General features: G+C 39.3%; 1 protein-coding gene and 1 pseudogene across 1 annotated transcript; both read left to right on the forward strand.

Moving 5' to 3' along the window:
• The window catches only part of LOC131543900 (fucolectin-1-like), a 1465-nt pseudogene extending 408 nt beyond the window's left edge, over positions 1 to 1057 (forward strand).
• A 7074-nt stretch (positions 1058 to 8131) lies between these two features.
• LOC131544686 (fucolectin-like) lies at positions 8132 to 33035 on the forward strand. Its single transcript, XM_058783071.1, has 5 exons — positions 8132 to 8298; positions 8577 to 8612; positions 8788 to 9046; positions 22887 to 23029; positions 32851 to 33035. The coding sequence occupies exons 1-5, from the start codon at positions 8262 to 8264 to the stop codon at positions 32880 to 32882; spliced, it is 507 nt and encodes a 168-aa protein (XP_058639054.1). The 5' UTR covers positions 8132 to 8261; the 3' UTR covers positions 32883 to 33035.
• Positions 33036 to 65051: the final 32016 nt, after the last annotated feature.

The following is a 65051-nucleotide window of genomic DNA, read 5'->3' on the forward strand; positions in this document are numbered from 1 at the left end:
AATTCAAAACTGTGTTTGCTGGCTGGCTCTGAACCAGAGAAAAATGCGTTTTTAAAGTGCTGCGCATTATAACCAATCATACACAATTTTGTTGAGCCTAATAATCCAATGGGCAATCAGAGGCATCCAGATGAACTATAGCTTTTGTTCAGTGCATGTGCTCACTGACTGAATTCTGCTCCCTGGCGAATTCTCTCATCAGAAACAACAAAGTGCAGATGTGCGTATGATTTAAGTAAGAAATTAATTTCACAATGTAAACAGCTTCAGTGATTATAATGCGAGTTTTTTAGAGTGCGTGAACTCTGTTTAGACTGAATAAAGCAAATGTCCCTTGACTCGTGCCCTCTCAAAAATAAGAAGTGTATGATGCCCATGGTGGAACCTGCTCAGAGGAGCTACAAATACAGCTGCCAACTGATAAGATATTCCTTAAAGATTACTTTGTCAAGACTCACCCAGTTCAGATCTGAAATAAATGCATTCCTTAGAAAACCTTCTCAAAAACATTCATTCTTGATACTATGACATCTTGCAGGTAATTTGGCAACAGGAAGATCCGTCACACAGTCATCAACCTCTGGTTACTGGTCTGCTGAACAGGCCATTGACTTCAATCCTGGTTTAACAAAGTCATGGTCAGCATGTTCTTCAACCGATGCTCAGTCTAACCCGTGGTGGAGGGTGGATCTCGGTTCTGTGTACAGAGTTAATAGTCGTCATCACAAACGGAGCAGAGATTCACATCAGAAACTCTTTGGAGAACAGAGGCAACGACAATCCCATGTAAGACCCTCTTTCAGTGGTTTAATATCCAAACAAATCCCTGAAAACACATTAAGAAAGATTAAAAGTCTAAATGAGGTTTTCTCTGTCTATCTTTAGATGTGCTGTGATTTCTAGCATTCCAGCTGGTGTTTCCTCCACCTACACATGTAACGATATGGAGGGTCAATACGTGAATCTGATCATTCCTGGAGATTCAAGGAGGCTTACTCTGTGTGAGGTGGAGGTCTATGGAGAAGGTGCGATCAAACAAGCAGATTTAGTGTTTTAGGAAACTAATAACTGCTTCACAATAGTTTAAATTGTGCCGTTTATGGTTTTTGAAAATGTGAAACTTCAACAGTTCCATGCATAATTTACTGCATAAAATGCATTTGTGTTTAACACTAAACCATGTCCATCCTTACAGGGCCGTTTCTAGCCAATTTGACGCCCTAGGCGAAATCCCTATTTATTTATTTTTATTTATTTATTTTTATATATATATATATATATATATAATATATAATATATACTCTTTTCAGACACCAGTTTCTTGTTACATTCAAATTGGTTGTTATAGTAACGACACTGATTTGTGGAGATTGGGTTCCACAAATCTGAATGCATTATTTTTAAATTGACTTAAGATAAACATTTTGTACAATTTATTATCTGTAATATCATTGTGTTGCCACTAGATGCCTGTATAGCCCTATGTAACAATCCCTAGTAGCTAAGACATTGCACATAATTTACACATAAATCACACATTAATTAATTTTATTACATTTGGATTTGGATACATGTTTAGAAACTATCAATGGCTACTTTTTGTTTTTTGTTCAATTGTTTTGTTGTTGTTGCTTGAAACATTGATTTAAAGTGTCAGTTATTGCATAATTTTTTCAGTCAAACCTATAAAACCCTTTGTTGCCCCAAACTACATATAAAAGCCTGATTAGTGGCATAAAAGTAATCAATGCAGCTACTTAATAATCCTTTGCTACTCTGTCTCTAGTCCGAGTGTCCAGGTGCTGGGTGTCCGTGCTGTGCTCAAACGCTGGCTGGCCGGTCACACACTGCTCTCTGGAAGTCAAACAGAGTGGGGTAGCATTCAGTCGCTGCTGTGTTCACATTGCACGATGGATCGGCGACAGGGGCTTTCACATTGCACGATTTCACAATAGGAAGAATCGCCGACAACTCTGTCTGACCCGCAAACTACGTTTCACAACAAAACACACGCGAGAAGTGATAAGGAAATAACGCGAGAACCTGCGTGCGTCAGCCCGTTGTTCTGGAGCGAGACTGTAAGTATTAAAAAAATATAGCCATAAATTGTCTGTGCGCTGATTTCCAGCTACAAAAACAAAAACAGATTATGCAGGAGGGAGATGCAGGGATTGTGTTCTGCAAAGAGTGGTAAATAATAATTTGCAGTAACTGTTATGCTGATGTTGTGGCTGGTCAAGTGTTTGTGCTCGTTTCTGTATGATATAATTGTACATATTAAAATACTGATATGGTCTATAACTCCTCACTGAACTTCCCTCTGCCCTGTATCTTTGTCTCTCATTGGCTGAAGGTCATCGTGATATAGTTTTCAGTCAGAAATCATTGCACACAGCGTGATTGTGAATCGCCGACAGCTCCAGATATTTAGCATGCCAAATATTTCGCGGGCGTCGGCGACGTGTCGGCGATTCTCTCAGATCGCGTCTGTGATAATTCACACTGCGCGATTCTCACTCGCGTGAATGAGCTCCGATTTGCCTCCGATGTCGGGCATTTGTCGGTGATTTATCAAAACCTGTCGGCGAGTGAAAAATCGGGCTAAAATCGTGCAGTGTGAACTCGGCATAAGGGTTAGCGGAAAGTCTTCTGGAGACATGTCTCACCAGTGTGTGTGACTCGGCGGCTTTTGTGGCTGTCTTCTGATGAGTTTCAGCTGTGACCGACCAAGGATTATTTTCGGCCAAGGAGATAATACCTGAGCTCCAGGACTGCCCAATTGGCGGCCAACACTTGCCTCTCGACAGCCGTGTAACGTTGCTCCGCTGGGGTCAGCTTTCGGCTGATGTAGATCACCGGGTGTTCCTCACCATCCTGCACCTGGGAGAGGACGGCTCCCAACCCAGTGTTGGAGGCGTCCGTCTGCAACAGGAAGGGGCAGTTAAAGTCTGGGGCTCGCAGTACCGGCTCCGAGGTGAGTGCCGCCTTCACTCGTTGGAATGCCTCATCTTCTTTGGGACCCCAGGGAATCTCCTCTGACTGCCCCTTCCTGGTCAGGTCTGTCAGGGGAGCTGCTAAGGAGGAGAAGTTAGGGATAAAGCAGCGATAGTAACCCGCAAATCCCAAAAAGGCTCGTACCTGGGTTTTTGAGGTGGGCGGTGGCGCCGAGAGGATGGCCGCCAACTTCTTTTCCTGAGGTTTGATGAGGCCCCGGCCCACCTGGAAGCCCAAGTACTTAGCTTCGTAGAGAGCCAGGTGACATTTCCGGGGATTGGCGGTCAGTCCAGCCCGGCACAGCTCGACAAGCACCCTCCGCAATCTCTCCAAGTGATCCTCCCAGCTTTCCGAGTGTATGACGACGTCATCCAAGTAGGCCGCTGCATAGGACTGGTGGAGCCTCAGCAGGATGTCCATCATTCGCTGGAAAGTGGCTGGGGCCCCGTGCAGGCTGAAGGGGAGAACCCGGTACTGCCAGTGGCCGCTGGGCGTAGAGAAGGCGGTCTTTGGTTTAGCCTCTTCCGTCAGCGGCACTTGCCAGTAGCCCTTGGTGAGATCTAATGTGGAAATGAACCGGGCTCTCCCCAGACGATCTAGCAGCTCGTCGACTCGTGGCATCGGATAGCCATCGAACTCGGAGACTTCGTTGAGGAGGCGGAAGTCGTTGCAAAAGCAGAGGGTGCCATCTGGTTTTGGGACCATAACGATGGGGATGGACCACAGGCTGCGTGATGGCTCTATTATCCCTAACCTCAAAATCTCCTGCACTTCCTCCTCGATGGCGAATTGCCGAGCCTCCGGGACCCGGTAACTGGGGGGAGGGGTGCGAGGTGATGTCTGTTGGCACGTCGGACAGGCTTGACAAAACCGTTTCACCTCAGCATTCAGACCTGGCCAGTGAAAACAGTCTCGGATCCGTTGGATGATGCCGGCCATCGGATGCGAATGGGCCAGTTCCATCACGGTCTCCATCTTCGACCGTGGCACCACTAATAGCTTCTTTTCCTCCCCCCTCCGCGGTGCGACACAGTAAAGCAGGTCATTCTGGACAACAAAGTGAGGAACTGGGTGCGGCGGCGATGGATGAGAGGCCCACGTGGGACAGGATCTCTTTCCGAAGCTCTTCATAGGAATCATTCAGACCCGTCGGCATCGAGAAGTAGGCCAGTTGCGGTTTCCCCGTCAATAACGGTGCCAGCACGCGCGCCCATTCCTCCTGGGTCGCAATGGACTCGAACATTTGTAGGTAGCTCTCCGCGTCGTCGTGGGCAGTCATTTTCGGCAAGAGCATTGTGGCCCGAACGCGGGGGTCTGACAGCGGAACCCGCTGGGCAGCAGCGGTGCGGAGCACAGCGATCTCGCGCTCGGTCTCTCCTTGTCGGGCGGCCATGTGTTCTACAATCTGCTGCTGTCTAATGCACACCTCGGTGAGATGCTTCAACAATTCGCCGCCTGTAAATGGGGAGAAAGGGAAAGACAAAAAAAATTAATACAAAAAAAATTAATAGTCGTCCGTAGACACGGGGCCAACTTAACTGGAAAGGGGACGCTTGTCGGTGATTCTTCAGAAAAATGCCCACATTCTCCACCAGTGTAACGGGCTGAAGAATCACACGACAAGAGGAGGTCAATAAAGGCCCCGGAGGGTGCATTTATTGGTGAGTGAGAAAGTGCCAACGTGTCTTGGTGCAGTGAAACGGTGCTCCGTGATCCGCCTTTGTCTCTAGTCCGAGTGTCCAGGTGCTGGGTGTCCGTGCTGTGCTCAAACGCCGTGGCTGGCCGGTCACACACTGCTCTCTGGAAGTCAAACAGAGTAAGGGTTAGCGGAAAGTCTTCTGGAGACATGTCTCACCAGTGTGTGTGACTCGGCGGCTTTTGTGGCTGTCTTCTGATGAGTTTCAGCTGTGACCGACCAGCCCGTGCAGATTGCGTGCAGGTGTCCCTCCTCTGTTTCCAGGGCGACGTTGATGAGTGCTCGGGACACGCGTCACAATATTTAAAGTGTATTAAAATAGATAAACATTCTTTTAAATTGCAATAATATTTCACAATATTACAGTTTATTTCTGTATTTTTTATCAAATAAATGCAGCCTTGATGAGCATAAGACACTTTCATAATGCTGCATAATTATCAAAAATGGTAATATGATAAAGTCCTTTCATGTCACCTTTTCGCCAGCCTATAATTCACATAATAGGCCTATAGGTGGCACTTGGGCTTCATTAACTATGATAGTTTCATGAAATAGTAAACAGTGCATCATACATAAATGTAAGTGAATTTAATACTGATTACCATTATTGCGACTTTTGGCACCAGGCACGTGCACAGGTAGGGCTCAAACTTTTTGCCTTTTTTCCCTTACACTCCGAAGTTCCATTTTTTTTTGGTGGGGATGTTGTTTTTTTTTTTTCTTCTTCTTCTTCAATAAATTAATTCTATTGGTCACCCTTTACATTTGTCTGCCTGTTTTACAAATATTTAGCCAGTGAGAGAGAGGAAGTAAAAAGAGCTTGTGAGTAAATCTTGTTGGAATCGCTCAAACTGTCAGTAAAATCTCATAACTCCACCCCCTTTATCTGGACTGAATGAACTGAAGTTCCACAGCAGCTGAGCGAAGTCTTGCAAGGGTAAATAAATATATTGTTGTTTGAATAAGTACAGCGTTTTCTTTACGCAAGAAACACCATGTCTATAAAGGCTCATATTTTATGTATTTGAGGTCTGAGACGTGTTGGAACCGGAGAGAGAGGGCTTGCATTTGACATCTAGTCATAGCCAATACACCTACATAGCCTGTGCACACAGTAGCATTTCATCTCTTTTATAAAATGAGATTTTGGCCAAATGTATTTTACAGGAAAATCTGAGTGCCCATATAGCTACAACAAACTCTGTAACCTGTTGATGAAAATGTAATGTAATTTCAATCATCTCCATCAACAATCCTTTTTTTTTAGCTTCTTTCCTTAAAAAAGATATCAAGATTATTCATACAGGCAAAAGAGCTGTAGTCAAACGAGCTGCATAACCAAGTTCATCGGGGACAAAAGCAGTCATTTGTAAGCAAGTAAGATTTGTGTCATGACGCCAGAATGGACACAAGTCACAGTGTGCTTCCTCACATGTTCGTGCTCTTCTGAATCAACAATTTGGGAACATTTACATTTACATTTAAATGTACATTTAAATTTTTGGAACACGCTTTAAGCAAATGACTTGAGGAAACCTCACTGTGAATAAAAAATAAAGAAATAAAAACAAGTGACATTCCAAGAATTGAACAGCAGTAGGTGTAGATGCAAATCTACTTGCCCTAGCTAGCTTGTCTTATTACCCATTTAATTAATCTCTCAATTATGCATGGTATTTACCCTGATGCTTGGAAGTCAGCCATAGTGACGCCGATTTTTAAGGATGGTGATCAAACAAATGTAGGAAACTATAAACCGATTAGTATATTGCCTACAGTTGCCAAAGTGGCTGAGAAATGGGTAGCAAAACAGCTGATTACTTACTTGAATGAGGGACATACCACTTGCATTCAATGCAATTTGGATTTTGCTCTAATCGTTCAACTGAAACTGCTAATTGTCATCTTCTTGAGAACATGAAATCTAAACTTGATGGTGGTGGAGTAATAGGAGCAGAGTTTTTGAATCGAATGCAGGTGTTCGACACTGTGAACCATGAGGTACTTCTTTCAAAGCTCACACTTTTACATTTTTCTGTTGAATCTATTAAATGAATGACTTCTTATTTAGCAAATAGGAAGTAAATTGTGTGTCTTGGTAATAGCCAATCAGTGTACCAAAATTGTATTATTGGAGTTCCTCAAGGATCAATTCTGGGCCCTATCCCGTTTAGTTTAGTCAGTTTTATATGTGCATGCTAAAAACAAACAACAAGCAGTGAACATTCTAACTGAGGTATTGGTCCATGTTTCAGACTGGCTGAGTAACTCATATTTACATTTGAATATAAGCAAAACTGTTTGTATGTATTTCTCACAAAAACTGACAGTGATTCCTCATGCTGATGTATTTGTTAAAGGTGAAAAGCTCAATTGTTTCTAATTATAAATACGTAGGAGTAATTTTAGATTCCCAACTGACATTTCAAAGGCATGCCAAAAAGGTAGCCAAAATTATTACATTTAATTTAGCAAACTTCAGGCATATAAGACCATGCTTAATGGAATAGAAGCAGCAAAACTTTTCACGCACTCTATGATTTTTCTCATATTACATATTGTTTTACAAGTTGGCCACAAGCAAGCACAACAGTTTTAAAATCAACTGAATCTCTTTACAAACAGACGCTTAAAATATTTGATCAGATGACTAATAGTTATCATTATTGCAATATAGTTCAAAAACATCATTTATTGAGTTTTGATAATATTAAACATTTGGTTGATGCTTGCTTGATTTTTAAGATTTTAAATGGTTATGCATCTCCCCCACTATGGCAGTTTATAATGCAGTAGGATAATAATGGCAGAGTAACAAGAGCAACTACTAGAGGAGACTGTGCTGTACAGTTTAGGCGTAAAATATTTGGATGGTCAGTCTTTTCAATTTGAGCCATTAATTATTGGAATACTCTACCTACTCTACTTTCAGGTAGCATTGACAGGCACCCTTCATGCATAAGACAACAAAATGCAAATGTGTGTTGATCTTGAGAAGTCTGTAAGATGGAAAAGAAAAGAAGACAAATTTAAAAATGGCAGGTGCAGCACACAAGATGGAAACCACATGCAGTATGCCAGATATTGATTAGGAAAACTGTCACATAAGCCACTTCTGTGGTGCCATTATGGTTTTGGTGCTTGACAGCTTCAGTTCTCGTTCACTTCAAAATCTCATTCATTCACTGAAAGAAGGTCATACAGGCTAGAAAAACATGGAGTAAGGACAGGACACTTTTTAAGTACATTTTTTTATTGATATTTCAATAGCATTGACATTTTGATTTCATCAATCACTAAACTGAATTTGCAAATTATCATTTTTTCAATGAAAATTTGTTCACGTTCTGTTGATAAACGAGGTTTAAGAATACTTGTTTATGTATGTATTTATATAAAAAAATAAAAAATAAATAATAATCCAGCTCCAGTTAGAGAGAAAAGTGTGACGAGAACTAGGATCATGTGACTCTGATGTAAAGTTGAACTAATTTGTTTCTCCCAGGAGCAACATTCATTCGAACCTCCTCAAACAAAAGCAGAAAGTCACGAATCACCTGAAATTAACATGAAAGTTTTCTACAAGGGTCTGTTGTTTTTACTGGGTGAGTAAAACATACAATCTTTCTAATGTTATTTTATATATATATATTTTATATATAGCATGTGTTGTTATTGGTAAATGTTATCTAAACACCTTTAAAAGAAAGCTAAATTATTTAAGAGATTAATACATAATTTTCGAGATTATACTGAATTTTACCCTGGCAAATGGAAAATATTTTTAAAGAATAAATCCAACAAAATATAGACTTATACTCCTTAAGAAAATTCCATTTAAATTGCTAAATACGGAGCATCATTCTGTGTTTCTCATTTCAAGGGTTTTTCTCAGTTCAGACAAAGGCAGAAGGAGAAGGTGAGATTTTGTGAATTAAACACTATTACATCTTTTGTTAGTGAGTTTGTGCTGCTGTGAAATATTTTCAGACACATGATGAAAACCTATGGACTAAAATAGCCAAGCAGGGCTATAAATAATTGTAATAAATAATTGTAATTGTAAATAAGGTTTTCTCTTGAACTTCTTCCAGTGAATGTTGCAACATGGGGAACAGCCAATCAGTCGTCATTATATTCTAACTGGTCTGCCCAAAATGCTCTGGATGGGTTGAACTCCACCTGCACTCATACAGACACACAGAGTGACCCGTGGTGGACTCTGGACCTGATGAAGATGTACAGCGTGAACAGAGTGACCATCACTAACAGACGCGACTGCTGTGACAGCAGGATAGACGGGGCAGAGATTCGGATTGGAAACGATTCTTCAGATCTTCTCAGCAACCCAGTGTGAGTCTCTCAGATATATTCTTATATAGCTACAGATTCTGACCAGTTGGTCAGTAGCTTCATACACATTGCTTCATACATACATACACACACAGACACACATTTTTATGACAAATGAGGACATACATTTGTATAATGACATGGGTATGACATACTGTAGGTATTACAAGGAGGAGGTGACTTATGAGGACATTGCCCCATGTCCCCATTTTTCAAAACACTTATAATTCATAGAGAGTGATTTTTTTTTTTTTTTTTTTTTTGAGAAAGTAAAAATGCACAAAGTTTCCTGTAATGGGTAGGTTTATGTGTAGGGTTGGTGTAGGGCGATAGAAAATACGGTTTGTACAGTATAAAACCATTACGCCTATGGAATGTCCCCACAATTCATAAAAAGAAACGTGTGTGTGTTTCATATACTCACTATTTGCTGGTGTTTAGACTAAACATAGCAATACTCAGACATTTTGTAACAGGGCTGACGAGACGTGAGATGTGCAGATCCAAGTGCAAGCTTTTATTTACAGGCATGGCCATAAATACAGGCAGGGTTGAGCAATGGCAAACAGGTATGGCAGGGACAAGACAAAGAGTAATCCTAGGGCGAGAGAAGGTCGACGATAGGCGAACAGTATCCAAGGGGCAAGGCAGAGAGATAATCCAGGGAACACAGGCTATAATCCAGGCAAGGGAATAAACAGAGTCTGAACAGTGAGACAGGGGTAAATACAGGGAAACACAGACTAGAAAATAACCAACATTCCGTAAAGCAGCTGACACTAGGGGAGTGAAAAACGCAGGACAATACAGGAACAGAAACACGGAATGGCACGGAAAGGGTAAATCCAGGAAACATGGGCTAGAAAACGAACACAAGAAAACAGGCAATGCAAGACTAGGATACTAACAAGGGCTCTGTAGAGTTGCTACGGCTAGGGGAGCGGTAAACGCATACAGTATTTGGCAACGAGGGAGAGAAAGTCCATGGCTTAAATAGAGTGTGTGATTGGTTACAGCTGTGTGCGTGTGATCAGGTGAGCGTGTGATTGGTGAGATGGCTGATGGGAAATGCAGTCCATTGTGATGTGTGGTGTGAAAGTCAATATGATGGCAGGGCGACCTCTTGTGGCAGTCGTACAGAAGAGCAGGCCCAGGATTCATGACACATTTCACATAGCCCAAAAATGTCTTCAATGTTATTTAGACATTACTGAAAATTAAATTTGCAGTTCAGTGAGTGAGTCAGATGTCGATTCAGTTCAGTGACGGATTTGTCTAATTGATCCAAACCATTCACTCTCGTGTTTGTGAACAATTCGTTTAGATGACTCATAAGAGTTATTTGTTCCTGAATTGTACTACATTAAGGCTTGTGTGTTTTTAACTAAAAAGAAGCGGAGCATAAGAGTAATTTGTTAGTTGGTCGTGTGTAAACTACGTTTACATGGACATCAATACTCCGATTTTAATACGATTAATACAATACTCTGATTGTACCATGTAAACAGAGATTTTTGATTACCTTAATCCGGCTAAAGTCATAATCGAAGTAAACACAAATCGAATTAAGACATGTGGAGTATTCCTATTTTAGTCGCATTATCGAAGTACAGTACAGACATGTAAACACCTTAATCACATTATTACTGTTGCGTAGGACTTTTCGCTGCATTTTGCGACAGGACACACACACTGCAGTGATCAACCATTTGACGGCAAATAAAAGAGCTTCAACACTGCTGTCGTCTGTATACACGTACAAATAATTAACTGCACTTGAAGCTTTCATAAAATTAAAAATGAAACACCCAAAACTGTATATGGCATCATCATGAAGACGAACTATATGTTTATACGTGAAATTCTGGGTTGGACATCGAATGGCGTCACCTGGTGACTTAATGACGCATGCCATTAATCGATCTACTATAACATGTAAAACGGGAACATGAAAGGATTATTCTAAAAGCAACTCATGTAAACACCTTAATCATATTGTCTTATTCAGAGTAAAGTAAATAATTTGATTACTGATGTCCATGTAAACGTAATCAATGACAGACTTCAGCAGGTTTCACTTTAAATCAGCGCTGTCTCTTTAAAACCTGATGCACATGACGCAGATCTGACACATATCCGATTGTCTCCCAACTCTTTACGGTCATTTAAGATGTTATAAAGACTACGTTTACGAGGTAACTCGCCAAAACTTCGCATTTTGACATAATTGTGTGTGTTTTCATCCGTTGAAGCGCTTACTGGTGCGCTGTATGAAGCGGCTCTGCGTATACGTACAGACGAACGCGCAGCCATTAAAACTCTATACTGCACTGCACCGTTTCCTATGTGTCGGGTTATGAAGAATAAAGAAAACTAAATCTTACGAAATGAAGCAGCAGTATCTTCTCAGGTAAAAGTTATTAGAACCGTGTCTAGGGACAAGCTGGCCATCACACTGCTCTGACCTTATCAGCCCGTTTGTATTTGATTCGCTCTTGTTTCTTATGACAGAACATCTAATCACGATGATCTTCTCTTTGGAAAATATTATTTTATTCGCGTATGTCAGAAACAGCGAATCTCTTTAAAACTGGCTGTTGTTTTCACTACATTGCATTGTAATATTTTGTAAACTTTTTGCCCGCCAACTGGCGACTGACACTGTTACATCTACTCGCCAACGCAGATTTTTACTCGCATTCGGCGCTTGGCGAGTGTTAATTTTAGGCATTACAACATTACAAAATTCAATGATACCATTTCTCTGAAGCGTCTCACAGGCAGGGATAAAAACAGCAATACTTTTTCTATGTGTAATAATAACTCTGTCATGACAGATAATTGCACATTTTCTTAGCTGCTTAATAATAATACTACTAATAATAATAATGGTTATAGGAGCCATGTAAACATTCTTGTGTGATGTCATGTGAACATGAGAAAATTTGGGAGTGTCACTAATTATGTGAGAATTAAAGCACCTGTTGTGGGAAGTAAGTTGTTTTTTTTTTTTTTTTTGTTGACCGTAAATTTATCAAACTTCCTTGATTCAAAATGATCTTCAAAAGCTTCAAGAAATCTTTCATTGAAAGTTTTTGGTCGATCAAAATAAATCTCAAGATGCAAAGGTAACGGATGATTGACGTGTCACAAGTGTCACACTCAGCTCCTGCGGCTTTGGTTGGCTTTTAGGCCATTACAATTTAGTAAACAAAAAAATTATGTTCGTGGTTGGATGATTGAGTCGATTTTGGATTGTGCAAGGAGGCTCACATGCTCCGACGACTGGAATTAAGCAAGTTTGGAATTTTATGAAAGTTTGAGATAAGGAGCGTCTTTGTTCATGTACTTTGTTATGAAAAGTGTTTTGTTTTGGATTATGCTCACGTGTTTTGGGTAGTGCTTGCGTGATTTGAATAGACGCGTTGAGTTGACACGCATGTGGTAATTATGAGTGAACGAGAATCCAGAGAGGATGTTGAATCTGAACAGGATGAATGTCCTCTAGATTCAAGAGAACAGAATATGTCCAAAATTTCCATGCATAACCACGATGATATAAATCCAAGTGACAGCACTTCTAATGTTGGAAGTAAAGGATCAAGTAGACGAAGCTCAAGACGTTCAACAACACCATCAACCTCTTCAGCACGCATTAAGGCAGAGGCCGATATAGCAGCTCTGTTGGTACATCAAAATTTAATGAAGGAAAAACATTCTATTGAGGAAAAAGAACAAAACATAAGAAAACAGAAAGAGGAATTTGGGTTGCGAATGGAAATTGCTGCAACTATGGCAAAAGTGAAAGTACTTAAGGGCTCCGGTGTGCAAAGTGTTAAAAGTGATGTGACACATCATTCTGATGGAATGAATTCTTATGTTGATAAAGGACAACAGACCACCCAAACATTTAATGCTGATGCAAAATCATTTATTCCAACTCATCAAATGGTTTCTTCAGGTGCAAATGCAAACAAGAGGAACATTTCTCAAATCATTTACCCCCAGACAAATCCAAACTCAAGTCAGCGTGGTAATGTGAATGTAAGTGCCCAGTATGGAAGCAGTTACAGTGCTGGTTCAGGAAATACTGATAAAATTTTCCATATCATGGATAAACAATATTAAATTACATCTTTGCTGGTTCAACAACAGTGTCTGTCATCTTTGCCTAAAAGGCAAATTCAGGTGTTTGATGGCAACCCTTTGCAATATCACTCCTTTATGAAATCCTTTGAAAGTGGTGTGGAGAGTAAAACTGAAAGCCCTAGTGATTGCGTATACTTTCTTGAATAGTAAACCAGGGGTCATCCAAGAGAGATTGTAAAAAGTTGCCAGCATATGCCTGCAGATCATGGGTATTTAAGGGCCAAAGCTTTACTACAAGAGCGTTTTGGTGATCAGTACAAAATTGCGTCTGCCTATATGGAAAAGGCTCTCTCATGGGCAAACATCAAAAGTGAAGATCTCAGAGCTTTACGATATTATAGTTTGTTCTTGAGAAGCTGTTGTAACTCCATGGAAAACATTCAGTATTTGCGTGAGATGGATAAGCCCTCTAATATATTGACTGTAGTGAAAAAAAATGCCATACAAATTAAGGGAGAAATAGAGATCAGAGGTCTGTGAACTGCAGGAAGCCGTCAATCAAAGAGCTACCTTCAGCGACATTGTTAACTTTGTTGAAAGACAAGTGAGAATAATGACTGATCCAGTTTTTGGAAACATACAGGACGTCCCAACTTTAATAGGAAGTAAATCAGTGAACAAAGGCAAGTCTCAGTCTTATCTTAAAACTAAAAGAAGCAGTTTTGCTACTACTGTTACAGCAATGGAAAGCAAATCAGAAATTGTAACTAATAGAAAAGAAACAGTTTCACTCAGCAAGGAAAGTTGTTTGTTTTGCAATTGTGAACACACTTTGGAATTGTGCCCTCTATTGGAAAAGAGTAGTCATGGTGAAAAGATTTCATTTTTAAAAGAGAATGGCATTTGTTTTGGCTGTATGTGTACAAGGCACATCAGTAAAGATTGTAGAAAATGCCTTTCATGCAAAGTGTGTAATCTTAAACACCCTAGTATACTTCACATCTATCCAAGAGAAAATGTGACCGATTCAAAGCAAGCGAGGAAACAAATGGACACCGTAATGGGTAGTGCTCCCGAATCTGTCCAGTGGATATACTGGGGCTGGTGAATATGAATGTAAACTTTCTATTGTTCCTATGCAAGTGAAATCTAAAAAAAGGAAATAAGACTGTGATTACTTATGCTTTGTACATCTAGATTGACGAATAGACTTGCTCTTTCGGGTAAAAGGACTAATATTCTCTTGTGTACTATGGGTCAGGAGAAAGTTACAACTACCCATGTTGTTTCTGGGTCAGAGGTAGCTGTTTTGAATGAAGAAGACTTTTGGGAGTTACCTGATGCTTATACACAAGAGACTATGCCTGTGCATAGCGGAAAAATCCCAAAGCAAAAGGATTTTCAGGGATGGCCTGAAAATGTGAATTTGCCTGACATTGACTCTGATATCAAACAACTTAGAGGAATAAATGCCCCAAGGGTTATGGAGCCGATTCAAGTGATCCGCAGTGTTGATAACGGACCCTACTCAATTAAAGCTAGGTTGGGATGGGCAGTAAATGGTCCACTAAGAGGCAATCAGGAGGCAATCAATCTGCTTCTAAGTACCCTGATGTTACAATCAACATGATTTCTGTTTCAAACTTGGGAGAACTTTGGCAACAGCAATTTGAAGTTGATTTTCCTGAATGTAGCAAAAATGAACAAGTTGGGTTTTCAAGAGAAGATCACAAGTTCATTGAGAGGATAATAGACTCATTAAAGTTGGAAGGGGGTCACAATTCTATTGGCTTACCTTTGAGGAATAAGGATGGCAGATATCGAAGCCATGTTTCATCAAGTGCGGGTACCGTAAGATGATGCAGACTTGCTAAGTTTTCTTTGGTGGCATGACATGACCTTACTCGAGATATGGTAGAATATCGTATGGTTGTGAACTCTTTGTAGCCACTTCATCACCCAGTTGTGCAAAGTTTGACCTCAGAAGGTGTGCAGAAGATAACAAAGACTTCAGCAAGGAAGTAATTGATACAATCTTGCATTGCTTTTATGTAGACGGCTGTCTTGTCTCTGTACATTCAGAGAATGAAGCCGTTTCTCTGTATCACAACCTCGTTTCTATTTGTGCAAAGGGGGGTTTGCATTGATGAAATGGATAAGTAACAGTCGAGATGTGCTGGTAAGAATCCCAGAGGAACTCAGAGCAAAAAATGTGAAGGATTTGGATTTGGCTAAGACTTACTTTCCCGTAGAGAGAGTGCTAGGTGTACAATGGTGTATACAATCTGATGCCTTCAAGTTCAAAATCGTGTTGCAGCAGAGGCCTTCAACCAGAAAGGGGAATCCTTGCTACTGTGAGTTCTGTTTATGATCCCTTTGGAATTCTGTCTCCAGTGACCTTGTGTGCAAAAAAAAATCTTACAAGATTTGTGCAGGAAGAAACTTGGCTGGGATGATATGATTCCTGCTTCAAATTTTCAGGAGTGGATCAACTGGTTGGATGGATTGTGTGAGTTGGAAAGCTTTAAGATTGATAGGTGCTTTAAACCTGTGGGCTTCGGAGAGGTGAACATAGCACAGTTGCACCACTTTTCTGACGCAAATGAAGATGGTTACGGAGTAGTTACTTATTTGCTTTTGCCTGATATTAACTCACAAATGCATGTTGCTTTTGTAATGGGGAAAGCTGGAATTTACTGCTGCAACATTAGCAAGTCGAATGGATTCGTAGTGGAGAACAGAACTGTGTATGTGCCTCCAAGACTCTGTCTTCTGGACGGACAGTACCTCTGTACTGAAATATATCAGAAACTAAGTTTCTAGGTATCGAACTTTCGGTGGCTAACTGAGTTTCTGAAATTGAGAGTGGAATAATTTCTGGAGAACAGAAGTTGGGTGTTCGGACCATAGTTTCTTCTTTTGCCTGAAAAGGAATGGCCTGTTGATCCTACTGACCTGGGAGAATGTTCACCAGAGGATCCAGAGGTGAAAAGAAGTGTCACTGTCAATACTGTACAATTAGAGAAGGATGTTATGACACTATTTCCAATACTTCTCCTCTTGGAGCCGGTTAAAGAGGTCAGCAGCTTGGATTCTCAGATTTAACAACCCATTCTCACACCCAACAATAGGGATTTCACCTAGGGCGTCAAATTGGCTAGAAACAGCCCTGCCCCTTAGCGTAATTTTTCAACTTGCAGGGTCTTCCGTTGCTTTAAATAGGAAACCCTTAGCGTCAATATGCCAACGCCATACTGGGAATTTTATCGTCAAAATTAAATTATATATTGGGTAATGTAAGGGAGCCAATGGTGTGTCAACTGCGGAAAAAAGGGGCCCAAGGATGTTCTAAATAGCATAAACATCACTGTTCCAAATGCGGATGGAGGTGTAAAAATAAGGTGACGTGACAATGGAGTCAAAAATATTCAGAGTGTTTATTCCCAGGAGTGCAAAAATGAAGGTTTCCTTCTAGTGCGCCAAATATATTTACAATGAAAATTCAAAAACCTAAAAACAAACTGATCAAACAACCATTTGGCTATGTCAAACGAATTGACCCAAAAGACAGCGACTCCAAAATCAACTCCACACTCACTCTACGAGTCTTAACAAATCTGAGAGGCCATCTTAAAAAGACAAAGCCCCTCCTACTTGGACTAAACCATTTGGTAATTAAAGGTAATAAAGAAAAATTTAAGAAAACAAATAAATTTACTTTAACGATAACAAAGAGGTAAATTGTTATAATGACAAAAACCACAAAAATCTGGAACAAAACAAACTCAATTAATTATTGCTGCTTAACAATGCTCAACCCAGAATTAAGCAGATCACCAACATCCCCCTTCCTACATGAGTACAATGAAACATACCATCTATTGGCGGGAATTGGATCTTCAAAATGGTGAGCATTTAATGTGACCGGGTTTGCTTGTTTGACATGGGAAACTGTTCCAATATGTAAGTATTGTTATTTATAATATGTAATTTGTTATACAGAAACAATAAACATTTAAGATGATCAACGGTCTCGCTTTACTTCTTAACACAACACAATACATAAATCAACATAAAAGTTATGAATTATTAAATGTCAAACTTAGAAAGAAATTACATAAGGACAGGAACAACATTACATAACACACGATCAATGACCAACATATCTGTGTTAACTGGTGTTTAATTTGCGCAAAACAGAGAGTATGCATGTATGCATGTATGTTCACAGTCCCGTGTCAAAGTAAGAGTCCTTTTCATTATAACAGTCTCTAGTCACAGAGCCTCACTGTGACAGGTAATAACATTGCCATTATTGCATATATGTTGGGGTGTGATTTTTCAATGTAAACAGCCACAACAGTTTTATTTATATTACATTATTTACACATTTATGAGCACATAACCCAACCCCTGCCCTTACACCTACCATTTGTCAATGAAACACAAGATATAACAGGCAGATACAGCTACCATCATAATTTATTCAAAAAATATTAATATTCCAAGTCTTCCGAGGCAAAACATTTCATTTGTGAGAGGAATAGACACGATCGCCGTCTCTGTCCGCCGTTAAGCTCATCCTGTATGGTGCAGTCTGTGCGCAAATTCAAAAAATGCTGCCAGAAGAAGCCTTAGGTCAGCCTTGGTTGTGAAATGCTATTGGCTCTTGTGTGTCTCGTGACCAATTGCTTCATGCTACTGGACAGGAGTATCTTTTTGAATGAGATGTGAGCACGTTAAATCCAACCCATTCTCACTCCGAAGGCTTCAAAAACTGAAGCATGGTCAAACGCCTTTTGAACACACTATGCAGACGCCAAAAGTGCCCTAGGCGTCAGTATATGACAAAATAGGAACTCCGTTGCTTTCAATTGCTTGCTTCATGTGTCAGGTCAAGACACTTATGGAAAATGACAATATGTTCTCCTCCGTTGTTTTCAGTTGTTTTTATTAGTTTAATGGTTTGCATGCATTTGTAAAAAATAGAAATAATTTTATATACATTTATACTTTTATTGGAGCACCTAACCCCACCCCTACCCTAAACCTACCCACTTCTGAACAACATAAAACACGTAACAGGCAAATATAAGTGCAGTCACAGGTATTTATTGCAAAAACTGACCATAAACAAGCAGTATAAAAGCATTACAAACAAGTTGTGTTGCATTCCAAGTCTTCTGAAGCCATACAAAGTCTTTATGAGAAGAAGAGAGCAAAACAAGGTTTTAATTGCTGAAAATTATCCCACTCTGTTAAGGAGTGTAAAGATAGTTTTAAGGTTTTTAAAAGGGATAGAAATAATGATAATTTTTGTGATATTTAAACGTAAAAGGAATGAGGTAAGAGACAAGGTAACAGAGGCTAAAATCCTTTTTTTTTTCTTTTCTTTTTTAAGGATAAGATTAGTGAAATGAAGCAGGATTCTCAAAAATTATGGAGAGCATTAAATGACTTGGCATATCAGGAATAGACTAAGATAAAATGTTCTAAAATTAGTCTTAACGTAGATGGAAGATTGATATCTGATCAGATAAAGGTAGCAAATCATTTTAATAGATTTCTTACTATGGTTGCAGAAAAATTGGTTAATGAGCTCCCAGCACAAATTGGTATATTTAATGATAAAATAGTTAAAGAGTATTATGGTAAATGCGGTTTTATGCTGGGAGGTTTTTTGTTTACTACAGTAAAGGAGAGTAACGTTTATAAGAAATGAACAGATCTTAAAAATAGTAAAGCAACATAGTTAGATAATATTCCAGTTAAGTTTCTTAAGGATTCAGCCAATTTTATTACTCCGGTGGTTACCCATATTATAAATCTTTCAATTTGTCAAGGTAAGGTTCCTGATGAGTTAAAACAAGCAAGAGTTATTCCCCTGTTTTAAAAAAAGGTAGTAGGTTTGAGTGTAATAATTATAGGCCGGTGTCAATTTTGAGTGCATTAACAAAAGTGATGGAAAAGATTATTTTTGAACAGATTGAATACTATCTTTTAAACATAATATACTGTATGAGTTTCAATCTGGTTTTAGGAGGAAACACTCCACTGAGACAACAATTTTATATTTAACAGATTATATAAGGAAAGAAATGGATAAAGGGAAGTTAAGTGGGATGGTACTTTTAGATCTGCAAAAGGCTTTTGATACAGTCGATCACAGAATTTTGCTTTTAAAAGTTAAAGCGATGGGTTTTAGCAATACTGCCTGTAAATGGATTAAGTCTTATCTTGAAAATAGGTGTCAAATAGTAGAGTTAAATGGGGTGTTTTTAGATTGTTTGACCATTTCATGTGGGGTTCCGCAAGGGAGTGTATTAGGTCCTTTACTTTTTTTATTATATATTAATGATTTAAAAATGGCCTGTTCAAATAAGCTTTTATTATATGCAGATGATGCAGCAATAATTGTGTCTCATGAGAGGAAGGAAAATGTTGAAAATGAATTAAGTAGAGAGATTGAAGGGGTCTCCAAATGATTTTTCCATAATAAACTATCTTTACATTTGGGGAAAACTGAAGTTATATTATTTGGCTCGGCTGCTAAATTGAAAAAAAAAAAAAATTGCTTTAGATTAGAGGTAAAGGTTGAAGATCAAATTATTACACCTAAACGAGAAGTACAATATTTGGGTTGTGTTCTGGGCAGTAATTTGATAGGAGAAAAGGCTGTTTTAGCTCATTCAAAAATTTGTAATCAAATAAAATTTTTAGCAAGACAGGCGGTTTTCCTAGATACTGAAACTATAAAAATGTTAGCTGGTGCATTAGTGCAGTCACACTTTGATTATGCTGCTGTTTTTTGGTATAGCGGTGTTTCAAAAAAATTAAAAAATAAATTGCAGACTGCTCATTTTGTGTAGGGTTATTTTGAAAGTACATCCACTGATGCATTTGCGAGATGAACATTATAGGAATATTAAAGAAATGGTTCCAAAGTATCTGTTGGAATATTATGTATTTGTAAGAGAGGTTCACTGTCATTCTACAAGGGCGAGCAGGAATGATATATATCCTTGTTTAAGAGTGAAATGGGAAAAATAAATAAAAATTATACACTAGCTCTGTTGCTTGGAATAATTTACCTAATAATAATAATAATAATTTAGCTCCTCACCTTTTTCTGTTTGCCCTTGATTACGTTTAGTATTTAAAGCCTGTGTTCTTCATTGTTTCTTTGTCTGCTATTATTTGATCTATGTGTTTTGCTACCCCTCGCTCCTGGATTATCTCTGTTTCTTGTTTGAATTCACATTAAAAGACTCTGTTTTGTGTATACTCCTTCGTCGTGCACTTTATTAGCAAAGCAACACGTAACAATGACTGAGTTAACATCACTCATTGACACTAAAGCATTAAGGACTTTACATGGACTCCATCGAATACACAGACATTGATTGATGCATGAAAAAAAAAAATATAATTATAATAAAATATAATAATAAAATAATATAATATATTATTAATTGTATTTTGAGTCAAATGTCTATGTCTTCTATGTGTATTTATTGGATGTAATTATTATTAAGATTATAATAATTAGGGTCTGGAATATAGGAGCCATGTAAACATCCATGTGTGATGTTATGTGACCATGAGAATATCACTTTTTTGCACACTTTTGTTGTTGTTGTTGAACATAAATTCATCAAACTTCCTTGATTCAAAATGATCTTCAAATGCTTCAAGAAATCTTTCATGGTAAGTTTTTGGTCAATCAAAATAAATCTCAAAATGCAAAGGTAATGATTGACGCGTCACAAGTTATTCCGCACTCAGCTCCTGCGGCTTTGGTTGGCTTTTAGGCCGCTACAGTGGTAACACTTTAGAATAGGGAACACTTATTCACTATTAACTATGACTTTTCCTTCAATAAATTCTTAATTTGCTGCTTATTAATCATTTGTAAAGTAGTTGTTAAGTCTAGGTATTGGGTAGGATTAGGGATGTAGAATAAGGTCATGTAGAATAAGGCATAAATATGTGCTTAATTACTACTTACAGTGGGGCAAAAAAGTATTTAGTCAGCCACCAATTGTGCAAGTTCTCCCACTTAAAAAGATGAGAGAGGCCTGTAATTTTCATCATAGGTATACCTCAACTATGAGACACAAAATGAGAAAAGAAAATCCAGAAAATCACATTGTAGGATTTTTAAAGAATTTATTTGCAAATTATGGTGGAAAATAAGTATTTGGTCAACAACAAAATTTCATCTCAATACTTTGTTATATACCCTTTGTTGGCAATGACAGAGGTCAAACGTTTTCTGTAAGTCTTCACACACTGTTGCTGGTATTTTGGCCCATTCCTCCATGCAGATCTCCTCTAGAGCAGTAATGTTTTGGGGCTGTCGCTGGGCAACACGGACTTTCAACTCCCTCCAAAGATTTTCGATGGGGTTGAGATCTGGAGACTGGCTAGGCCACTCCAGGACCTTGAAATGCTTCTTAGGAAGCCACTCCTTCGTTGCCCGGGCGGTGTGTTTGGGATCATTGTCATGCTGAAAGACCCAGCCACGTTTCAGCTTCAATGCCCTTGCTGATGGAAGGAGGTTTTCACTCAAAATCTCACGATACATGACTGATACGGATCAGTCGTCCTGGTCCTTTGCAGAAAAACAGCCCCAAAGCATGATGTTTCCACCCCCATGCTTCACAGTAGGTATGGTGTTCTTTCTCCTGCAAACACGACAAGTTGAGTTTTTACCAAAAAGTTCTATTTTGGTTTCATCTGACATTCTCCCAATGCTCTCTAGCAAACTTCAGACGGGCCCGGACATGTACTGGCTTAAGCAGGGGGACACGTCTGGCACTGCAGGATTTGAGTCCCTGGCGGCGCAGTGTGTTACTGATGGTAGCCTTTGTTACTTCGGTCCCAGCTCTCTGCAGGTCATTCACTAGGTCCCCCCGTGTGGTTCTGGGATTTTGGATTTTTTCCACGGGGTGAGATCTTGCGTGGAGCCCCAGATCGAGGGAGATTATCAGTGGTCTTGTATGTCTTCCATTTTCTAATAATTGCTACCACAGTTGATTTCTTCACACCAAGCTGCTTACCTATTGCAGATTCAGTCTTCCCAGCCTGGTGCAGGTCTACAATTTTGTTTCTGGTGTCCTTTGACAGCTCTTTGGTCTTGGCCATGGTGGAGTTTGGAGTTGGACTGTTTGAGGTTGTGGACAGGTGTCTTTTATACTGATAACGAGTTCAAACAGATGCCATTAATACAGGTAACGAGTGGAGGACAGAGGAGCCTCTTAAAGAAGAAGTTACAGGTCTGTGAGAGCCAGAAATCTTGCTTGTTTGTAGGTGACCAAATACTTATTTTACTGAGGAATTTACCAATTCATTCTTTAAAAATCCTACAATGTGTTTTTCTGGATTTTTTTTTTTTTCTCATTTTGTCTCTCATAGTTGAGGTATACCTATGATGAAAATTACAGGCCTCTCTCATCTTTTTAAGTGGGAGAACTTGCACAATTGGTAGCTGACTAAATACTTTTTTGCCCCACTGTATATATGGCTAATACTCTAGTAATATGCATGCTAATAAGCAACTATTTAAGAGACCCTAAAATAAAGTGTTACCATAATAATAATAATAATAATAAACAAGCAAACAAACAAATAAATAAAAATAGTGCAAAACATGTGTTACATAAGTTGGAGGAAATATCTGTGTTGTAAAAGAAAGTTCAGGGATAAGAGAAGAAAAAAAAACCACAGCAACTCTTTTGTCTTTCTCCAGATGTGCTGTAGTTTCTACTATTCCAGCAGGAGCTACCTACAGCTACTCATGTCGTGGGATGGAGGGACGTTATGTTATTGTGAATATTCCTGGAACTTCAAACATCCTTACTCTCTGTGAAGTGGGAGTCTATGTGATTCCAGGTAATTCAAAGCTACTTAACAACTTGGTCTACCCTTTCCAGGTGAATTTGACTATTTTTAAAGCTAATCTCATTTCAAATATGATCAAAGAAGCGGTGAAAATTAATCTGCATTGTTAATCCTTTTGATCTTTTATTTAAAAAAATTCACAAAAATCGAACCTTTCATTGGATAATAAGAATTTAAAATGGGGGGGGGAAATATCATTATGAAATAAATGTTTTTTTTTTCTCAAATACACGTTGGACACAATTATTGGCACCCCTAAAAATTCTTATGAGTAAAATATATCTGAAGTATATTCCTATTCATATTCACAATTTTGAGCAATCCAGGGTGATTATGAACATGAAATTATCCAGCCATGGCTTCCTGTTTCACAGAAATAAAAATAGGAGGGAAAACAAAGCCCAAATTCTCTTAAACATCCATGACAATGAGAAAAACCAAAGAATATATTTCTGATGTGCAGCAAAAGATAATTGAGCTTCACAAATTAGTGAAGTGGCTTTAAGAAAAGAGCTAGAGCAGTAATTCCCATTTCCACCATCAGGGCAATAATTAAGAATTTCTAATCAACATAAAATGTTATGAAACTGCAAGGAAGAAGACGCATGTCTATATCGTCCTAATGCAGGGTGAGAAGGAGAGTTTGAGTGGCTAAAGACTATCCATGGACCACAACTGGAGAACTGCAGAAAATAGTTGAGTCTCGGGGTCAGAAAACCTTAAAAAAAATAAAAAATAAAAAAATAAAAAATGGCCAACCAGCTCCTACATTCTCCACATGTTGTTTGGGAGGGTTTCCAGAAAAATTATCCTAGCTCATCCAAATGGGACTGTCTTCTATGGTCAGATGAAACTAGAAAATGAGCTTTTTAGCAGCAAACACTTAAGATGGGTTTGGTGAACACAGGGATAAAAAAGTACCCCATGTGTACAATGAAATATACTGCTGTATTTTTGATGTTGTGGGCCTATATTTCTGCTGGAGTTCCTGGACATCTTGTTTAGACACATGGCATCATGGATTCTATCAAATGCCAGCAGGTAAAAAATCAATAAGTGACTGACCCTGTTAGGAATCTTATAATGGGCCATGTTTGAATCTTCCAACCCAAACACAAACCTCAAAAACAAAACAAAAATGGGTCACTGAACATAAAACCAAGCTTCTGCTATGGCCATTGCAGTCCTCTGACCTGAACCCTGTAGAAAATGAGTGGGGTGAACTGAAGAGAAGAAGCACCAACATGGAGCTGGGAATCTAAAGGGTCTGGAGTGATTCTGGTTGAAGTAATGGTATCTGATCTGTTGTCAGGTGTTCTCTAACCTCATCAGGCATTATAGGAGAAAATTTAGATCTGTTAAACTGGCAAATGGAGGTTTCAAAAAGTATTGAGTAAAATAGTGCTGTTAATTGTGGCCAATGTGTATTAGAGAAGAAACATTTATTTCATAATGATATTTCCCCCCATTTTAAATTCTTATTATCCAATGAAAGGTTAGATTTTTGTGAATTGTTTTAAATAAAAGATCAAATGGATTAACAATGCAGATTAATTTTCACAGCCTTCTTTGATCATATTTAGCAAGGTTGCCGATATTTTTGGCCATGACTGTGTGCATATATATATATATATATATATATATATATACACTGAACAAAATTATATAAAAGCAACACTTTTGTTTTTGCCTCCATTTTTCATGAGCTGAACTCAAAGATCTAAGACTTTTTCTATGTACACAGTAGGAATTGACCTATCGGTAAGCCCCTCCCCTAGAACGTTGATGTGCCAATAGCAGTCGAGTATCAGTTGCACAGGGACCGGAACTCGGACATCTTTAGGTTTCAGTGCCATAGAAAAGCATTGGAAGATCGCGAGTTTTGTGGTGATTGTGCCGCAAAAATAGTAAAACGATGTGCCTGGGGCACTTGTAATACTGATTCGAGATATCCGGAGAGGATGGGCAATGGAATTTATTTTATTACATTTCCTGAATCCAAACAAAACAGCAAAATGTTCCCAAGTATTCACCCCAATACAAATGAAGACAAAAACGTTCGTATTCTGGTTGTCATACACTCATTAAGTTACAGTTTTCAACTGCTCAAACAGAACGCTAATGTTATCTTGTGCTTTAGCAAGGTATCTCTGGCTAAAACTAGTAAACTTTACTAAAACGGTAAAGTTAGTGATGCTAACGTACAAACCTAAATAGCGGACTGTTCTCGCGTCTTGTACAGTGTAGGTCAAAAACACATAAACGAAGGTCTACATTTCAGTGCCTCTCCATATTAAACTGGTTAAATGTACATTAATTTAATCATACCCTGCAATACATGAACAGTGTTGATCCTGCATGTTGTCATCCGCGATCGTGATGACCGACCATAATATGAAATTTCTCCCGCTTACATTGTGATCTGTAAAACCCTCGCTTCGAGTTACCCACCGTATTTATTTTTAAATATTTTATAAATCCCTCCATGGAATATTTAATTCCCATTTGGTGGCCTTCTGTGTCCAAAATTGTGCAAAAACATCGTGGGACAAGGTTTTCACACTGCAGCTGTCATTGAAAGACAGTGAGCAACTCCGTTTGTTTGTCCGAGGGAGCAACAGTAACTAAGGGGGGCGGGGCTTACCGATAGGTTAATTGGCATGCTGACTGCAGGAATGTCCACCAGAGCTGTTGCCCGTTAATTGAATGTTCATTTCTCTACCATAAGCCGTCTCCAAAGGCGTTTCAGAGAATTTGGCAGTACATCCAACCGGCCTCACAACCGCAGACCACGTGTAACCACACGTAACCACACCTAACCACACCAGCCCAGGACTTCCACATCCAGCATCTTCACCTCCAAGATCGTCCGAGACCAGCCACCCGGACAGCTGCTGCAACAATCGGTTTGCATAACCAAAGAATTTCTGCACAAACTGGCAGAAACCATCTCAGGGAAGCTCATCTGCATGCTCGTCGTCCTCATCAGGGTCTCGACCTGACTGCAGTTCGTCGTCGTAACCGACTTGAGTGGGCAAATGCTTACATTCGATGGCGTCTGGCACTTTGGAGTGTTCTCTTCACGGATGAATCCCAGTTGTCACTGTACAGGGCAGATGGTAGACAGCGAGCGGTTTGCTGATGTCAACGTTGTGGATCGAGTGGCCCATGGTGCATTTTATTGATGGCATTTTGAATGCACAGAGATACCGTGACGAGATCCTGAGGCCCATTGTTGTGCCATTCATCCACGAGCAGTACCTCATGTTGCAGCATGATAATGCACGGCCCCATGTTGCAAGGATCTGTACACAATTCCTGGAAGCTGAAAATATCCCAGTTCTTGCATGGCCAGCATACTCACTGGCAGGGGCGGACTTAGCGATTTGGGGGCCCTAAGCAAATTCCAGGTATGGGGCCCCCATACAATAACTATGTGTCCTTTTATGCTTAACCCCTATTTTGCTCGCTCGCTCTAGTTTTTAGTTTATTTATTCCTTCACAACCAGTAATTAGTCAACTTGCTGCTGTTCTAAAGCCAAATTAGGCTACCTTATTTATTTTTTTTCGGATCACAAATGGAAGACATCATCAAAAAATAAATAATTAAATAAAAAAAGAAAAGAAAAATGCGTGCACTTGTCCATTTAATAAATTGTACAAACATAAAACTATCCCATGCAACTCATTCCATATTCCAAATGTTTATAACCCTTATTTTGCTTGCTCGCTCTAGTTTATAGTTTATTTGCACCGTCACAACCAGTAATTTGTCAACCTGATGCTGTTCTAAAGCCAAATTTGGCTACCTTATTTTTTGAGATTACAAATGAAGACATTATCCAAAAAAAAAAAAAAAAAACTTGCACTTGTCCATTTAATAAATTGTAAACCTTTCCAATCTTTTTACAAACATAAAATTATCCCAGGCAACTCATTATATATTCCAAGTGTTCTGAAGGCATACTGTAGGCTTTGCCGAGAAAAAAATTGAAAATGAAACCTATTATTAAGGGAAAATCTCCAGTCATTGCATTCATGCATTTATACAAGTATGCGGCAGTTCGCGCCGGTGCGCCTAGGAGAAGCACACAAGAGAGTCATTTTGAAACATCAAGATAAATAAAATTGTGACTTGAAACACAATACTTTCTTTACTGAGGTGAATATCTCTGTTCTGAGACAGTCAGACAGCCTAGAATGCGCGCAAAGAGTGCTCCCTCATAATCACTATAGCTGTCTCTCACTTCAATTCATTGCGATCTCACGTTCCATTAATAAGCTACACTGCACAATGAATCTCTTATTTACATCGTGTCTACACTTTGTTGTAATGAGATGATCCCCGACCTTGCAGAACTCAGCACTTGACAAAAACTCGGCATTTTGATCGGTAAGTGGATTCTAACTTAAACACTTATGGTCACTGCGTTCAAGAAATCAGTGCACATGTCTGTGAACGGCTACATTGCTCAACGCTACAGATATGTTTCGCCAATATCAGATGGGGCCCCCTGATTCCACGGGGCCCTAAGTGGCCGCTTACCTCGCTTATTGGTTAAGTCCGCCCCTGCTCGCTGGACATGTCACCCATTGAGCATGTTTTCGATGCTCTGGATCAGCGTATACGACAGCGTGTTCCAGTTCCTGCCAATATCCAGCAACTTCGCACAGCCATTGAAGAGGAGTGGACCAACATTCCACAGGCCACAATCAACAACCTGATCAACTCTATGCGAAGGAGATGTGTTGCACGGTGTGAGGCAAATGGTGGTCACACCAGATACTGACTGGTTTTCGGACTCCCCAGCCTAAGGCACACCTGTGCAATAAACATGCTGTCTAATCAGCATCTTGTTATACCACACCTGTGAGAAGGATGGAGTATCTCGGCAAAGAAGTGCTCACTAACACAGATTTAGACAGATTTGTGAACAATATTTGAGAGAAACAGGCCTTTTGTGTACATAGAAAAAGTCTTAGATCTTTGAGTTCAGCTCAATGGGGGCAAAAACAAAAGTGTTGCGTTTATAATTTTGTTCAGTGTATATATATATATATCATCATACATACAGCAGGTAAAAAAAAAAAGTATTGAGCACGTCACCATTTTTCTCAGTAAATATATTTCTAAAGGTGCTGTTGACATGAAATTTTCACCAGATGTCGATAACAACCCAAGTAATCCATACATGAAAATGGAATGACACAGGGAAAAAGAATGTATCGCACTTATCGCTAATGAAAGACGTATGACGTAGACATCGCTCAATGTATCGTCACGAGCCGCAGGGTTTAATTTGGTTTTGTCTTTGTATGTTTTTTGTTTTTTTTTCTCTCAAAGCCGTGGGTACCATTGACATCCATTATATGACTGACAGACTGCAATGGTTTGAGTTAAAAATCTTCATTTGCGTTCTACTGAAGAAACAAAGTCACCTACATCTTGGATGCCCTGGGGGTAATCAGATAAACATCAAATTTTCATTTTTGGATGAACTATCCCTTTAACCCTCTGGGGTCTGAGGGTGTTTTGAGGGCCTGTAGAAGTTTTGACATGCCCTGACATTTGTGCTTTTTTCAGTTGCATGTAAACATATAAATGACCAAAGTCGAATAACACTGGGCTACAATAATGTTAGCAGCATTTATGTACATGGTTGTGTTTTTGAGAAAGCAACGTTTATGCGTGGTTAGTAAAAACAAAAACAAAAAAACAAAAATTTTGAAGTCACTGAAATAAGGCAATAATAAAAAATAAAAAAAATACAGAACATTCGTTCACAAGACTTTTGAGATCTGGATCTTGAAGTCTAGAGTTTTTGCTTCAAATTAATGTCAAAATCATCTTGTTTACTTGCTCACAGAAAACAATATATTAATTTAAATTTTCTAAGTCACTTTTTGAGTAAAAAGGGTCTATGCATGAGACCGTGAACTATCCTGGATAATGCTGTGACTCACACCAGAGAAGACAAAGGCCCACATAATGAGCTCCATAATGAGCCAATTCAGTCAGGTATGTGACTGAGAGGGAGGAGTTACACGAAAGAATGTGAGGACAAAATAAATGTATATATTTTTTGTTTGTAGTTTATTTAGAATATATTTAGCTATCACACAAAACAACTTGAGATTCACTTATGAGTGCAGTTAAACAGTTTATTAGGAACAATCAAAGCTGACTTTTTAGCATCATTACTCCAGTCACATGATCCTTCAGAAATCATTCTAACATTCTGATTTTCTGCTCAAAAAACCCATTTATTATTATTATCATTTTGTTGAAAAGAGCTGAGAAGAATTTTTCAGGTTTTTTTTTTTTGATGAATACAAAGTTCAGAAGAACAGCATCATTTATAACATGATAAATGTCTTTATCATCACTTGTGTGCTAAATAAAAGTTTTAATTTCTATATATACTGAATTCTTTACAAAAACATTAAAAATCTTACTGTTCAAAAACTTTTGGTATTGTGTCATGTTGAAATATACAAATGGCATTTCCATAGTGTATATTGTTTATGTGCTCTGAAGGAAATAAAAAAAATCTCAGCAGATCTTCTTCCAGAAACAGAAAGTTGCCCGGGATGAACTTGTTTGTTTACGCGGAGGCGATGTGGGCGTTTACATTCGGATGGCGATCAGAGTGTGGGCGTGAAAGCATTATATGAGACAGGAAAACCGGACATTGCGTTGTACGGTACGGATTACTTTAACAGAGAATGATTGTTTTGGATGTGACTTACTTCATTTAAAAGTAGACATTTCAAGGTTTCTATACACATATATCTCATGTATTTGAGGTGAGTATTCTCAGAGATTCATGTTGTTTTATTTACGTGTCTGTAAAGAGAGGTGACAGAGACAGAGTCGGCAGAGAACGCACCCTGTTTATTTTCTTTACTTTTTAAAAGCACATTGTTTTGTTGTTATTATGACTATACACAAATAAAAGTAGACCTTTAGCACTTTCAAACGATACCTTATTCTTATCTGTATGATCAAAACTCGTGGAGTATTTTTAGTTCTTTTCGCGGTCATAAAGAATATACGAGACTGCCCGCACTTCGACCCCAGGGGGTTAATACTTTGTACAAAAGCCTTTGTTGGTAATGATAGCTTCAAGACACCTCCTGTATAGTCTCACGTAGCCAGACCTTCAGACTGACGGCTGAAGGTCTGGAATCCATGGCAGCTTTCATTGGCCAAGGCCTGCTCATGTCAAACAACCAATCACAGTTTGTTTCGTTCAGCGTCAAGTCTCAGGCGTATTTTAAAGATTCTATGCTGTGAACTTTAAATATTTCACATACTTTTGAAAATCCAGCGTTTAGTTGATCCTGATAATCGATAAGCTAGCTTTCTTCTTTCGTGAGGGGGGTTTGGCGTCACGGCATCTTTGTATTCAGGCGGAATGTTAAAGCACGGGACACACACGTCTCCCGGAAATCCTGTATAATTCAACCAATCCGATGATGACTTCGAAACACTGAAGTGTTTCCACTTTTGTGTGCCATATGCATCAGACATTTAGCCAAAGGTCCGTGGCCATGACGTCTGAGGCTGAGACTACCTCCTGTATGGAGAAACTAGTCGCATACATTGCTCAGGTGTGATTTTGGCCCATTCTTCCACAGAGTCTTCAAATCTTGAAGGTTCTGTGGCCTCTTCTATGAACTCTGATCTTTAGCTCTTATTTTCTATTGGATTCAAGTTAGGTGATTGGCTGGCCATTCTAGCAGCTTTATTTTCTTTTTCTGAACCAACTGAGAGTTACCTTGGAAATACGAGCAGAACATAATAAATACAAACACATGCATGTATATATTTAAGAAATCTCTGCCCAAAATAAAACCTGCTCCAGAGCAGGGTAGCCATGTAGCGCAAGTTACCATAGCGACGAAACCCGCTCAAAACCAACCCATCTTCTTGAGCCCCGAAAACTCAGAGTTTGTTCAAACTAAACGTGAACTTACCTGGGTAAAAACTGAAACCGGCTTCGTGCTACAGGCCACAGGTGACAATTGCATGTCAACAGCACCTTTAGAAATATATTTACTGATAAAAATGGTGACACGTTCAATATTATTTTACTCGCTGTATTTTTTATATTTGATATCGCACCGGTGTGATTAGAATGTTCAGTGCGGCACATTGCAAGCTGCTAAACTGAAATCTGTATTCGGTGGCAGGCGCTGAGCCAGAGACAGATGTGTTTTTACAGCACTGTGCATTATAACCAATCACACTGTTGAGCTTATAAATACAATAACCAATCAGAGGCATTCAGATGAGTCATCGCTGAAACGCCAGTGTTTTGTTCAGTGCATACGCTTGCTGACTGAATTCTTTCATCAGAAACAATAAAGTGGAGATGTGCGTACAAATGTCAGACATTCATTTCACAGTGTATACAGCTTCCCTCTGACTAGACTGAAGTCAATGATAATGTTCTTTGATGATGCAAATGTTATATGCTCTCCTTTTTTTGTAAAATGAAATTGTTATTAATAGTAACTTACAATGTTTTTATTACAAAGTCAGTCGTATTAAAAATATTTGTGATCCGTACTGGCAAAACGAGTGTGAATGCGCATGGTCTAATTCTGTGCTACAGGCACCGGGCAACACGACTGAAAGACACTCTTCTCCGAGAGCTCGCCATCTCCCCATACATACTATAAGTACATTATTGTGAAATACAGTATGTCTTGGTGAGATTCACACAAACATAATCTGTTATGTCTTGCATGAACGTTTAGTTAATGGTTGGGGGAAAATCTGATGTGTAACATCATATTAGATCCATTACAATAGGTCTTAAGATCTCAATGTTAATCAAAAAGACAAAATCACTTGCTGCTTTAGATTAAACTACTCTTTATTTGCATCTTTATACTTATTTTTGTATGACGAAGATAAAACAAAATATAGATATAGTGTGAATAATAATATAGTAATTATTAAAAAGAAAGAAAATGGAGGAAAATATGCAACGTCGCTTTGGAATCTTCAGAAAACTTAACCTCGACTTTTCTCAAAATCAACACTGCTGCCTCTGTCACCTTCAAACGAATGTAGCTCAGTCATTTTTTTCTTTATTTTTTGTCCGATTCCAACAAGTCCTATATAATTTTAAAATGTGAAAATAACAAGATCTCATTTTTGAAAATCTGCTCATTCTGACTCATTTTGCCAGCACAGGTCACATTTTATAGCATGACACCCGTATCTGGTACTTGCATAAAAAGACAGGTTTTATGTGTAGTTAGATTACACTAAGACTATACTTTGCCCATTATAGATCAACTAACATGATATATAATGTAAATATGCAAAATGCATTCACTTGCACGCAATTGAGAATGAAGATATTTCATGATATAGTTAACACCATAAATATTTTGAATAAAATAAAAAATAAAACAAATAAGCCTGCATCATATATATACATCGCTATGCTGCTGTGTCACATGGCAAGGCCTCCACCCCTTCACTCGTGTTACTCTCAAAAACAGTAAGTGCATGACAGCCACCAAGTGAAAATATATTCCTTAAAAAATTACTTTGTCAAGATTGGACAAGTTCAGACAAATCTGATAGAAATTTTACTTTGTGTAGTTTTGTTCATGATTTATGAGGATCACTAAACAACCTCTCACCGCTAAGTGACAGATGTATTTGCAACAAACTGCTGCATATATTGTAGACTCAATGCATTTTTATTATTTGCATTTAGCATTTTGCTTTCCCTTCTGTGTATGTATGTTCATGTTCATATGCCCTTTTACATCTTTTTTCCCCCCAGAGAACCCTTGTGAAGATGAAACTGAAGTCTAGTTCAAGTCTGTCTGAACCTGAAATGTCCATTTACTGTCACAGGTGAGAGAGGGATACATAGATAAATCTGAAATCAAATCACATTGACAGCGATTTTAAGTGATCTGCTCATTTCAGCTTTAATCTGTTCTGGCGGAATGAGGGATTTCTGTCGTGAAGAAAGAGATGATGATGGTGATGATGATGATGGGGAAACCTAAAATATCTTCAGATCAGCTTTGATGTTTTTCATTTACAATCTTAAATTTAGTTTGTTCAGCATTGTTGATCACAATAAAGTTGAACGTAAAAATTGAAACTACTGCTTCATGAAATCATTCATTAATCATTAATTATATTTTTGTCAAGGTCTGTAATGACACTGTTAATATATTTATAAAGCATCATATGGCAAATTTTAACATATTTTAATATATGGGTGTGGTAAACAAAAAAGTGCGTCGCGCCATCCGCCATTCATTCATTGCGGAAATCATGGCGCCTTATGTGTGATATCAAATGCTTCCACAGATTTATAGTATTACTATAGCGTTTCACCTGAGCATTACGAATCACGCGTATGGCTTTGTTCTTGGTTCTTGTCAACAGTATCTCCTGATAAGCACTGAATGAATGACAGGCTTTCTGTTGTAACATCGTGCATCGGTAAAAAAGGGTGACATCTAGTGGAGAAGACTAATGATAAGAATCACATTAATCAGATCTTGTTTTAAATGTGTGCTGAAATAAATACCGGAAAAGATTGATGCACGGCTTTTGAGAATCGATATTGAATCGACGTCATTAAAAAAAAAACGATTAATCGAAAAATCTATTTTTTTTGCCCAGCCCTAGTCTCTAACATCCACCAGCTCTGTGATGTCGTCATGGAGGAGTGGAAGAGGACTCCAGTGAGATGGTCCTCACTGCAGAACACAAGATCCAGGGGGTGTGGATGGATCTAGATCCAACTCCTCCCACCTTACATTTACCTAAACCTACCCGTCTCCACCCCCGATCCCTAAACCCACCCGTCTCCACCCCTAAATCTACCAATCTCCACCCCCTGGATGTGGATCCAACCCCCGCACCCTGGATCTTTTGTTCTGCAGTGAGGGACTACTGACTCCAGTGGCAACCTGTGAAGCTCTGGTGAACTCCATGCCCAAGAGGGTTAATGCAGTGCTGGAAAATAATGGTGGCCACACAAAATATTGACACTTTGGGCCCAATTTGGACATTTTCACTTAGGGGTGTACTCACTTTTGTGGCCAGCGGTTTATACATTAATGGCTGTGTGTTGAGTTATTTTGAGGGACATCAAATTTACACTGTTATACAAGGTGTACACTCACTACTTTACATTGTAGCAAAGTGTAATTTCTTCAGTGTGTCACATGAAAACATATAATAAAATATTTAAAAAAATTTGAGGGGTGTACTCACTTCTGTGAGATACTGTATATAATGAGTGTTATTGTAACGTTGCGATAAGGACATTTTGTAAGAAGAAGAGTTGAAAAACAAAAACTACATTGAAAAAGTACATCGGTTGTTATGGGAAGTGTTCACAGTTCTGGGTTGACCTAATTAATGCAGCCTAACATTTGAATTTGAATAATAGAGATGTGTTAGTGTGTTATGTGTAAGCCAGGTTAAAGAGATGGGTCTTTAATCTAGATTTAAACTGACAGAGTGTGTCTGCCTCCCGAACAGTGTTAGGTAGATTGTTTCAGAGTTTAGGTGCTAAATAGGAATAGGATCTGCCGCCCGCAGTCGATTTTGATATTCTAGGTATTATCAAACGGCCAGAGTTTTGAGAACGCAGCGGACGTGGAGGACTATAATGCGATAAGAGCTCACTCAAGTACTGAGGAGCTAAACCATTCAGGGCTTTATAAGTAATTAACAAGATTTTAAAATCTGTACGATGTTTAATAGGCAGCCAGTGCAGTGTTGACAGAACCGGGATAATATGGTCATACTTCCTAATCCTGGTTCTAGTAAGAACTCTAGCTGCTGCATTTTGGACCAGCTGGAGTTTGTTTATTAAGCGTGCAGAGCAACCAGCCAATAAAGCAGTACAATAATCTAACCTTGAGGTCATGAACGCATGAATTAACGTTTCTGCATTTGACATTGAGAGCATAGGTCACAATCAGGTTTGGCTCCAGTATATTGCATTAATGCCAAAAAGACGCAGATGTGCGTTTTACTTACTCAAACATGTTCCGAGGGCAGAAAAGAAAATTATTGGTTTACAGATTCAACCAATGAAATTGAAGCAGAGGCGGGATCAGGAAAATTGGATGTGTGAAGGGAGTACTTCAGACAGATATGTTACTGACTCTTGGTGGGAGGCATTTATAACAAGGTAAGTGAATTTACCATTTATTTTCATGAAATAAATAAACATCTCTAACGTTTAGTGAGATAATTAGCTAATAAAGATGCACAGAACAAATAATCATAGACTAAATATATCATAAATGCATTTTCCTTAGACTGCTTCATCAGTTGATCGCACCAAAACTGCTAATGAGGTAACTGGAGTAAAACATGTTTTTCCAATGCTACTGCATTGACTATGAAACCGATATGAGCAACAACAGAACTTGTTCAAATCTCCGTGACATTTCATCAGTCAGTTAGCGTTAGCATTAGAACTGCTCTCAGGACAGGAGTACTCAATATTCACATTTTTACTGAACTATGTGCTGCTCTCGGGGCAGGAGTACTCAATATTCATATTACTGTTATTTGTACTGAACTATGCGCTGCTCTCAGGGCAGGAGTACTCAATATTCATTTCACTGTTATTTTTAGTATACTATGCTCTGCTCTCATGGCAGGAGTACTCGATATTCATTTTACTGTTATTTTTACTGAACAATGCGCCGCTCTCACGGCAGGAGTACTCAATATTCATATTACTGTTATTTGTACTGAACTATGCGCTGCTCTCAGGGCAGGAGTACTCAATATTCATTTCACTGTTATTTTTAGTATACTATGCTCTGCTCTCATGGCAGGAGTACTCGATATTCATTTTACTGTTATTTTTACAGAACAATGCGCCGCTCTCACGGCAGCAGTACTCAATATTCATATTACTGTTATTTGTACTGAACTATGCGCTGCTCTCAGGGCAGGAGTACTCAATATTCATTTCACTGTTATTTTTAGTATACTATGCTCTGCTCTCATGGCAGGAGTACTCGATATTCATTTTACTGTTATTTTTACAGAACAATGCGCCGCTCTCATGGCAGCAGTACTCAATATTCATATTACTGTTATTTTTTACTGAACTATGCACTGCTTTCCGTGCAGGAGCACTCAATATTCATATTACTGTCATTTGTAATAATAATAATAATAATAATGTTTAATTTATATAGCGCCTTTCCCAAGCTCAAGGACGCTGTACAAAAGCAGAAACACAATAGACAGTCGATTCACATAATCGTAACAGTCCTTTCACAATCAATTAATCAGTTAAGTGGACAGTAGACAGTTGCCCAGTCACATGTAGACATGATTGCAGTTGCATATCATGGTACAATTATGTGCAGAAAATAGAGATCCAGACATAGTATACAAGTAACAATAGAAAAAAAAGGTAATGTCAATAAGTAACAAACAAAGTATAGAAAATGCAACAAAAAATAAACAAAACGAAAATACTCAGAGCTGATTACAGCTGGTAGTATAGGATGAGAAGAGTGTCTAAGGAACATGATATGACTAATAGTATTGGGTTAACAAGTAGGTTTTGAGTTGTGATTTAAATACAGAGAGAGCAGTTATTGACCTTGGTGCCATTTGTACTGAACTATGTGCTGCTCTTAGGGCAGGAGTACTCAATTTTCATATCACTGTTATTTTCAGTGTACTATGCGCTGCTCTCAGGGCAGGAGTACTCGATATTCATATTACTGTTATATTTACTGATCAATGTGCTGCTCTCAGGGCAGGAGTACTCAATATTCATATTACTGTTATTTGTACAGAACTTTGTGCTCCTCTCAGGGCGGGAGTACTCAATAGGTCCGTATTACTGTTATTATTAGTGTACTATGTGCTAGTAGATTCATATCACTGTTATTTTTACTGAACTATGCACTGCTCTCAGGGCAGGAGTACTCAATATTTATATTACTGTTTTTTTTTTTTTTTTACACTGAACCAGAGCTGTAGTTCACTGACAAGCTAGGCAATATTGCGTTCATAATCAAAGACAAATTGTCTTCGATTATGAACGCGGTTTAGAGTAGCTTGTCAGTGAATTAAGGCTCTGTGTATTAACTGCCGCTCCATCTGAAAGCAGGTGATGGTGATTTACTGCTGATCACGAAACCGGCTTTACCGACGAGATGCGCATGATAATCGAATTCGATTAATTGTACAGCCCTACACTGAACTATGCGCTGCTCTCAGTGCAGGAGTACTCAATAGGTTCATATCACTGTTACTTTTAGTGTACAATGTGCTACTCTAATCAAAGTATTTCTGTATGATTATACTTTGCTTGGGCATGTAAGAATGACCTTAACTGCATTTCAGATGCTGTGCAATAAGACTGGTACGCTGGTTAGTCAGGTTATGCCGCCCTGTCAAATTATTTGCATTTACTCTTAATCACACAAGCCAAAAACCACCTCGAGCAATTTTATTTTTATTTTTTTTCCTGGAGACTCTCCAGGCAACAGAATTGTACATTTTTAAGGTTTTCCTTATTCCTTGGTTTCATTGGATTACCTTGAGAGACTCTAGGAACAATTTGAAAACCCTTGGTTTAAACTAATCCTATTCCTAGAGATCTACCTTCCTGCAAAGTTCAGCTCCAGCCTTAATCAAACAAACAAGAACCAGCTAATTAAGATCTTCAAGAGCACTTTACAGACAGGTGTGTTTGATCAGGATTGGAGCTGAACTTTGCAGGAAGGTAGATCTCCAGGAACAGGACTGGGCACTCCTGGTTTAAACTGTATGTAGGTGAAAATACAGTTGTCTAAGGAAAAATTATTATTGATTTGTTGAATATAACTTGCATGCTAATAATAATAATAATAATAATAATGCTCTGAGTCTGTACCCACACATTTATGCTTTGTTTTTATGTATTAAGAATCTGGGCTACATTCCCTTTTTTATCAGCAGCTTCCTGATGAGGTAAATTTTAAAAAAAGAAAAATAATTGGTTTCTATTACAATTCATATTTGTACAACTTTATTGACTTTTGCCAAGGTACTTTTTCAATGTTTAGTATTAGTATTAGTATTTCTTAGTAGATGTATAGAGAGTAGTATGGTAGTTCTATTGCAATGAAGTGCAGATGGTTTACCAAAAACTAAAATGTACTGTATATTTGTTATCTTATTCAATATACACTGGTAACTTCACACAGAGAAGGTATCTGTTTTCTGTGTATTATTCATAATTATTTCTGTCCATAGTCCTGGAGAGCTGACAAATGCTTTTTTTTTTTTTTTCATTTTCACATGCTTATAATGACAACAAACCTGTCATTGACTGCGACTGTTTCATGTAGTTTTTCTTCTCTTTGCAGAATAACATTCTTGAAAAAGCAGAAGCCATCACTGGTCCATACTTGGAGTAAGGGAATCTTTGGACGTTCTTTGTAAGTTCCTCTAGATCTAGTTGAGAATCTTGTTGATATTTGAAGTGCCCCCATTTGTTCAAAATATTACCTTTCATGCATTGTAAAATAGCTGTCTGCAAAGGTTTAAAGATCAAATTTCATGAAAAATACAGTTTTGTCTCCTAAAAGTAAGAACTGATTCTGAACCGCTGTGCTGAAATGACTGTCAGAAACTCCAGTCTCACTTCCTGTTAGCAATTACCTGTTTGCATAATGCCAGCCTATGGACTTCATCACCTGTCCCTCAAACGTCTCCTCGAATCTGCCCTCAATCACTGCAGTTGTAGCTGAGGCCGAACAGAGTACAGTAGGCTCTAGGAATGGCAGGGTTTAAGGATGTATTAAATGTCATTACGAAATTGTCAAATTTCAGGAACTTGAAAATGTGATTTTTATCTTTGATCTTATGATTTTACTAGTAATTATGTTTGCTTGCATTGCTGCATTTCAGATGCTGTGCAGTGAGCTGGTCAGTAATGTAATGTTCCTGGTATGCAAGTTTGCTCCACAAAATAAAGAGGTCCAGGAAATATATGAAAATGAGGATGTTCATGATTCAATATCCAAAACTAAACCCTTCAGCTAAAGTATTTTTTTTTAATTTAAACCAGATTCTTTATGCATTTGAAATGCAGGAAGACGTTGCAAACACGTCTGGAGACTGAGAAGATATCTGGCAAGGCGAACTACTAGGCCTGGTTTAAAGGGAGCATGTTCAAACTACAGCAGTTTAATGACACACCTGCTGTACCTTTTTGTTGTGAAATGTTCCTGTGGATTATACTGTACATGCATTTAATTCTCTGGATTTGCTTGTAATTGTATAAAAGTGCAAATAAGTCATAATTATACTTGATTATTTTATTGTAATATTGGACCTGTAAACTGATTATTTTCAATCAACATTTCTTTCATTTTGTTCTTTCACAAACAATTTGTACAACAGACATTGCATGAAACAACATTAACAGCACGGAAAAGAAAAAAATAATTAATTTCTTAATTTCCCTGCAATAGACTATGAGAACATTATATGTGGTTTCACATACTGTAGATTGACACTGGGATCTTTTGCAATCACATTTATGTATCAAGTCAACTCTGTGAGAGAAGTCCTATCAGACGGTAATTGTTTCACATGTGAACATATGTAAAAATGTATTTAGATGGCACCTCAGTTATATTCCCTTTGAAAAGGTTATAGACATAGTCGTTTATACAGGACATATGTTTGCACAACAGAAATATGTATCAGTATAACAAATACCTAATACTGAAATCCTCACTTCTAAATATATTGTTAAAGTTTTAATGTTGATTTTGATGGCCTACCCCACTAGCTGATACGGCTCTATACTTTTCCATTGTTTTTTAGATGAAGACTATTCTCAGAATCTGGTCAATCATGCCGCAAGTGTTTGCAGGAAAACATGAACAAATACATTATAAGAAAATAAAAGGATAGTCCTTCTACAAGATATTGTTTAAACTGAGTTTGTGATGTACTGTAGAGCTTCTTCTGGTCTGTCTACAAAGCGGCCAGGAGACACAAGCCCCCGATCTTACGGTTTCTGTACATCTAAAGTTACACATTACAACTTGTGTTTTCGTTGTACGTGTTTCTAAACATGACTTTAATAAATAAATCACAGATGTCACGTAGTTAATTCATTGAAAGATGCCTGTTTTTGACCATTTTTTGACACAAGACATGTTTTAGGTGTTCATCTGACCAACAGGTTTGATCCTGGGGAAACACACACAACAGCAGCTGTGTGTTGTCATGTTTATCTTCATAATTTATCTACTTTTATTAAAACAATGCAGCATGAAGTTACTGTATTCAACAGCACAGCCCCTTGAAATATTGTAGTATATCTTTATTTTTATTTGTTTTCTAAATATCTAAACATGTATTTAGCTTAAATATTAGTTGTTAAGTGTTTACAAAGTTGTCATGCCTGATGTTTATATTTTTAAGAACATTAGATAGTTTATAGTTTTGAATTTTATAACATATATGTCACCAAACCTAAAGAACTGAAAAATAGGTTTAGCATCAATCCACATTTCAGCTGTTAGCCAGAAAATGCAAGTGAACTGAGATTTTATTACTGAGATTGTTAAAAAATTACACTCAGAGTGTAAATTGTTACACTTGCAATTGTTGTTCAAATTTTACACTATGGGGTATTTAACACTCCTGGTATTGTTTTAATCCTTTAAGTGTTATTAATAAAGTATTCTTTTCAGTGCAAAAATAAAAATGCTATTGTATGGTGTTAATGTACAAGATTAGACATAAAATCAAGAGTCTTCAGACAGATGTGCAAATTCCAACGTTTACTTAACAAATGGGCAAAGTGGCAACTTAAAAGCATATACCAGATGTGTAGAGGTTAATTAGTCAGTCACATTCATTAAGTGATGCACAGAAACATAAAATAGTTAATAAAACAAATAAAATCATCCAATTGACCATGACGGGTAGATTTGAACAAGATTGCAGCAAGATACTTGTAGACAGTTGTGTAGCATCCATGAATGCTGTTCCTTGTTGTCCCATCAGCGAGCAGGTATGGCTGTGTGGTCTCTTCTATGCAGTCAAGGTGTTCTTCTTGTTAGTGCTTGCAGATCAAAGACAAAAATAACAATTAAGGTCAGCTCTCCAATTAATTTTATTTTTATTATTCTTTCATATACAACACATCTGGTAATATCTTGAGGCAGACAATAGCTAGTGACAGAAATGTACCTTTTTGAAGATGATTTTTGCAGGTCCCTTGCAGCCTTATGGCGATGTTGGAATCAAATGAAATAGGAGACAAATTGATGCAATGTCGCTGTCCCATTCTAAATAACAGATATGACAACTTCAACAAAACATGCATGAACACAGAATAAAGATAATGAATGAATAAGGATAATTGTAGGATCAGAACGAGTCAGACAAAACTAAGATTCGATCAGAACATCGAAACACGAGGAGCAGAAATTCCTGAGAGGCCCCAAGAAAACAGGACAACGTCGTAAATCAGATTCCTATCTCCGACCTCTGGAGCAAGCCTAACCAACAAGCCTCTTCCAGAACAGCTTGCAACATTAAGACAAAAGAACACTTATTGATAAGTCCAACGCAGGAAGGAGATCGTCAAATTTGGGGCAAATAATCAAGATTAACCCTCTAAGCGCCAAAGTTGCAAAATTGCGACAAGACGTCATACTTCATTAAACAGATTGTAGTTCCTAATATGGTGTAGTATCTCATTTGTATTCCCTACCACTAGATGGCAGACATGTAGTACTTCGATTCTAGACCAAAATTGTTCGAGGAAATAGCAGAGCAAGTGAGCTATCGTGTCATTGATGCGGAAGCAGTTCAGTTCATAGCGTCTGAGTAAATTGTGAGATTTGTGAGAGAAAATCGCCAAATGGCTAATAAAAAGTTGTACCGTGAGGACGTGTTGCAAATGTTATTCGCCTATTCTGACTCTGAAGGGGAATATTTGCCTTTGGAAATGACGATCGGCCATCTAATGATCGCATCTCCTGGTACATCTTCACATGCGCAATGGCGCCGCCGTAAATGGCGAGAGTGTTCACAAAGCACCATCAAGTGATAATTTCGAGCCTTGCCCAACGGGGATGAGGGTGGCAGGGGTGGACGTGGTCTTAGTGTCCATAGGAGAGGCATCGCGTTGCTGATGGTCGGCCAGATTGCGTCTTTTTTTCTGATCGCGCGCGCTCAAAGGGCCGCCGGCAGACAGTACAGGTGCAGTCAGTGAGGGGCAGGTCTGTGCGCTGTGCCATGCAATGAGAGGTACATACTCTCAAGAACTATAAACTGTCACCTAGATACCTGATTGGGCAGATAGCTGGTCAACTGATAAAAAAAAATAGGTACATGTATTTTACTATGGCACAGTAATATAGTAATAATTTACTACTTTCTCCTGTTTTACTGTTGATTTCCTCTTTTCATGATCATTTGGAATGAGGATAAAAAGACAAAAAAAAAAAAACATGCAAATAAGTTCAAACATCCATTCAATATCTATTATTTCCTGAATATTACTGATGAACTGATCAAAAAGTAGGCTACTGTTCACATGCGTTTTACACATAGTATAGTAATATAGTAATAATTTAGTACTTTCTCCTGTTTTATTGTTGGTTTCCTCTTTTCCTGATCATGTGGAATGAGGATAAAAAGACAAAAAAAAACCTAAAAAAAACATGCAAATAAGTTCAAATATCAATTAAATATCTACTATTTCCTGAATATTATGAAATTCAAGAGGACCGCCCCCTGATGACATCATAATATGCAAATTAGATTAGTATATTTACACCCCACATAAACTTTAGGTCATGCCCAACATTTTTCTAATTTACAGTAGATCTCTATCTTTAAACCCTTTCAAGCTACAAGCTTTTGAAATCTTGATGTCAAAATCCACCATTTTTTCAAAAAAACCCTGGCGCCTAAAGGGTTAATGGTCAAAGAGATGGCCATCACATGTGTTCCACAAGAGAAATCGTGAGCTTCTTTAGATTGAATTTTCCCCCACACATAGAAGACAAAGAACCAGACTGAAATTCCTCTGTCCAAAGAACATGTATTTTGGTCTCCACAGAACTACACTTTCTTTTTCATATGCACATAAAACCATCCTAAAAGGACATTACTAGGCATAACACTATATTATGTATGTAACCCACACATTAGACTATCATGTTTTAAGCACATGTTATGTATGTCTTTTTAATAATTATTGAATGACTTTAAGGTATTCGTGTTTGGTATGTATGAGCTTGACAATTCTAGCGTGAAACGTTTCTTCCAGTTGATTCTTTGTCAAATGTATCATATTCTGGTTATAGAAATCACATCCAAAAGTATACTTTGCAAGAGTGTGTAAAATTCAGACCATGTGACCAGATAACAAACTGATTTATGATGGAAGGAACAACCCTAGCTAAGATAATAGCCTATCTAATTGGTCAAGACACCAGATGGGATGAGTTTAAAACCTCAGGACACCATCAAATCTTCCCTTCTTCCCTTCTCCCTTCTCACCCTTTTCTCTTCTTCTTTTGGCACTGCGTTTTGAAATTTTTCATATTCTTTTGTGTGTTTTAAATTTTTACTGTACACAGAATAACATAAATGACACAGACTCACAATTCTGGCTTCATCTTCAGCATTCTGCTCACTCCATCACTCACACCCAGTGTCATCAGACTCCCAATCTGCAATCTTATGAGAGGAGCTTCCTTCACTTGACACTGCAGAAGTCTGGGCCAATTCTATTGAAAAAATAATAATAAAAAACACTTATTTCAGTCATTTAATTTACATTAGGACTGTAAATATGGTAAAATGACTGTGATTACCCCTAATTTTGAGTATGCTGAGAGCTGTCTATAATATGGGTGTCAAATCATAAACTTATTTTTATTTACATCCTTCATTCTAGGGTCAATTAAACTACTGTTAAAGTTAATAGACACAAAACCTTGTGCAATATTCACATGAAGGCATTCCTGACACAATTTAAGTAGTTATTTAGTCTGATTATTAAATACATTTATATAATTTTAATGAGTAACATGAGTAATAAGGCATCTTAAAATGAACATAGCGTCCTACATTAGAATCAATTAACACGTTTAGAATTGATCTTACTATTAATTAACTCATTTGTAAGTCGCTTTGGATAAAAGCGTCTGCTAAATGACTAAATGTAATGTAAATGTTCTAGGCTAGAATCTGTGATTGCGAAGTACAGTAAATATCCACACCGGTGCAGTGACTGACAGCCACACATTCACCTCAAAACATTAGATTCATCCATGCTGGAGCCGTGCCGGAGCACATCCCACACAAGGAAGATAAGCAGCTGCAATTCCTGGTTTTCAAACAGAGATGGCGACAAAGAGGCAAAACTTACAGACTGCAGCTTTAACTAATTCACAGATAACCATGAGTTAATACATGGCTCACAGGGAACTAAACCATTCATTAAAGGCGTGGTTGATTGTGATTTCACTTTTTGAACTTTAGTTAGTGTGTAATAGTTTACTTAGTCTGTTTGAGCATAAACAATATCTGCAAAGTTACAACTCTGAAAGTTCAATGCAAATGGAGATATTGTCTTTTAAAATTATGTTAATTTAATGCCTTCAAATATGGCTGGTAGTGACTACAAAGAGTTACTTCCTGGGCTGGTGACATCACAAACCCAGAAATTAACATAATCTCATGCCCCGGAACAAGAAAAAAAAGAGGGTAGGGCCAGTTCACTGTGCACATGGTTCAGTTCAGCGTGGAGCACGAGTGAGCACGATCATCCCTTTCCCATCCCATTCTAGTTTTAATAGGAAATAAACATGAATTAACATCTCATGCACAATCAATGTTTTACTCACGGAAAGATGTAATTAAAACGGCTTGTAAACAAAATGTCACGTAGAATGTCATTTACCTCAGGCAAGTCATCATTGCTTGAGGTTGTTATTGTTTAATACTAAAAAAATAATAATAATAATATATATAGAGAGAGAGAGAGATATCCTTTAATCATAAAGACACAAAAAAGGGCAATTAAATTCTGGAAACATCTGAAACTCAGTGACCCCCAATCATATCATTATAAAGCCCTGCAATACCAAGAGACGAGCAAAAAAAGCAACCCCTTCCCTCAGCTGATCCAGAGCTTCAGTCCTGATGCTTCACTAACATCTACTGATGCTCTGAATCACAACATCAGAATCAATCAGATTACTGCACAAATCAAACAGTTACATCACTCACTGGCAAACACAAACACAACAGCAGAGTAAGATGCAATGCTATTCGGCCCTAAAGAGAGAGTACAGTATGGCAGAGTATCTTTACACAGTGTCAGATAAGAAACTCAGAAGCACATTGACCAGATACAGACTCAGCGGACACAAGCTGATGATAGAGACGGGCAGATACAGAAAAACATGGCTGCCCCCCGGAGTGGAGATTGAGTTCACACTGTGATCTAAATCAGATGGAAACAGAGCTGCACTTCCTAACAGAATACTCCAAATACACGGACATACGGACAGCGTTCTATGATCAAATACAGCAGATCCATCCGGCATTTAAAACTCTTTCAGACCAGGAGAAACTGCCGTATCTGTGAGAACACAAGAACTGCTTTGTATTTGCTGCTCAATATGTGTCTGCCTGTCACCACAGAAGAGAAAACATTCAGTCTGCCCTGATGTGATGTTTCCAGCTCATCTAGATTATATTAAACCATATTACTCTGCTATATTACTTAGATGTACATTTTGCTTCTGTAAATCTGTCTAATCCCTGATCTTTTTTTTTTTGTTTGTTTTTTTCTAGTTTATATACTTACATACATTAGAAATTCATTTTGCATTACATGCTTAATACTTTTTATATATTATTATTACTATTATTCTTTTTCTTTCTGTCTTTGTTAATACATATATGCACTATTTGTAAGCAGCCCAGCTGCAATTGCTTTGGCAATACAAATGTATTGCCAAAGCAATACATCTTTTAAAGATGGCGCCGCAGATGGCAGCCATGGTTTGTCGCTGCTTGGTACTTGTTCTTTTTTGTTTGTTTGTCCTGTCTTAAGCAACTTTTTCCCGATCAGCTTTACTAGAAACTAATTCCTGGACATCAGAAACGGCACACCAAATAACTTCCTGCCTACATTTGAGCATTCAGACGTTTTACTGGACATTTTAATCGGAGGAGCTGCGTTCCTATACAAGCACTCCAGGCAACGCAAGCGAGGGAAGCGCGCCGGCGCGCTCGTGAAATTCCGACAGCGCGGGTTTAGGACTCCGCTGCCGAGCATTCATCTGGCGAATCTCCGCTCCCTGGCAAATAAATCAGACGAACTACGACTCCTCACCCGCACAAACAAGGACTTTTTAAACTCCGCAGCGCTTTGCTTCACGGAAACCTGGCTGAACGGAGCCATTCCGGACAGCGCGCTTCATCTAACGGGCTTCCAGCTGTTCAGAGCAGACCACGTCACCGAGTCCTCGGGGAAAACGAGAGGCGGTGGATTATGTTTTTATATCAATGAAGGCTGGTGTACAGACGTGACAGTTTTAAAGAAGATGTGCTGCCCAAATTTGGAAGCTCTCTTTATTAACTGTAAGCCTTTTTATTCACCGCGGGAGTTTTCCTCATTTATTCTGGTGAGTGTGTACATTGCTCCTGACGCGCCTGTGAGCGCGGCGCTAGAACTGCTGGCCGATCAAATTACACACACAGAGCAGCGTTATCCGGACTCTTTCATTATCATTATCGGTGACTTTAATAAAGCTAATCTCACCCGTGAACTGCCTAAATATAGACAGCACATCACATGCCCCACCAGAGACAGAAATATACTGGACCACTGCTACACTGTCTTAAAGGATGCATATCACTCTGTTCCCCGTGCAGCGCTGGGACTCTCTGATCACTGTTTGGTTCATCTTCTACCAGCCTACAGGCAGAAACTCAAATCTGCTAAGCCTGTAGTAAAAACTGTAAAGAGATGGACTTCTGAAGCAGAGCAAGTTTTACAGGCCTGCTTCGAACTTACTGATTGGAGTGTTTTTGAGGCTGCAGCTACTGATCTGGACGAGCTTACTGACACCGTGACGTCCTGCATCAGTTTCTGTGAGACATGTGTACCCACCAAGACTTATTTAACATTTAACAATGACAAACCTTGGTTCAGTGCAAAACTCAAACAGCTTCGCCAGGCCAAAGAGGACGCCTACAGGAGCGGGGACAAAGCCTTGTACAAACAGGCCAAATACACACTGAATAGGGAGATAAGAGTGGCAAAATTAAACTACTCTGGAAAGCTAAAAAAACAGCTTTCAAGCAATGACTCTACATCAGTGTGGAAAGGCCTGAAAGCCATCACCAGCTACAAGACCCCATCCCCCAGCACTGAGGCCAATCAACAACTGGCTGAAGACCTGAACGAGTTCTACTACAGGTTTGAAAAGACTGGTCTGTCACCCCACACCCGCTCCGACCGTCTCACAACACAGCCATCAACACCCTCACCCTCCCTCCCCCCTACTGTTTCTCAACCTGTACTCAAGATCTGTGAAGATGATGTATGCAAAGTCTTCAGAAAGCAGAAGATAAGGAAAGCCAAAGGCCCAGACGGTGTCTCTCCAGCCTGCCTCAAAGCCTGTGCTGTCCAGCTATCATCCATCTTCACATTGATCTTTAACAGATCACTAGAGCTGTGTGAAGTCCCCTCCTGCTTCAAATGTTCCGCCATCATCCCTGTACCCAAGAAATCAAAAATCACAGGACTTAATGACTACAGACCTGTTGCTTTAACGTCTGTGTTCATGAAGTCATTTGAGATACTGGTGTTGGCCCACCTGAAGGACATTACTGGACCCTTGCTGGACCCCCTACAGTTTGCTTACCGCGCAAACAGATCTGTGGATGATGCAGTTAATATGGGACTGCACTACATCCTGCAACATCTGGACAAACCAGGGACTTATGCAAGGATCTTGTTTGTGGACTTCAGCTCCACTTTCAACACCATCATCCCGGACACCCTTCAGAACAAACTGACTCAGCTCTCTGTACCCACCTCCATCTGTCAGTGGATTACCAGCTTCCTGACAGACAGGCAGCAGCTAGTGAGGCTGGGAAAACACACATCCAGCACCCGCACCATCAGCACTGGAGCTCCTCAGGGCTGCGTTCTCTCCCCACTACTCTTCTCCCTCTACACAAATGACTGCACCTCTAAGTGGACCTTCTTCTTGATGGCGCCGCAGATGGCAGCCATGGTTTGTCGGTGCTTGGTACTTGTTCTTTTTTTGTTTGTTTGTCCTGTCTTAAGCAACTTTTTCCCGATCAGCTTTACTAGAAACGAACTCCTGGACATCAGAAACGGCACACCAAATAACTTTCTGCCTACATTTGAGCATTCAGACCTTTTACTGGACATTTTAATCGGAGGAGCTGCGTTCATATACAAGCGCTCCAGGCGACCCAGGCGAGGGAGGCGCGCCGGCGCGCTCGTGAAACTCCGACAGCGGGGATTTAGGACTCCGCTGCCGAGCATTCATCTGGCGAATCTCCGCTCCCTGGCAAATAAATCAGACGAACTACAACTCCTCACCTGCACAAACAAGGACTTTTTAAACTCCGCTGCGCTTTGCTTCACGGAAACCTGGCTGAACGGAGCCATCCCGGACAGCGCGCTTCATCTAACGGGCTTCCAGCTGTTCAGAGCAGACCGCGTCAGCGAGTCCTCGGGGAAAACGAGAGGCGGTGGATTATGTTTTTATATCAACGAAGGCTGGTGTACAGACGTGACAGTTTTAAAGAAGATGTGCTGCCCAAATTTGGAAGCTCTCTTTATTAACTGCAAGCCTTTTTATTCACCGCGGGAGTTTTCCTCGTTTATTCTGGTGAGTGTGTACATTCCTCCAGACGCGCGCGTGAGCGCTGCGCTAGAACTGCTGGCCGATCAAATCACACACACAGAGCAGCGTTATCCGGACTCTTTCATTATCATTATCGGTGACTTTAATAAAGCTAATCTCACCCGTGAACTGCCTAAATATAGACAGCACATCACATGCCCCACCAGAGACAGAAATATACTGGACCACTGCTACACTGTCTTAAAGGATGCATATCACTCTGTTCCCCGTGCAGCGCTGGGACTCTCTGATCACTGTTTGGTTCATCTCCTACCAGCCTACAGGCAGAAACTCAAATCTGCTAAGCCTGTAGTAAAAACTGTAAAGAGATGGACTTCTGAAGCAGAGCAGGTTTTACAGGCCTGCTTGAACTTACTGATTGGAGTGTTTTGAGGCTGCAGCTACTGATCTGGACGAGCTTACTGACACCGTGACGTCCTACATCAGTTTCTGTGAGGACATGTGTGTACCCACCAGGACTTATTTAACATTTAACAATGACAAACCTTGGTTCAGTGCAAAACTCAAACAGCTTCGCCAGGCCAAAGAGGACGCCTACAGGAGTGGGGACAAAGCCTTGTACAAACAGGCAAAATACACACTGAATAGGGAGATAAGAGTGGCAAAATTAAACTACTCTGGAAAGCTAAAAAAACAGCTTTCAAGCAATGACTCTACATCAGTGTGGAAAGGCCTGAAAGCCATCACCCGCTACAAGAGCCCATCCCCCAGCACTGAGGCCAATCAACAACTGGCTGAAGACCTGAACGAGTTCTACTGCAGGTTTGAAAAGACTGGTCTGACACCCCACACCCGCTCCGACCGTCTCACAACACAGCCATCAACACCCTCACCCTCCCTCCCCCCTACTGTTTCTCAACCTGTACTCAAGATCTGTGAAGATGATGTATGCAAAGTCTTCAGAAAGCAGAAGATAAGGAAAGCCAAAGGCCCAGACGGTGTCTCTCCAGCCTGCCTCAAAGCCTGTGCTGTCCAGCTATCATCAATCTTCACATTGATCTTCAACAGATCACTAGAGCTGTGTGAAGTCCCCTCCTGCTTCAAATGTTCCACCATCATCCCTGTACCCAAGAAACCAAAAATCACAGGACTTAATGACTACAGACCTGTTGCTTTAACGTCTGTGGTCATGAAGTCATTTGAGAGACTGGTGTTGGCCCACCTGAAGGACATTACTGGACCCTTGCTGGACCCCCTACAGTTTGCTTACCGAGCAAACAGATCTGTGGATGATGCAGTTAATATGGGACTGCACTACATCCTGCAACATCTGGACAAACCAGGGACTTATGCAAGGATCTTGTTTGTGGACTTCAGCTCCGCTTTCAACACCATCATCCCAGACACCCTTCAGAACAAACTGACTCAGCTCTCTGTACCCACCTCCATCTGTCAGTGGATTACCAGCTTCCTGACAGACAGGCAGCAGCTAGTGAGGCTGGGAAAACACACATCCAGCACCCGCACCATCAGCACTGGAGCTCCTCAGGGCTGCGTTCTCTCCCACTACTCTTCTCCTCTACACAAATGACTGCACCTCTAAAGACCCCTCTGTCAAACTCCTGAAGTTTGCAGACGACACCACAGTCATCGGCCTCATCCACGACGGCGGCGAGTCTGCTTACAGACAAGAGGTTGAGCAGCTGGCTGTCTGGTGCAGTCACAACAACCTGGAGCTGAACACGCTCAAAACTGTGGAGATGATAGTGGACTTCAGGAGAAACCCCCCTCCTCTCCCCCCACTCACCATCATGAACAGCACTGTGGCTGCAGTGGAGTCATTCAGGTTCCTGGGCACCACCATCTCCCAGGACCTGAAGTGGGACAATCACATTGACTCCATCGTGAAAAAGGCCCAGCAGAGGTTGTACTTCCTTCGTCAGCTGAAAAGTTCAACCTGCCACAGGAGCTGCTGAAACAGTTTTATTCAGCTGTTATTGAGTCGGTTCTGTGCTCCTCCATAACTGTCTGGTTTGGGTCAGCCAGCAAATCAGATTTAAGAAGACTTCAACGGACTGTTAGGACAGCAGAAAAGATCATTGGTGTGCACCTGCCCAGCCTTCAGGACTTGTACAACTCCAGAGTGAAGAAACGGGCAGGTAACATCATCAAAGACCCCTCTCACCCGGACACAACTTGTTTGCACTTCTCCCTTCAGCCAGACGCTACAGATCTCTGTGCACTAGAACATCTAGGCATAAAACAGTTTTTCCCCATGCCATCTCCAGCTTAAATAGCTAACACGTGGATCATTACCTGTGTTCTGTAATTCATTCTGTAGTTCATTCTCCATCTTTAATTATTGCCTCCCTCTCAAGTATTATGTAAATACACATACATATGTTTATCTATACAGCTGTATATAGAGTAAATAATGCACAAATCTGTACATAAATCTACTGTTCCAGATTCATACTTATTATTATTAGGATTATTATCCATTGTTAAGTCTTACTATTTAAATGTTTTTTTCTGTTCTCATGTCACATGTGTATTTATGTATGTATGTATGTATGTACCAGGAGCACCTTAAAACCACAACAAATTCCTCGTGTGTTTGCGCACACCTGGCGAATAAAGCTAATTCTGATTCTGATTCTGATTCTGATTTCTAAAGACCCCTCTGTCAAACTCCTGAAGTTTGCAGATGACACTACAGTCATCGGCCTCATCCAGGACGGCGACGAGTCTGCTTACAGACAAGAGGTTGAGCAGCTGGCTGTCTGGTGCAGTCACAACAACCTGGAGCTGAACACGCTCAAAACTGTGGAGATGATAGTGGACTTCAGGAGAAACCCCCCTCCTCTCCCCCCACTCACCATCATGAACAGCACTGTGGCTGCAGTGGAGTCATTCAGGTTCCTGGGCACCACCATCTCTCAGGACCTGAAGTGGGACAATCACATTGACTCCATCGTGAAAAAGGCCCAGCAGAGGTTGTACTTCCTTCGTCAGCTGAAAAGGTTCAACCTGCCACAGGAGCTGCTGAAACAGTTTTATTCAGATGTTATCGAGTCGGTTCTGTGCTCCTCCATAACTGTCTGGTTTGGGTCAGCCAGCAAATCAGATCTAAGAAGACTTCAACGGACTGTTAGGACAGCAGAAAAGATCATTGGTGTACACCTGCCCAGCCTTCAGGACTTGTACAACTCCAGAGTGAAGAAACGGGCAGGTAACATCATCAAAGACCCCTCTCACCCCGGACACAACTTGTTTGCACTTCTCCCTTCAGCCAGACGCTACAGATCTCTGTGCACTAGAACATCTAGGCATAAAAACAGTTTTTTCCCCCATGCCATCTCCAGCCTAAACAGCTAACACATGAATCATTACCGGTGTTCTGTAATTCATTCTGTAATTCATTCTCCATCTTTAATTATTGCCTCTTTCTCAAGTATTATGTAAATACACATACATATCTGTTTATTTATACAGCTGTATATAGAGTAAATAATGCACAAATCTGTACATAAATCTACTGTTCCAGATTCATACTTATTATTATTATTATTATTATGATTATTATCCATTGTTAAGTCTTACTATTTAAATGTTTTTTCTGTTCTCATGTCAGATGTGTTTGTATGTATGTATGTACCAGGAGCACCTTAAAACCACAACAAATTCCTAGTGTGTTTGCGCACACCTGGCGAATAAAGCTAATTCTGATTCTGATTCTGTATAGTTTTTGTCATGCCAATAAAGCACCCCTTGAATTGAATTGAGAGAGAGAGAGTGCTGTCAAAGGATTAATCACGATTAATCGCATCCACAATTTATGTATGTGTACTGTGTATATTTATTAATATGTATTATTAATTATTAATAAATTTACACAGTATACACACATATTATGTAAACAAAAACTTTTATTTTTGGATGCGAATAATCACGATTAATCGTTTTACAGCACTAATATATATATATATATATATATATATATATATATACCATACCGAACTGTGAAGTCAAAACCCGAGGTACGTACCGAACAGTCATGTTTGTGTACCGTTACACCCCTTATATGTACTGATTCTTTAGTGGATCAACTTACAAGTGTAACAACTCTTACTAAGTTACTAAGACTTCACTGGTTTTGTTCCATCAGCATGTCACATTCCATCACCAGCAAGTCATTTACTTACTCTTTTTCCAAGAAAAAAATACATCAACATTATTTACATAAGCAAAAGAATTGTAAGCCTAGTCAAACAAAGTTTACAACCTAGTTCATCGGGGAAAGATAAACACCATAAGCATATATTTGTTTTTTGAAATAAGCAAGTAAGATTTGTTGCAGACGATTTGCTTGAAAAAAAGAAAAAGAAAGTAAACCACATAATGATCTGGTATTGATGGTACAGACACAGTCATAGTGCACTTCCTAGTAGTGCTTTCTAAGCTTTCTAAGCAAACGATTCAAAGAAAACTGGCTGTGCTTTGTCCAAAATAGTTTCAAACACAAATAGACAATTCAGTCTTCCCGATAAAGTGATTTAAGTGCATTTTAACAGCTTGCAGGAGCTGTTAAAATGACTAACATTTAAAATTTGACAATTTATGGTTTTAGTAAGTGGATAGATGTACAAATGGAAAAGTGTGGCAAAGATTTAAAACACTGCTATATGAAGTTGTAAAACCAATATTCATATTTTAAAGAGTTTTATTTATAATAACCTTTCGTTATCTAGAAACAGATCTTCTCACGTCAGATCAGATGCAGGATGGTGTTTGTGTGCTTTCCTGTAGTTTTGACAGGCAGCTTTCATGCATAAAAACAACAAAATGCAAAAGTCTTGCAAAAGCCTGTAAGATGGAAAAGAAAAGGCAAATTTAAAACTGGCAGGTGCAACCAGGGGCGCATATATATTGATAATCCCTAATATTATCATGACAAAATTACATAGTTATAATTACATGCTTGTCAGTAGGAATAACACTTCGCAAGACTCACAAGTTTTACATCAGTAAAAATGAGAAATGTTTTTTATTTGCCTGGAAGCGTGTGCCCTCCCATGTTAGCAATCCCCCTATCAAAAGGAAAAGTGGTTTGATCTTGTAGCGGAGAGAGGGAAAGAAAACTGCAGGAGGGCAGACAACTTCTAGCTGTTGTTTTTAGAAAAATGGTAAGCGTAAGCATTGCGAAATAAGCGTTCTGATCCCTTTGCCTCAGTGTATAGTGTCAAAAATACCCGTAAAAAAGTGGATACTTAAATTGTAAATATTACCAGTTTTTCTTAATTAGATACCCACTGATAGGCAGCTGCATTCAAACAGCGCCGTACATATTCGATTTTGTTGATGAGAGGGAGAACACTTTCTGTATATATCCCATTAATTATTACAATAAAAGTTGCATTTTCCATGCTACTAACACACTACATGCTGCACAGTTTCAGGAATGACAACCGTATACGTCAATGCAAGAGTGAATCTGCTAAATTATTGTTCCGTACTGAAGTCTCTCCTGAAGTTAAAATTATTGACAGTAATAATCATAGCAACAGACAGAAGAAAAATGTGTGCAATGTGTTTTTGTTATTCATTTTATTACTGATTTGACGTGATATTTTAAATTAAGCAATCATTGTTTAAAAATATTTCAACATTCTAATGTTTTAATTAGGGGTGTCAACGTTAACGCGTTAACGCATGCGATTAATCAGAAAAATTTAAGGCGTTAATATTTTTTTTAACGCAGATTAATCGTTTGATAAGGTTTGACCCCAACTTCTTCCCGTCATCGCAGCGCGGAAGGTTATCTATCATTGCGTGATGAGGGTACAGTGAACCAGTTACCAGTGTTGCCAGGGCAGCGGCACAAGTGGGCTATTTTGAAAATACAGTCGCGGGAAAAAATAACAGAGCCGTGGGTTGTGGTTTTTTGGGATACTTTTTTTTTTATGTACCGCGGCCGCTCAAAGTGTATATAGACAAATAAAAATTAAAATAGATCCTTTTACTAATGTGTATTATACTTGAAATGTATCCCTGGCAACTTAAAAACCCCTCTGGGGTCGACAAACGCGTACTCGCGTTTTGAGGAAGATTTTCCTGATAAGGCCGAAATGAGCTTGAATTACTCTGCCATTTTTGATCATACAGATAAGAGCAATACACCATTCGAATCTGTAAGGGGTCTACTTTTATTTGTATACGCTCATAATAACAACTAAACTTTGTGCTTTTGAAGAATAAAGAAAACAAATAGGGTGCACTCTCTGTCTTCTCTGTCTCTGCGAACTGCTTTTTGAAACACATCACTAAAATGAACTGTAACTCAGCAAATACTTCACACAGAGACATGTCTACTGTATGAAACCAAGGACATGTCCAGTTTTTCCGTCTGGTCTCATTATCTCTAATTAGGTCACGCCCACGCACTGCTCGCGCTATTGTTATTACAAATCTCCACGCGAGACACGCGGCATGTAAACGCCCACGCCACCATAAACAAAGCAGCAACGCGTTCATCTCAGATACTTTTCAGTTTTGGAAGAACACCCTGTGAGGAATAAGCCTTGTATTTACCCCCAGAAGAGGCGCTGAGAGGAAAAAGCTTTGTTTACCTCACAAACCGAACGCGAGCGCAGCTGGAGCCGGCGGAGGAGGAGATATTTTATACCGAGTAAGTAATGTTTCTTATTGGCATTCGATAATGTGTTGTTGTGACAAAGTTGAATGCATTTACTAGGTGAACTTTTCCCAAACTATAACTCCAGAATAAAATGTGTAAAATCTAGTGCAACATTTTGAAATATGATAGGCAACCTTTCATTGCATTTAAACCTTGCACGACGTGAGGATAGTTATATGTTCTATAAACAATGATATAAAAGTAATGTCTAAGAAAGTTTAGGCCAATCTTTATTGTGAAGTAGCCTACTCTGTTTGGAAATACCTGCTCAAACATGTTTATAATAATAATAATGTAGTTTCTCAGTTACAAAATGTTGTTTTTGGATTGTATGATAATACATGCAAAGCATGTGTGCATCTATGTTATAAAATCACGTGGGCAATATTGGTGATTGCTAATGTAATAATATAGTTGCTCCTGATAAGCCTATCAACATGCTCACTAATTTATTTATTAATTTTAGTGTGTGTGGGGGGGGGGGATGCTTTATTTATTTTGAATAGTAACGTAGGCCTATATGTTATAATAAATATTATGTACTGTTTTTGCTGTACTTTGGATCAAATAAATGCAGGCTTGGTGAGCTGAAGACACTTCTTAAAAAAAAAACATTACAAATCTTACTGTTTAAATAATTTAACTGGTAGTGTATGTATTGTCACCGTGTTTGCTTTGTCTTTGTCTGTTCATTGTGTTGCTCACGTCTGTTTTGTGTTTTCTCATGCAGTTTCTGCTGTCTCCCGTTTTCCTGGGTTCCAGTTTCCTGCCACTGTTTTGGATATTTTGGATATTGCACCCACGATGTCTTGACTCTTCTGTTGTTTATTTGTTTGTTTGTTCCTAATAAACTGTTTAACTGCACTTGCAAGTGAATCTCAAGTTATTTTATGTGATAGTTATATGTATACACATTTCTTTTTTCCTCACATTCTTTCTTGTAACTCTTCTCTCTCAGTCACACACCTGACTGAATGGCTCATTATGGAGCTCATTATGCGGGCCTTTGTCTTCTCAGGTGTGAGCCACGCCCTCTCGCATAGAGCCTTTTGTAGGGTTTGATACATAAATATAATTTTAATTTAGCTCAAAGGGAATCATTTATGATTTTATAGGTAATTTGAACAGAATCACTGTTTTGCGGCTGATCACTGAGTCTTCCGCGATTCACTGAACGAGCCGTATAACATCAACTCTGCACTGGATATTAAAATCCAAAATATAGTGAAAACACTATTAATAAGCACAGTAACAAGATTGGCAGATTAAGACATTAACTTGTAAGCACAAAACACAAGATACTTCTCTTTTGAATATAAATAAGACTTTATTTATATAAACCCAAGACATAAACTAATCTAACATGAACACACGCATTCACACATTCACACGTTGCAGAAAGAGAAAGGATGAGTTTAGAGAATGAGAATGTGAAATCCCAAGTTTATAGCAATATGTGCTATCACATAGACCTGAACAACCATCAATCACTTAATTAACCCTCGCATTGAGTTTCTCAATGAGGCTAAAATTATATTAAATGCACCAGTTCAGTTAGGATCTGGAGTTGTTTTACTTGCGTTGCCTTGTGTTACAGGGATTCCCTTCTGTCGTCATCGTTGCAGGAAAGGGGTTTTCCGAGTTGGTGATTGGCTGGAAGTTCAGTAGTCTTTGAAGTGATGTCTTGGGAAGTCAATGGTTGGGCGTTGGCTGAGGATGGTCTTGGAGTCCGTTGCTGGTTGAAGTTTGAAGCGGGTGCAGTCGGAGCTGGACTTTGCGGCAAACTTAACTTTTGAACACGAGACTCAACGGAAAGAAAAGAAACTAAAGTAAAAGAATAAAATGAGTAACGAGACTAGGTGGTTTCTTCTCATCGTGGTGTTAAGTAGCAACTGGCCTGTAGGCCAGAGCACGCTCAAGAGCGCTAAAACAGCGTCAAAACGCAGTGGCGAGAAGAAGAAGAGGAGAAGGGAAGAAGGGCGATTTGATGGTGTCCTGAGGTTTTAAACTCGGCTTTTTGGACACATCCCATCTGGTGTCTTGACCAATTAGATAGGCTATTATCTTAGCTAGGGTTGTTCCTTCCATCATAAATCAGCATGTTATCTGGTCACATGGTCTGACTTTTCACACTCTTGCAAAGTATAATTTCGGATGTGATTTCTATAACCAGAATATGATACATTTGACAAAGAATCAGTTGGAAGAAACGTTTCAAGCTAGAATTGTCAAGCTCATACATACCAAACATGAATAAACCTTAAAGTCATTCAATAGTTATTAAAAAGACATACATAATATGTGCTTAAAACATGATAGTCTAATGTGTGGTTACATACATAATACAGTGTTATGTCTAGCAATGTCCTTTTAGGATGGTTTTATGTGCATATGAAAAAGAAAGTCTCTGTATAGTTCTGTGGAGACCAAAAGACATGTTCTTTGGACAGAGGAATTTCAGTCTGGTTCTTTTGTCTTCTATGTGTGGGGGAAAAGTCAATCTAAAGAAGCTTGTGATTTCTCTTGTGGAACACATGTGATGGCCATCTCTTTGACCATTAATCTTGATTATTTACCCCAAATTTGACGATCTCCTTCCTACGTTGGACTTATCAATAAGTGTTCTTTTGTCTTAAATGTTGCAAGCTGTTCTGGAAGAGGCTTGTTGGTTAGGCTTGCTCCAGAAATCGGAGATAGGAATCTTTACGATGTTGTCCTGTTCTCCTGGAATTTCAGCTCCTCATGTTTCGATGTTCTGAATGAATCTTAGTTTTGTCTGACTCGTTCTGACGCTACATACCCCCCTTGATTGGCGATGTGTCGAGTTGGAGACATCGGCAAGCACTGGATAAACAGAGGCAGAAGAAGCAGACACAAACACAGCAAACAACAAGACAACACCTCCATGACAGTTACTGTACTGGTGCAGGGCATCAGGTTATTCGGGTACAGGCGGTTATATTTAATTGGTCAATCTAGTTCGGTAAACTGAATAGTTTAGTTCAATTTTGGAAATTGTTGTTCTAATTTAGTTTAGTACGTTGATTCTTCAATCAAATTTTGTGATTAGATTTGTTTGTTTCTTCTAAGTTGTCTTAACTTAAGAGTGTTCACCTTTAGTTTCTGGTGACATCATTTGTAGTAAAATGACTTGACCTATCGTGCATGGATATTAGGTGTAGTGAGTCAATCCTAATATCAGACCTTTGACCCTTGAAGGGTGTCTAGGTTTTCACCTACTAAAGAAAGAGGGGAAGGAAAAGGATAGGTAAAGAAGAACAAAACAAAACAAAGCTGCTGTGGGTTTTCCTAGCATGGTTTGCAACTACTGTTGAGCTAGGATGTCATGTGCAGCTAGGAAGTCATGTACCTTAACTTAGTGTCAGATGTTCTAACTATGGTGAGGGTAGCTGCATGTTCCTTCATGGTGGTGTATGTAACTTTATGTTACGCTAAAATTTGGATATTCTACTTGTGGGAAGAATATGTTTGTTAAATGTGTTATCAGTGGATGTGGTACCTCTGGGTGTAGGTAATGTTGTGTGTGTTACTGGTATAGTGTAGGTGTGGTCAGATCTGTTTCAGTCTGTGTTGTCTCCCCCCTTTTCGGGTATGTCAGTGAAGACGGGCTCTCTGCATCCTTGGCTTGGATGAGGCGTGTCCATGATCTAATGGGGTCAGTCCAGAAAGGCAGGAAGTTCTTTAGCAGACAGTCGGAGGTAGTTTGGCATGGCTGTGTGAAGCTGGGATGCAAACTTCTTCTCCTATGTTGCATTCCTCTTGTGCTGCCTTCTGGATGTGACAGACTTTCTGACCTTCTGTGCTTTGGTGGTTGCTGTTGCACAGACAGGAATGTGGTTCTTGGAGTTGGAGTTCATTTACCAGTTTGTTAGTGAGTGATGGGTGACTGAGGTGATGTTCTCTGGTACCTCAGTTTTCATCAACAGTTGGCCGTGAGAGACGTGCTCGTTCGGGGTGGTTGTTGAACAGGTGCTTGTCATCTCTGATATGGTGGTGTACCATGTGATCACCGGCCTTCCGTTCTGTCGCTGGTCACAGCGAGCATGACTCAATTTTGTAGTCATCTGTGTTCAGCTTATCTTGAAGGAACTCTTTCAGTCGTCTCATGACTTGTTCCATGTCTTCTGATGGTAAGCTGTCTTGTTCTTGTGCATACTCAGCGCTGTGCACGTCTGAGTGGTGCTGAGGTGGGTTTCGTTGTTGCTTACCCACACGAGTTGCTCTTGGATGAGTCAGGCGATTACTTTTGGATGTCTGATCTTTTGGGTTTCTTGAAGCGTGGCTTGTCCCATGGATTTTTCCAGCGGTTGGGCTGATAGCTGTCGTGGACATAGGGGTCACGTTCTCCGTGCTCTTGATGGAAAACTCTGGCATTGTGATGCCTTCTGTGTTAGGTCACGCAACTGTTGGATGGTCATGGAGCGTGGACAGGCCATGACGCCTAGATGGTGACTGACTCCAGGGTGCAGATTTTTTAGGAAGAGGCTTTTGAAGTTCACATCCTCTTCAAGGTCAGGTTCGTTGTGTGCACCAAAGTAAGCTTGTCGGAGTCGGTTGTAGTAAGCTTGTGGAGTCTCTTGTCGACCTTGTTTGGTTTCCAAGGCAGTTAACAGTCCATGTTCGGACTCTGGGTCTGTAAATTCTTTAATCAGGACCTCACAAAGTAGCTGGTAGTCTGACTTTGTTCGACTGGGCTGTCGATCTAGGAAGTTTCGTACCTCGGGACTGGACGTTGCTCTAAGGAGGTACAACCTGTCTCTGTCAGTCACATGAGGTCTCATTTCTAGATAAAAGTCGATATCTTGCAGATGAGCCTCGATGGTGTGGCCCTCTGTGGAGTTCGGGTTGAACTTGCTGATGTTTTTAGACAGCTTGTCGAGGTCTTTGACGGTCATCCCAAGTGCAGCTCAAGGTCTGCTTGGAAGGGAGGTTTATCTTTGTTGACAGGAAAGAGTTCTGTGGCGAAGGCAGGTGAGGTTTTGGGTTGTGGCCCTTCGCTTCTTTCGTTGCGTACCAGTTCTTGGACGTGGGACTCGGCTCTGCTCAGCAGTGGTGAGGCTGAGAAATGTTTCTCTTGCCTTGGCTCTTGTTTCTGCTCATAAGCATGTTTGAGTTCTTTTCTGACCATATGGAGCTCATGGTTGGTATCGTCTAGTTGTTGGGTCAGATTGTCCATTTCAGTTTTGTACCTTTCAAGGTGGTCTTTCAAGCTACTGATTTCAGCATTCTTGTTACTGATGTCATTCTTGGCTTTCTCTAGTAGCTGTTCAGAATACTGGAGTCTGTTTACCAGGTCTTTCTGGGCAGCTTTTGCATGTTGTTGGTCAAGCTTAGCTGCTGTCAGGGCTGCTTGGAGCTCCTTAACTTGTTCCGTTGTTTCCTGCTCCCTCTCGTTGGGTGCTTTGGGTTGATCTTGAACTTTCACTTCCAGCTTGTCTATGCGGCGTTGAGCACATGTCAGCTCCTCTTGAAGATGGGTGATGTGCTTGTCGTTGAGCTTCAGCTGGGTCGTGAAGGCATAGCTTAGGAGCTGGTGATTTTGACTAGCTCCTCGTGGTTGGTGTTCTGGCTCGAATCTTGTGTCAGAAATCTTCTCAGAATTAGGATTATTATTAAAAATAATAACAGTTCAAGGGTCTTGGGGGTGAGGCTGTCTGTCGTGCCTCTCAGCCAAGTGTTCCCATCTTCCCCTTGGGCAAAGGGGGCTGCAGTCTGCGGCATGTTAGCACGCTGGGGAGAAGAGAGACTGACACAGATCTGTGTGGAGTAGAAACCTATGTGTGGTGGGACAACTAAGTGTTGTGTCAGTGATTTTGAACCACTAGTGTAGTGTGGTGATGACTGTGTTGGTCTCAGGGTATCTAGGTAGACTAGAGATGTGAAGACTTCGTCACTTCTAATGAGGAAGAGGAAAAGAGAAAAAGGTGAAAAACAAATTCAATTAAAGAATCAATTCCTTTTTTTTTTCAAATGAGGAAAATTCTTTTTTTTTTCAATTAAATGTTATCAAGGAGGCAAACAATATTATTAAATCTCTGTTTTAGACAAACGAATATAATAATAATTATGATATCTCTTTCTTAGTCTGACAGGATTGACAACATACACCTTACAGTTGGACCGCTCACCAGGGAGGCTGCGAGGCAACGGTTGCCCAAAACTTCTCTCTATTAAATTGATCTCAGCGTTAGATGAGATGTTAAAATTTGGATTATGCGTTTTCAAATGTGGGAGGCTAGGAAGAACGAAAGAGTGTTTGATTACAATCAAATTCTTAAAGATGATTCGCCTTTTGCCAGGATTGTGTATTTCATTCACTTAGAATCGATTGATGGTTCTTACAGGTCCCTACAAATGTGAAAAGTGAAGAGGAAAGAAAGCAGAAGGAAGGAGACAGTAGATTAAGTGGATCGGGTCCACTAGCAAGTTGTTATGCCCGACTACAGTGGGCGTTATTTTCAGTTGCTGCACAACTAATAACAAATAAATAAATTTCGGGTGAAAGAGATTTGTCTCTCTAATTTATTTGAACTCGTAGTGAGGATAACAATGTCTCCTATTAAGGCTCAGGTTTGTCGTTCCCAAGCTAGGATACACAGAGGAAAGAAAATGGTAAGACAAAGTAAACTTGAAAAGTAATAAATGGGTAAAATAAGCAAAAAATGAAATTAAATAAAGGATGAACTCTTTAGTTTTAGTAACTAAAAATAGTGGCTAAGTCTATAACCAAAACAGGAAGAAAGAGGGGTAAAACGCAATAAAGTAATGAGTATAAGTCTAAATAGAATCTATTGATATGGGTAATAAATCAATTAGGTAGAATAAGTTTAAAACTTTCAAAGTTCAAGGCTTATTTGTACCTAAAATGATTAGGCCCAAACGAGAATACTAGGAGTAATGATCATATGAAATGATCTGAAGAGAAATTTGAATGATTCCAAATAAATTTAATGTTTTAATCAAATTTGAATTTGACACAATTAATAATTGTGAACTAGTATTTCCCTCTCTAGTAAAATGCAAATAAGTGGTAAGAAGTGAGAAATTAGATAAATAAGAAAGAGAAAGACCAACAAGTGTATTAGTTTAGATGTTTAAAGGGTTAAACCACTTTAGCTTTTCAAACACACACACACTGTATTCAACCACTGGATACTAATGCTAACTTCTAACCTTTGAGGCTAATGGCTTTAGCATAGGCTTCAATGTAAACACAACCGTTTCGTTAGCTTAGCAACAGTATGGAGTTTGTTTACAATAGCTTCGATGTGCTGCGCGTGCGCAGTTCAGAGTTGCTCGAAGTAGGTTAAGACTTCCGTGTCACGATCGTAACTGTGGCAACCAAAACAAACTCTAGTGGACTAGCACGTGAATGTTGCACTGCAATTACAGTTAAGCATGTTACATGAAATGTCGGCGCATTTCAACACTGTACAAATAACAACACCGCTTTTAGTTGGTTCTGCGATGTGGCGCTTAAACTCAGTTCGTTCAGAGTTTGATTAAACTTTATTCGAATCGCCGCCGTGCTGCATTCGAGGAAAACAGGGATCAGATCATAAAAGCCTGTGCCAGTTTCTCTGGACACATAAACAACAGGTTTGCTTCGCTGTTGGCACAAAGTTAACTTAAACTTTATCAAGCTTATAGCATAGATGATCTGACAATGGAACACGCACTGAAAATCAAACTATGAATAATAAGGCTTTGATCAAATAGAATTGAGGAACACGCTCAAAACTAATTTTATCCACCGATTTATTTCCTTTTAATTATTGCAGTTTCGCTCCGTTCTACTAACAGTAACTGAGATTCAGGAGTATAGCTATTGAATGACCTGGAACTCGCAAGACATCAATTCAGCTATAAAACAAGGCATTACAGAAAAGAGGAACACGCTCAATTTCAACCTTATTGTACAATCTCAGATAACTTTAAGTTCACTTACTGCAGTTGAACAATGGAGAGACGGACTCAGGTTACAGCCTTCTCTGCGTTCATTCATTCATTCAAGCAGGCGCGCTGCTGACGTCACACACACACACCTAGTCTCGCTCAGAAGCGTCTCATCTTTCATCCACAGCAATGGAAAAGATTAAATAACTTGGTTTATGCTTACAATTTAGATTAATCTGCCTGCATTCTCCACCATTATTATGTAGGGTTTGATACATAAATATAATTTTAATTTAGCTCAAAGGGAATCATTTATGATTTTATAGGTAATTTGAACAGAATCACTGTTTTGCGGCTGATCACTGAGTCTTCCGCGATTCACTGAACGAGCCGTATAACATCAACTCTGCACTGGATATTAAAATCCAAAATATAGTGAAAACACTATTAATAAGCACAGTAACAAGATTGGCAGATTAAGACATTAACTTGTAAGCACAAAACACAAGATACTTCTCTTTTGAATATAAATAAGACTTTATTTATATAAACCCAAGACATAAACTAATCTAACATGAACACACGCATTCACACATTCACACGTTGCAGAAAGAGAGAAAGGATGAGTTTAGAGAATGAGAATGTGAAATCCCAAGTTTATAGCAATATGTGCTATCACATAGACCTGAACAACCATCAATCACTTAATTAACCCTCGCATTGAGTTTCTCAATGAGGCTAAAATTTATATTAAATGCACCAGTTCAGTTAGGATCTGGAGTTGTTTTACTTGCGTTGCCTTGTGTTACAGGGATTCCCTTCTGTCGTCATCGTTGCAGGAAAGGGGTTTTCCCGAGTTGGTGATTGGCTGGAAGTTCAGTAGTCTTTGAAGTGATGTCTTGGGAAGTCAATGGTTGGGCGTTGGCTGAGGATGGTCTTGGAGTCCGTTGCTGGTTGAAGTTTGAAGCGGGTGCAGTCGGAGCTGGACTTTGCGGCAAACTTAACTTTTGAACACGAGACTCAACGGAAAGAAAAGAAACTAAAGTAAAAGAATAAAATGAGTAACGAGACTAGGTGGTTTTTCCTCTCATCGTGGTGTTAAGTAGCAACTGGCCTGTAGGCCAGAGCACGCTCAAAGAGCGCTAAAACAGCGTCAAACGCAGTGGCGAGAAGAAGAAGAGGAGAAGGGAAGAAGGCGATTTGATGGTGTCCTGAGGTTTTAAACTCGGCTTTTGGACACATCCCATCTGGTGTCTTGACCAATTAGATAGGCTATTATCTTAGCTAGGGTTGTTCCTTCCATCATAAATCAGCATGTTATCTGGTCACATGGTCTGACTTTTCACACTCTTGCAAAGTATAATTTCGGATGTGATTTCTATAACCAGAATATGATACATTTGACAAAGAATCAGTTGGAAGAAACGTTTCAAGCTAGAATTGTCAAGCTCATACATACCAAAC

The sequence above is a fragment of the Onychostoma macrolepis genome, chromosome 07 (assembly GCF_012432095.1).
Source record: "Onychostoma macrolepis isolate SWU-2019 chromosome 07, ASM1243209v1, whole genome shotgun sequence".
Taxonomy (NCBI): domain Eukaryota; kingdom Metazoa; phylum Chordata; class Actinopteri; order Cypriniformes; family Cyprinidae; genus Onychostoma; species Onychostoma macrolepis.

Bases quoted from the DNA above. Each gene is read 5' to 3' on its own strand.
- LOC131544686 (XM_058783071.1), top strand. From the start codon at position 8,262: ATGAAAGTTTTCTACAAGGGTCTGTTGTTTTTACTGG. The intron at 8,299-8,576 runs GTGAGTAAAACA...TCTCATTTCAAG, and splicing joins GGGTCTGTTGTTTTTACTGG to GGTTTTTCTCAGTTCAGACA. The intron at 8,613-8,787 runs GTGAGATTTTGT...AACTTCTTCCAG, and splicing joins GACAAAGGCAGAAGGAGAAG to TGAATGTTGCAACATGGGGA.